The sequence below is a fragment of the Pistacia vera genome, unplaced genomic scaffold (assembly GCF_008641045.1).
Source record: "Pistacia vera cultivar Batoury unplaced genomic scaffold, PisVer_v2 Contig370, whole genome shotgun sequence".
NCBI classification, from domain to species: Eukaryota; Viridiplantae; Streptophyta; class Magnoliopsida; order Sapindales; family Anacardiaceae; genus Pistacia; species Pistacia vera.
The window spans coordinates 193,188-260,000 of NW_022196191.1; the positions used below are offsets into that span (position 1 = coordinate 193,188).

The 66,813-nt window shown below is 37.4% G+C and overlaps 4 protein-coding genes and 1 pseudogene across 5 annotated transcripts; 3 read left to right on the forward strand and 2 right to left on the reverse strand.

The window, feature by feature from the left end:
• Positions 1 to 15,635: 15,635 nt before the first annotated feature.
• Positions 15,636 to 21,197, forward strand: LOC116140340. The gene is made up of 7 exons (XM_031425983.1): positions 15,636 to 15,901; positions 16,399 to 16,510; positions 16,676 to 16,837; positions 17,439 to 17,485; positions 19,806 to 19,932; positions 20,572 to 20,638; positions 20,719 to 21,197. Exons 1-7 carry the CDS (start codon positions 15,710 to 15,712, stop codon positions 20,771 to 20,773), a joined length of 762 nt encoding a protein of 253 aa, XP_031281843.1. The 5' UTR covers positions 15,636 to 15,709; the 3' UTR covers positions 20,774 to 21,197.
• Positions 21,198 to 21,923: 726 nt separating this feature from the next.
• Positions 21,924 to 23,288, reverse strand: LOC116140359. The gene is made up of 2 exons (XM_031426001.1): positions 22,479 to 23,288; positions 21,924 to 22,281 (listed from the first exon to the last, which is right to left on the reverse strand). Exons 1-2 carry the CDS (start codon positions 23,204 to 23,206, stop codon positions 22,191 to 22,193), a joined length of 819 nt encoding a protein of 272 aa, XP_031281861.1. The 5' UTR covers positions 23,207 to 23,288; the 3' UTR covers positions 21,924 to 22,190.
• Positions 23,289 to 46,705: 23,417 nt separating this feature from the next.
• On the forward strand, positions 46,706 to 51,251 carry LOC116140364 (pentatricopeptide repeat-containing protein At2g13600). 2 transcript variants are annotated; one of them, XM_031426009.1, is made up of 3 exons: positions 46,706 to 48,874; positions 49,083 to 49,360; positions 51,073 to 51,251. In XM_031426009.1, exons 1-2 carry the CDS (start codon positions 46,766 to 46,768, stop codon positions 49,131 to 49,133), a joined length of 2,160 nt encoding a protein of 719 aa, XP_031281869.1. In that variant the 5' UTR covers positions 46,706 to 46,765; the 3' UTR covers positions 49,134 to 49,360; positions 51,073 to 51,251. The 2 variants fall into 2 exon arrangements, with proteins under 2 accessions (XP_031281869.1, XP_031281870.1); XM_031426010.1 differs by having other exon boundaries at positions 51,139 to 51,251.
• LOC116140365 (ABC transporter G family member 5) lies at positions 49,897 to 52,101 on the reverse strand. The gene has a single exon (XM_031426011.1). It carries the CDS (start codon positions 51,988 to 51,990, stop codon positions 50,053 to 50,055), a length of 1,938 nt encoding a protein of 645 aa, XP_031281871.1. The 5' UTR covers positions 51,991 to 52,101; the 3' UTR covers positions 49,897 to 50,052.
• A 13,793-nt stretch (positions 52,102 to 65,894) lies between these two features.
• The window catches only part of LOC116140349, a 4,691-nt pseudogene continuing 3,772 nt past the window's right edge, over positions 65,895 to 66,813 (forward strand).

Consider the following 66,813-nt stretch of genomic DNA (forward strand, 5'->3'; position numbering starts at 1 on the left):
GCAATATGAAATAAACAACCCAACTCCAGCTCGCAATTTCAACAAAAACAATCAAAAACCGTATGACCACCATCCAGCCCGACCTACATACATACCTTCCAATTCTTCTTCACTCGTGGTCCCTAAATATAACCTCAATGTCGAGTTGACCTAAGTGGTTTCCATAATGAAGGGGATGGATCAGACAGTCAAATGGCCACCCAAGTTGAGACTTGACATTAAAAGGGACATGGCCAAATGGCACGAGTTCCATCATGACCATAGGCATACCATGATCGATTGCATCGCTCTGAAGTTGGAGGTTGCGGCTTACTTAAGATAGGACATCTTCAAGACCTACTGATAGATAAGGGCAATAGCACCATGAAAAACAGGGATGAGAAAAACCGGTCCTCCCCTCCCCCAGATCCAAAGCCGAAAGGTTTCTACAATATGATATCTAGCGGCTCAGAAATCAGTGGAGTCAGTTTTTCCTCGGCAAAAAGGCATGCCTGAGTGAGCCATCACCTTAAAGCCCGCTTTTCCAATCCACCCACATAGAAGCCCACTCAGTAAGTCATCTAGTTTGAAGATGATGAGTCGGCCATCTTGACTGCTCCATACCATGATGCCTTAATGATCACCCTACAAATAACAAATATTCTAGTAAAAGAGTATTCGTGGATGGAGGCTCTTTAGCCAACATTTTCTTCTTAGAAGCTGTTAAGTCAATAGGCTTGAATGAGTCAGACATTAACAGACGCCCCACCATCTTGGTTGGGTTCAGCTTTGAGCAAAAATACACAATCGGGGAGATAGCCCTTCCTGTCTATACAAGTGGGGTAAATCGACAAACTACTTTCCTTGTGATGGATTGCCCCTCTCCCTACAACGTTATCCTAGGCAGACCTTGGATCCATGACATGAGAGTCATCCCTTCAACCTTCCACCAGATAATCAGATTCCCTACTAGGTGGGGAGTGAGAGAAATCAAGGGCGACGCTGAGGCATCAAGGGATTGTTACAAGAATGCCTTTAAAGGAAAGTCCCATACCTTATAACAACTATAGACAAATTTGACTAGTTCAGCCAAGCCAGATCAACCATCAATGGAAGAACTAGATTAAGTACAGATTGATCCGAATCATCCCGACTGAGTCTTGAAATCAAAGAGCAACTGATCAACTTCTTGCAATAGAATCGTGACTGCTTCGCCTGGTCCCACACGGATATGATAGGGATTAGCCTTGACACAATAATGCACCATCTCTGGGTTGATCTTAATTGTCACTCGGTCAGACAGAAGAGAAGAAAGTTTTGCCTCAAAGAGAAACTGAGTCATCAACAAAAAGGTAGAAAAACTCTTAAGTTATGGGCTAATTCGGGAAGTCCACTACCTTGACTGGCTCGCTAATGTGGTGGTCGTTCAAAAGAAGAATGAAAAGTGGTGAGTCTGCATAGATTTTATAGACCTGAACAAAGCATGCCCTAACGACTCTTTTCCTCTCTTACACATTAACATGTTGGTTGATGCTATAGACGGTCATGAGTTACTCAACTTCATGGATGTCTTCTTCGGCTACAATCAGATACTTATGCATCTGGATGACCAAGAGAAGACTGCTTTTATCACAGAAATGGGCACTTACTGTTACAAAGTGATGTCATTCAAACTCAAGAATGTTGGGGCCACCTATCAACGACTCGTCAACAAGATGTTTGCAAAACACTTGGGTGATACTATAGAATTGTACATTGACGACATGCTTGTTAAGTTCCTGATAGCTGAGCAACATCTAGACCACCTCATTCAGGCCTTCACAGTTTTAAGGGAGTACAATATGAAGCTCTAAGGGTGTTCAAAAAATTGCAAAAACTGAACCGAACCGAAAAACCCGTTAACCAAAAAATGTTCGATTATGATTTAAAAAATTCAAAAAACCAGATTTTCAGTTCGGTTACCGGTTCGGGAAAAAATAAAAATGGTTAACCGAAAACCGGTTTTACAAAATATATATATATATTAAATAAAAATAAAAATATATATTATAAATTAAATAAAAAAATAATAATCTAAACTAAATCCCTAAATTAACTTAACCTAAAATCCCAACCCAAATTCCCGATATCCCTTCTCACTCTCAGTTCCCAAATTCCTAATATCGTCGTCTTCTTCCAGCTCTAGCAACTTCGTCCTTTTCTTTCGATAGGCGACAGCTTCGTCATCTTCTTCTAACTCCAGTAGCTTTGTCATTTTCTTCCAATAAGTGGTAGCTTCGTTGTCTTCTTCCAGCTCTAGCATCTTCGCCATTTTCTGCCAACAAGCGGTAGCTTCGTCGTCTTCTTCCAACTCCAACAACTTCATCCTTTTCTTCCAACAAGCGATAGCTTCGTCGTCTTCTTCCAGCTCCAGCAAATTCATCCTTTTCTTCTAACAGGCGGCAGCTTCGTCGTCTTCTTCCAGCTCCAGCAGCTTTGTCATTTTCTTCAATAGTTGGAAGCTTTGTCGTCTTCTTCCAACTCCAGCAGCTTTGCCATTTCCTTTCGGCAGGCGGCAGCTTCGTCGTCTTCTTCCAATAGAAGGACAAACTCAATTCTCTTCTTTGTAGTTTTCCGGCAGCAGGACAAGCTCCTTGATCTTCTTCAGCTTCGTCTTCTTTGAGTTCTCTACAAATTCGTCACACTTAGTCACTCACAAAGACACACACAAACGACCAGGTATCAGATTTGGTGTAGGCTTTTTCTTACATGTTGATGTTGCCTTTACTCTCTTTTATACTTTGTTTCTTGAAGTCTTAGATTTGGTGTAGGCTTGTTTAATATCCTATAATGCTTGTTGCATTTTCTGGTTCTCATACAACATACAATTTTGTGTGTAATAAAATTACATAAAACAATATTTCAAAGGTCATAAATATCATATAAAGTGTGTATTGACATTTATGATTTGAATCTAGACTCCAACACATGAATCTAGTGAAGGACATAAAATTGTGTAATTAAAGTTATTTAAGTGTTGGTTTACATAATTTCACTTGTCAAATCTCCATCACTTTTTAGCCTTATCGTAAAAAAAGGTAAACATTAATTAACTACCAATAAAACTTTATACATGCTTTTCAAACGGTAATTTAAAATTGGAAAACTATTTAGGTGATTCACATATTATGCCTTTTATACTCCTCTGTATATCAAAATTGGAAAATTCCGTACTGTACATAATATAAAGCTACAATCATAAGTAGAACATTCAACAATACAACTCAATTTTCAGATGCTTACTTTTTATTATTCTTCAATTTTCTGCCCAAAGATTATGATGATTTATTCAGGAACTTGGTTTTTGGTTTTAGGGGAAATCTCAAATTCATTTTTTCAATTGCAGGGCATGTGTCTTTGATATACATAATTGAATAAATAAGTTACATTTTTTTTTTTAAATAGAGATAAAAGGTTGTAAGATACTTTGATTGGATTGTTCATTTGTTTATATATTTGTTATCTTAGTCTTTAATTTTAATCATTTTTACATATTTCTTCGTGTTGATGTTGCAGATGTCCAAATCCAATCCCATGGCCGTTGACCATTCTAATACTGAGAGTCCTGAGACGCCAACTAGTAGGAATCCAACTCCAAACTCATTGATAGCCCCACAACCTTCTACGGATCCTGATCCATGACCATGATCACCACGAGTCCCCAAACGTATAAGTTCTAATACTCAAAAGAATACTTCTGACATGTGAGATCACTTTACTATAAATCCTTATGAGAATATGGATGATAGGACAACAACGTGTGATTATTGTGGAAATGTGCTTGCATGTCTAAGTAAAAGTGGTACTAGTTGTCTACGGAATCACTTAAGTCGATGTAAAAAGTACCATTTGAATGTGATGGATAAGAAACAAAGGATCTTAGTTTTTTAACAAACATAATCACATGACCAATCAAGCGGTACTGTTGACACCTCTAGACAATCTTCACTTACAACTTGGAAATTCAATCCAGATAGGCTTAGACGATCTCTAGCTAAAATGATCATTGTTGATGAGTTGCCCTTTAGGCATGTAGAGCGTGAGGGGTTCGCAATATGATGAGGGATGCATAACCTCTATTTTAAAGTTACCTCTTGTATTACTATGGCTAGAGATTGTTTTAATATTTATGTTGAAGAGAGAAATAAGTTGAAGGCCTTTTTTAGTAAGTTTAGTCAGAGAGTAAGTCTTACCATGGATACATGGACATCTTGCCAAAACCTTAACTATGTGTGTTTGATTGCTCACTTCATTGATGATGATTGGAAATTACACAAAAAGAATTGCTAGTCACAAAGGTTTATTGATTGACAAGGCAATTGAGAGGTGTTCGCTTGATTATGGTATTTTTAAGGTTTTCACTATTACCGTTGACAATTCAAGTTCTAATGATATTGGAATGAAATATCTCTAGAATCAGTTAGAAAGTTGGAAGGGTAGTGTTTTGAATGGTGACTTTCTGTACATGAGTTATTGTGCACATATATTGAGTCTCACTATAAAAGTGGGGTTAAAAGACATGGAGGACTTCATTTTAGAATTCGCTCTGCAGTGAGATATGTGAGGTCTTCTTTAGCGAGATTACAAAGGTTTAAGGAGTGTGTAGAGCAAGAAAAGATTGAACAAAAAAATATTTTGGTTCTTGATGTAAAAACAAGGTGGAACTCTACGTACTTAATGTTGGATGTGGCTTTAAAATTTTAGAAAGCATTTGAGTTGTTGGAAATCCAAGACATTAAGTATAGAGATGAACTTACTAGAGGGAAAAAGTCAAGGGGTTTGCCTATGCCTGGTGATTGGGAGTATGCCCGTTACTTGTTACCTTTTTTGAAAGTTTTTTATGATGCTACTCTACGCGTGTCGGGCTCACTTTTTGTTACCGGCAATGCATATATGCACGAGATCTTTGCCATTGGAATGTAGATTTCAATATAGTGTAGAAGTAATGATATTGGCTTAAGTACTATGGCTAAGAGAATGAAGGGAAAACATGATAAATATTGTTCAAATATTGATAACATCAACTTAATATTGTTCATTGCAGTGGTGTTGGATCCTAGATTCAAGTTAGGATATGTGAATTGGGTTATTAGTAATTCTTATGATGATGTTAATGCTAAACTTTTGAAGACAAAAGTGCATTAAACTTTTGAAGACAAAAGTGCATACAACTTTGTACTCGTTATTTGACCAATACAAGCTCCATTATACTTCTCCAAGTGGGCAATCTAGTCAACAATCTCAACAAGCAAGTCAGGTTAATGTTGAAGATATAAATGTTGATCCTAAAGAATTAATGTATTGTATGTACGATAAGACAATGGCTGGACAGGAAGTTATGGTGACCAAAATTGAGATGGATAAATATTTAGAGGATGAATGTGAGCAACGTCACAAGGACAAGATGTTTGATATCTTGAGTTGGTGGAAAGTCAATTCAAATAGATATCCAATTCTCTCTTCAATAGCACGAGAGGTGTTGGCTATGCCGGTTTCTACTGTTGCATCTGAGTCAGCGTTTAGCACTGGGGTTATGTAGTAGATCCATTTTGTAGCTCCCTCACTCCTAAGATGGTGGAGGCTCTTATTTGTACACAAGATTGGATTTAGCCTACATGTGAACCATTCATGATTGAGAAGAGCTTGGAAGAGATAGCAGAGCCTGAGTCAGGTAAAGTTTTTGCCTTAGTTTCAATTATTAGTTATTACGTTGTCTTTATTGGATTTATTGACTGTATTTTGAATTTAATCATTATTTATATGACCTATTTTTTGTAGAATTTATGTCTTCGGCAATGGGAAATACTACTCATATTCATCTTGATGATTGAAGGTTTTGCAGTATTTAATTGAGGTTTGATTTCTTTAATAGTTTTGTTATTGTGACAATGAAAAAAAATATGATTTAATTTTTATAAACTTCTAACATTTAATTTTTATTTAGGCAAAAATTGGGAGATCTACTCGTATGGACTTAATGTTGGTTTCCGCTTTCCGCTTGTGGAGTTGTATTTGCCCAATTTCTTTTGTTGTTTTCCATTGAGACTTATTTAGTTATTTAGTTGTTTTATTATAGACTTTTATTTTTATTTCATTTCGGACTTTTATTTGTATCAATTTTTAATGTATTGTTAGTAGTGGTTAATGGATATGTATGAATGTTTAATTTTTATTTGAATATGTATTGTTTATATTTACAATTTAATTTAGGAAAAAGTTAAAAAAAAAAAGTTTTATAAAAAAAAAAGAGGGAAAATCGGTTCAAAACCAGTTAACCACTTTAAAAAAAAAGTGGTTAACCGGTTTTTTGGTTAACTGGAAAACCGGTGCAGTTTTAGTTCAAAAAAGTGGTTAACCGATTTGGTTAACCGCTTTGGAACACCCATATGAAGCTCAACCCAGTCAAATACTCATTCGAGGTCTCTTCCAGTAAGTTTCTGGGGTACATTGTGACTCGATGCGAGATAGAGGCTAACCATGATCGAATCCGAGCTGTCCTGAACATTCCCTCACCAACGCACATCAAAGACATCCAGCGTCTCTCTAGAAGAGTGGCTGCCCTAAGCCGATTCATCTCTCGGTCGACAGACAAATGCCACCACTTCTTCGTACCCTTCAAAAGTCAAAACAGTTTGAATGGACCCCAACCTGTGAAGAAACTGTACAACACCTTAAAAGGTATTTGACTTCTCCCCCTCTATTTTCTAAACCACTAACTAGGGAAAATTGTACACATATTTGGCAGTCTCGAAGTCAGTTATTTCGGCCGTCCTAATTAGAAAGGATAATAGGAAACAGCTGTCGGTCTACTATGTAAGCAAGTCCCTCCTCAACGTTGAGACCCGATACAGTCAGTTAGAAAAGCTAGCACTCGTACTCATCCACGCATCCAAGAAGCTTCGGCCTTATCTCCAATGTCACTCCATAGTTGTCCTCACCACCTACCCCGTTCACGAAGATGTTGCATAAGCTTGAGCTCTCGGGATGACTCACCTAGTGGATAGTCGAGCTAAGTGAATTCGACGTATCATTCCAGCAGCGCACAACCATCAAGTCTCAAGTGTTAATAGATTTTATTGCAGATTTCACTCCTAACACTTCCACTTAGGTGGAGAGAGAGTTACTATGCCTAACAAGTGAAACTCATTTGAAGTGGATTCTCTCGGTCGATGGGTTGAGCAATGTAAATGATAGCAGTTTGGGAATGGTGTTAGTTATCTAAATGGAGAAGTCATCCAACAGGTCATCTGATGCAACTTCAAGTGTACAAACAACAAGGCTGAATATGAGGCTTTAATAACCGATATTTCACTCACAAAGGAGATACGAGTAACAAGGTTGGAAGTTAACTCTGATTCCTAACTTGTAGTCAATCAACTTCAAGACACCTACCAGCCTAGAAATTTGAAGATGACAACATACCTGAATCTGGTCAAAGAGCTCTAGTTGGCATTCAAAGAATTCAATATCAGTCAACTCCCAAGAATTGAAAATACACATGCTGATGCACTCGCCAACCTCGGCTCAGCCCTTTAAGATACTTCTGACTCTTCCATCCCACTTCTTTTTCTTCAATGGCTGACCGATTGAAAAGAACCCTAGTTTGAGACAGTGTTGATCCCCAAAGAACTCTTTAAGGTCATAGACATTGAGTCGGCTGACTCATGGATGACTCCCATCCTCAAATACTTAGAGAAGAATAAGCTCCCAGCCGACAAGAATGAAGCACGCCGGCTAACGGTTGAGGCAGCCAGAGTTACCATCTATGAAGGACAACTCTTTAAGAAATCATTCAACGGTCCCTACCTCAAGTGCATCACTCCAAAAGAAGCCCAATATGTGTTAGCATAACTCTGTAAAGGCGAGAGCAGAAACCATGCAGGGGGACGCAACTTGGCATACCAAGTGATAACCTTTGGATTCTATTGGCCTATTGTGCACTCAAACTTAGCCTCGTACGTCAAGAAATGCGACAGTTGTCAACAATTTGCTTATACCTCCCACCTACCCCCCGAATGACTCAACTCCATTTTCACCCCCTAGTCATTCATGAAGTGAGGGATGGACATTGTTGGCAAGCTCCCAACAACACCGGGGCAGCAAGTGTACATCATGGCTGTCACATACTACTTCTTGAAATGGATTGAGGCAGAGACATTTTCCTAAGTATGAGATCGGGAGGTAAAAGGCTTCTCTAGAAGAACGTAATCTGTCAAAAAAGATAGTCATCGACAACAGATCCCAATTCATCAGCTCGGGCTTCAGGGATTTCCGTCAAATGTGGGGGATCAAGGCCAACTTCTCGACACCCTGAAACCCCTAATCAAACGGCTAGACCAAATCATCTAATAAGACTGTCATTCAAACAATGAAGAAGTGCCTTCAGAAAGCAAAAGGGGCATGGGTGGACGAACTACCAAGAGTCTTATGGTCATACAAAACAATCGCCCGCTTATCCACAGGTGAGACACCTTTCTCCCTTGCATATGGCTCAAAGGCTATCATCCCAACCGTTGTGTCAATCTCACATCCAGACTTCAATGGATAAGTGAAGAATTAAATAGTCAGAACCTATGCCACAACTTAGACATCGTCGATGAACTTTGGGAACAATGCCAGATAAGAAATGCAATCTACCAACAACGAGGCACTCGGCACTACAATTGTAACATTTGAGTGAGAACATTCAAGGCAAGCAACTAAGTCCTCCGAAAAGTATTCCAAAACACCAACGAGATCAACGCTGGCAAACTTGGTCCTACCTGAGAGGTACCATACAAGATCACCAAGTCAGTCGACAAGGGCGCCCACAAACTCCAATCTCCCAAAGGCAAAGACATCAGTCATAGCTGGAATGTCATCCATCTCAAGCGCTATCACTTCTAATAGACCGTGTCCCAGCTTCTTTATGTTTTTTCAAAAAGGATGAGTGGGCCTGTCCACCTCTTTCAATGCTAGTCGGCCTCAAGGCCTTGCATCAATAAAAGTATTATACAGTGAAAAACTATGTTAAAATGTTCAACTTCAATCAATGCACATTGACTCAACACTTAAAGGCGAAAAATTGTCATTCTACAAAGTCGGTCACATCGATTGGCTCCACAATGCCTAGGGCTTAAATCTTTAACTGCAATCGGTCACTCTGATTCGGCCACAATGCCTTGGAAAATTTAACTATGAAGTTGGTCACACTGACTCGGGCATAACGCTTTAAAAATTCAACTATGAAGTCAGTCACGCCGACTCTGGCATAACGCCTTAAAAATCCAGCTACAGAGTCGATCACGCCGACTCGTCCCCAAGGCCTTAAAAATTCAACTACAGATCGATCATACCGACTCGGCCCAAAGGCCAAGTGCCTTTATCTACATATTTTGTCGGTCATATCAAATTAGCCTACTCAAAACTTACTCCATTACTTTTGATACTAGATGTTGTTTGGATTAACAACTCAAACTCAGTCTGTCATACCGACGTGCCTCATGACATCAATATAAACACTTCTTACGATCTAGAACCAATCGGCCACACCGACTGAACATCAACATACTTAGTTTTGATTAGTCTACACACTCAGTCGATCACGCCAACTCTACCTCAGCGCGTCATCTTCCAAAAAACTAAATGTTCTAAGTATACACAATACATACATCAACATAAAGAAATGTAGCACTCGATAATGAGCCAAATCGAAAACATTATATTAAAGGCCTCAAGCGGCGCAGAGTTGAAAATACTAAGCAAAAGGGCACTACGTGCCTTAAAGTTTACAAAATCAAAAACATAAGAAACTAAGGGTCCACATGACTCGACCAATCATCCTGAGCTGACTGAACTTTTGTTGGCCCGACTTCCTTTTCTTGACTGGTAGACTTTCCAGTAGCTGCCGCATCCTTAGCAGACTCGGTCGACCTCACCAAAGCTTCCTCTTGGTCCTCAGCGAATTCTCCATTTGATTTTTGGGGTCAGACTCAGCTCGCTCCTCCTCTACTCGGTCATCTTCACCAACTACCTCTGCCTCTATCTTCTCCCAAAGCTCAATTTCGCCATCGGAGTCTAATTGTGCGGTATTCTCGGCCTTATATTCCTTTATCAACTTAACATGTGCCTTGATCATGACATCCTCAGTAATAGATTTGCATCGCTCCCTAAGCGCTACCGATTTTCCCTCATTCTTAGTTAGTTCTCTCTTTACCTCAGAGAGCGCCCTCTCTACATCAGCCAATGCTTTCTTCAATTTGGCAGACTCCAACTCAACTTGCTGCTGCTTAGCAAAGCTCTCCTTCACATTCTTCAATGTCTGGGCCTCTCAGTTTTTCATATCGGTGTTGGATTTAGTCAACTCCTAGATTCGTGCATCCTAGGCGACGGCGACTGCGACTGCGACTGATAAGTTGCATAATTTGAGTGTTTTTAGGGTTGTTTTGATTCTTAGTTTAGTTAACTTCTCATTTGTTTCCTTTGTTTTGATGTTTGTTTTTGTTAAGTTTGAGATATGAATGGTTACCTATTGATTTGGATAACTTTTGTGTTTTTAAGGCTTTGATTGAGTAGATTGGAGTATTGGAATGAAACTGGAACTTAAAGCTTAAAGAAGTTGAGATTACCTAACATTCTTTGAAGGCCACAGCCATGCCTTGGTAGTTCACCATGGCCATGGTGGTGGAACAAAGAGAAAACAAAGAGACCAAGAAGCACCACGACTTAGGCTGTGGTGACTTAAATTTGGCCACGACCAGGGTTGTGGTGGAAACTATTTTATTAGTTTTTCTTTCCTTTTTCACTTAGGACTCTTTTGGGTATTTAAGTATAATTGAGATTAGTTGTCAGGGGACGCATTTTACATATTTTTGAGAGGAGAGGACGCACTCTTGGGGCTTGAAGACTGAAGATCAGATTTAAGAGTTTGATTTTTGTTTCTTTTCAAGTCTGAATATGTTTTCCTTCTTCTCTATTTATTTCTTTGTTCTTAGGATGGAGTAAATATCTTTTGTTAGGGGAGGATAAAACCCTAATTATGTTTTGAACAATTTTTATTCTTAATACTAGATTCATATTTATGAATTTGTGCAAGAGTTTAGGTTTAATGCTTTATGAATGTTGGATTGATTTAATTACCTTGATGATGTTTCGAATAGAGAAGTTAGGGTTTGTTGCTTAATTCATATTCATAATTGTTTTATTGGAATAACATTGCACAACGTATTAAAACTAGAAGTAATCGAATAGAGATTCTAGGATTAATTTGTGGTCCATCTAATTCACAACTGAATAGGGCGAATTAGTCGTGAGGGATTGATGAATTTTTGCTTCTTAATTTCAGAGTAACTGAATAAGCATCTGTATTAAGTTGAATATTATGCCTGAATAAGGATAATTAGCCTTAGAAGAATCCTACCAATTCATAGCACAAACGGGTATTAAGAGTAGTTGACAAGCATAATTAGGGGAAAATATGTACCCTAACTAAATTAATACTAAAAAGTTATTCACATTGTTTATTTGTTTAATTTAGTTATTTTTAATCCATTAGCTTTACACTCTAAAATTTCGTTTTCTCAAATAACGTGTAGGTAGTTTTAGGTAATTACGAATATTTGCTTTGATCTTTGTGGGACGATACTCAAACTCATCACTTTATTGCTTGAACACAACTAGTGCACTTGCTAAAGTTGATTTAGTCGTATCAACGACTTCTTCAAATACAGGCTCCCACTCAAAGCCTACATGAAAGCATGCAAATTAGCTCCATAACTTAACAAAAAAAAAGAGTTAGAAGTTAAGAATTAACTGAAGTTGTTGAGTCACTGTCCATTCGACCGTGGCAGTCATCCCCATCTGATTTAGTTGGGTTCCATTAGCGGGCAGCAAAAATGACTCGGCCAGGTGACCCATCCGAGCTACGTCGGAATAGATTGAGGCCGTGTTGGGAAGAGTGATCATCACCTTCTCGTCCTCATCAAACTATACCTCCTTTGATGAGCCGGCTTCGATCGACGACTATCTAATTGGAGGAGTTGACTCAGTTTGCTGGACTTGAATTCTCTTCGGAGCTGACTCCCTTTTCCTCTTGGCTCTACACTATGCAGCCATACCCACTCGCACTCGATATGTTTACTTTAAGATTCCTCATCAGCCTTTCTGTAATAGCAAACTCCTTAAGTGTTAGTGGATGAAGAAACAAATGCCTGAATAGTATATGGTTGTTGTAGCGAATCAATAGCACGTGCCACACTTGCTTCGATAGGGGGAATGGAATTCCTCTCTAGACAGCCTCGACTCTCGCCCACAGATGACTTGCTCTCAGGTTAGACTATTTCAAGATCACTCTCTTATCTCTCTGCTTTTTCAGAATGGAGAAAACTTCCCTCGTTGTCACGTCCAAACCGTCTTTGCTCTGTCCGACTTAGTTGAAGTCAGGATTTGTAAAAGAAAGGGAAGACTTAGTGATCACAAGTATAGACGATAATTGGTCTCTTACCCGTGGCTCTCCATGTGTATGGTATCTTGCCCCGACCTCTCTCACTGAATATGACCTCGTCCTTCATAAAGAAGAATCGCTTCTTTCAGTTCTTGTCACTTAACCTCAAGGTGGCCACCAAGTGGATGCGGTCGTGCCTTAGGGTGACGACATATCTGCCCTTCTCTCGGTCATGCTCTTTCAGGTAGTAAAAATGTAATAGCTCATGTAGACCAAACATCACTCAGTTTTGAGCGCACAGCAGCAGTCTCCATCTGTTTGGCATTATTTGTGTTGGTGCGATCATAAAATGGTTTAACAACTCCCAAACAAGTCAAGGCATGGGAAGACATAAGCTATCGTGGAACCATAGCTCGTACATACTTACCCATCCTTTTGCCTCCCAGTCTACCCTTTCGTAGCTCTTCGGTATTCTGATCTCCACAGAGCTAGGAATGTGGTATTGCATCCAAATTCTCCACTGGTATTTCTCCTTGAGCAAAGGCAGGTAGTCAGTGCCTAAAATTTCACTACTCGATCAACTTGGCTCCTATACCGACCCACTACTGGTTGAAGCATCGCCCTTAGAACTATCAAACTCATCCTTGGTTTCTTCCCCACTCGTCCCTTGCCTCTCGGAGCTGTCGCTACTCAATTCAATAGTATCACTCAGCTCAGAGACAACCACATTCAGCCCCTTAGGAATTCCCATTGGCAGTACTACCATGGTGGGAGCACGCTCGTACTCGCCCCTTGCGTCTATCTCCATATGACTCTCCTCACTCCATTAAAAGTGAGACATAGAATGATCCTCTGCAACACTACTCGTTGCACTCAATTTGTCTAGTAGACCGACCAGATGACCGAATAAACCAGACCCCTTACTGGCCCTATTACGCACAACCTAAGACTACACTCGACTAGGACAAGGATACTGAGACGAGCTGAATGGAGATATTGGGTAACTTGGCTTCTTCTTCTCTCCAGCAAACCTAAAAAACCCAGAAATCCAATAAAATCACCCAAAATCTCCAAAAAAAAAAACTGACTAAAACCTCACCAAAACTCCACAAATAAAAAAAAAAAATAAAAAAAAGAAAAAAAGAATGAAAACCTAGGAACTCGACTTCCTCAACAAAGATGCCAAACTCAAAAATATCAAACTCTTGGCTTTAGCAAAACCAAACTAGAAACTTGTTTAAATTTGTGTAAACTCTCCCCAAGGAAACCCCGCAAAACCTTACACTAGTTCCTACTCAAACAGGCCTAAAAACTGCTCACAATTTGTCTAGAAATGCAAAGAGAAACGAAAAAGAAGAAAAGCTCGCAAGGAAACAAAGTTTTTATCGTGATTGACTGAGAAATCCGGCGAAAGTAGCACACCACTGCAACAGAAAAGTATTTTAAGAGAGAGAAAAAGCAGGCTTCAACAAAGAGTAAAGGTGAATAGTTACCCCAAACACGCTTCTCCTTCCTTTTAAAATGCCTTGCCTAACAGAGATCACATGTGACAATAATCGATTGGCTGTGACTTTCTGAATTCCTATTTAAAAGGAATATGAGATCTCAATCGTACACATGTCATACGATAGGCCTGCCTCTAGAACTGCAGCCTCTCGTTCCCCACTCAAAGTATATGAAACCCTACAGTACATGTGTCCCGTTCTCCCGATGCCACCAAATTGCACTCGGACAAAGCTCACCTCACCCGAGCAAGCCGACTCGATCTCCAAACTTTGAAAGGAAGCAAACTTTGAAAGGGCGAGTATCTATCTTCCTTTCAAAGTTCTTAAGCAAACCACATAAGCACTCGGTTTGGCCAGCTGAGTGAGTACTACAAAGGATTGCGCCTCGTATCCTATCATTCGGCTTAATCAGCCGAGTGTACGCAGCTATAAAAGGATTGCGCCTCACATCCGATCACTCGGCTCAGTCTGCCGAGTGGGCACTGCTACAAAAATTATACCACGCCTTCTTTCACTCAGCTTATTCAGCCGAATGTGCTCAACTACACAAGGGTGCGCTTCGCATTCCATCACTCAGATCGTTTGGCCGAGTAAGCACGTCTACAGAGGCACCTTGAATCTTTCATCAAGATGAGATATCTTCATTCAGTTGAGGGAACACTCGCTCATCTTGGTGAGCCATCACTTGGCCTGGTTAACCTCCCTTCAGACCAGTTACTCTGCAAGCTAAATACTTCTTAGCATAGAGAGCGGGGGGCTAACTGTATGAGCCAAAAATCACCTATATCAGGCCCAAACATGTATTTGCTATTACATAGGCCAAAGGCCGCGGTTCAATTCTGGTTGGGCCAGTATTAGAATTCATGGCATGGACCAAAACGTGCGGCCCAAATCCAACCTTTCTTCAGAATGGGCGTCACCGATAGCCCACCTAAGGCCAGGCCTTTCAGATCAAGGTAAGTAGGATTCTTCCTATTTGGTTCTATCCTAATTCGCCCAAGATTTCGTATCTTAGGTGAATTAGGACTCTTGCTACAAATGAGGCAACTAAACCAGGATCTTTCCTATTCACTAAACCTTTTCCCTTATGGATTCGAAGTCCTATTAGGATACGAAGATCTTATAACTACTATATAAACATGGGTTACTCCTTTGTTTAGGGATTCAATCTCAATACCACCTCCTTGCATCCAAACTCTTGCTCCTAAGAGTTATCCACCCATGTCGTGGTTCTAGTCTTCGACTAAACTTATGGTAACCCTTCCTTCTCTTAGCCCTCACTAAATTGCCTTATTCAGCCTTACTGACTTGAGCGTCAGAGTGCCTAAGATAGACACCACACCAGTGTTTACGTAACTTCACGCTTGTTTTATTTGTGTGCAGGTATAACGGATTGTTAGTGGTCTCAACCTTACGAGATCAGACCCTATTTTCGTAACCGTAGAATTTTTGCATCTACAAATGTGCTATTGTTTTTCATCTTTGTGAATAATAGTTGAGGATATATTGTTCTTTTCCTATCCTTTTGCCATCGATAAATCAAGACAAATTTAACTTAAGGGGTACTTCAGGAACTTCATTACTTCGCCACGGTCAAAAAGTCATAACGGCTATCCAATGTCAGGGGAATTTTTGTTATATTTTAACATTTAGGGGTATTTTGTAATTTTTCTAAACCTCAGGGAAGCTTTAAACCCCTCTCCTTTATTTTCCTTCTTCTGCAAGGTTCATTCTATTTTCTCGGCAACCAAACAGGGGAAGACCGATGGAGTTGGAGAATTTCGAACCGATATTTGGAGAACCGAAAGTCGAGTGGACCGGCTCGGCTTCGGGTTCCGTGATTCGGTTCTTACTCTATGTCTTCGCGCCTAATTCCTCTAACCTAATTATCCATGCCACCGATTTTCACTCCAATACTTGGGAGGCTAAACGCTCCGTTTTGCAGCTTGAGGACATGGTATGTAATCTTCCTCTCTTTGTTTGTTAAGAACCAAGAATCACTATATTTGATTTTACTGGTCTTGCATTTTGTTGGTTGCTGAGAAAATGTCAAAAAATATGTAAGAAAGAAAAAAAAAAAAAATGAAGAATAAAGATCGTGAATAAGGAAACTAAGGAAATAAATGATTAATTAAAAAAAAAATGAATTTAGCGCGAAAATAGATAGTTGAAGTGCTTTTGGAACAAGTGTCCCTTGTTTCTTTTTTTTTTTTTAAATGCTTTCTATAAGAGCAGTTTTTAAGTAAGACGGTACTTTAAATTACTACATTCCTTAGCATCGAATTTATTTTAGGGGTTGGCATTTTGTGTTGTTGGTGGGTATATGGCAGGTTTAATTTGGTTTAAGTGAAGAGCTAGTAGATCATTGAAGCATTTTCAAGTGTTGGGTTTTTAGTATTTTGGGTTTAGATCATGAATTGATGCTTTATTTTACTTTTCCGATCATATGTGTAGAGGGACGAAATTGGAGTAGGGGGCTCGTGGTCAGAGTTCATTGACTATGTTGTCTCTTCCATTAAATCGGAAGATGTAAAGCTTGTTCTAGGGGGATCTTCAGACTCAGATGGTAACCAAAATTCCAAAGTTGTCATTATTTTTAGGCTATTAACTATAATGTTATGTTAGCGTGTTTTATTTGAGGTAATTACTAGCTCATTCCGCACAAAAGAAATCTTAAAAATCTAGCAGAGAAAACTTTCTAATGCTACACTTACCGTTCAATGTGTTCCAGGTGTTGCATATGCAAAATTAGTAGCTCAAAAATCGAAAGGAATGCCATTAGTATCCATTTCTCTCACAAGACTTGAGGGATCTGTTGCTTCTAAGGCTATGGAAAATCTGTCTTTACAGCTGTTCAAAGCTTTCAAAAGCACGCAACATTTACTTACAAATGGTAATATATATTATATTTTAATTATTCTTCTTCTTATTTTTTTCTTGGTAAGGGGATGTTGTATATATACTTGAAAACTTTTACTGTTTTAAACTTCACATGGTTTATTTTATAAATCTTATAAGTTTTTAGAACTGTGGTTGTTGTTCTAATGTCTCCACAACTATTAGCAACTTGTAAAAAGGGGTCACTGAAATGTATCTTGGATTGTTAGCTTAAGACTTTTACACTTGCACAAGGAGATAGCCACTAAAACGGGTCTTGGATTGACATGTATTATTTACTTGGATGACGGTGGGCTGATAATAAAAACGTAATAGATATTACTCTATCATGAATCTACTGGATCTCATTAGGTGATGAATTGGTCTCCTTAAGAGAGAACTTATTACAATCTTGTATTGTCATCAATTTTTTGTATATAGCATCTATGCCAGTGATTCTATGTGTTTTTCTGATGCATTCTTCCAGTTGCACCACTTTTAACTTACCTTCTTTTATGCATTATATTTTTGGTGGCGTATAATTTGTATAGTTCTTATCTTGTGATGAAACCATCTTGTGAGAAAATTAATTATTGCTTATTTTATTTATACTTCAGAGCAAGAACGCTCTCTTCAGCTAACAAAAGTGATATCGGTTGAGAAGGTATGCCTTTGTGTCACTTTTATACATTTAAGCTTGCAATTCAATTGTTATGGTTTCTAATTACTTGCATGTTTGTCAAGGCATGTCTTTATTATTTTTCTTTATTTGATTCTCCATTTCTTTTACAGATAATCACATTAGCTTGCGCATTTTTCATATCTTTCTGTTTGTGGTGCATATGGCACTCTCACTTGTAAGCTACAATAACATTTAGGTCCTTAAGGTTTAGGGTAATTAACGTTTGGTTCACTAAAATCAAAACGAAAGATCCCACAATAGCAACAAAAGTCAAACACACCCATTTCAAAAGGGACCAGGAAGGACATATGAAAGGTCTTTTAATAGCCAAGAAGGTTGACAACATAGCAATCTTATCTAAGAAAGGCCTCCAAGAAGAAAAGGTGGGTAGTTAACTAGTAAAAATACGTCGAGTATAATATCAATACTATAAAATGTAGTTTCTGTGATGAATTCTTTTATTTTTTTTGGCTGGATACTGTAAGTAGCTTGTGGATTGTTGTCAAAATCATCCCAAAATATAAAAATCAGTAAAAAAAACTCTTTGCGACACGTCTCTTAACTTCTTTTCATGACCAACTTAATCTTGTCATCAATAGGTTATGAAAAACATTGTTGCAAAAAGTTGAATTTTAATGGTTGGTGATTATTTTTATGATTTTCTACAATATATTTGCAGCATCCAGCACAAAAAATAGGTTTTTGGCTCCTAAATATGCTTTGTTGCAAAAAACGTTCAACACAAAACCTTTCATTTTGTAGTGTAATTTTGGAGACTTGGTGTTCGTTAAGATCCTACATTAGCAACATAAGTCAAACACACCCATTTCAAATGGGACTAGTAAGCAGATACGATTTGTAGCCATTCGTATCATACGAAGGCCCATTTAGTAGCCAAGAAGGTTGACAACATAGTGTACAAGGTATAACTTCCTTAATATAGACTCCATCTGATTTTCCATATGAGCTACTTGAAGCTGATGGATACCACTCCCAAGCCAGCCAACCACAATAGAAATAGCAAGCAAACAATCGAATTAAACCCAGAAAGTAACAAGAATCAGTAGCCAAAATCCAGAAACACTAGCACTTATATTGATATTCCAGCAACACAAAATACACAGCAACAAGAAACTTAACAAAACTAGCCAAAACAGGAAATCAAATAAACCATAAACTAAAACAAGAAATCAAAATTAATGTTGGTCTTCGAGGGCCAACTCCTCCCACATAGTGTTGGACTTCGAGGGCTAGCAACCTCCCACTTTCCACTTTTCTCTTTTCTGAATCCTCCATATCCCACTGTCTCCCTTTTTATTCTATTCCTAATAACAAAATTCTTCAATCATCCACTCCCTTAATGCCATCTGTCCTTCTCCAAACCATCCTTAACATCTCACACACAAGAACCTTCCTGGCTATTGCACCAAAATCACCAACTTCACACCCTTAAGTCTCTTACAATAGACCAGCGTATTAGGAGTGGGTCTCATCAGAAGCCATACCACATGGTTGGGGGGTGGGATCTATGTTTTAGTTATTAGTGCGTGTAAGGCTGCTTCATAGTCCTATGCATCTGAAAATTGGACCAAACATTAAACTAAATGAAATTATGCAATTCCCATTGTTTTGTCCTGGCCAGTGCAGGGAAGACACCCAATTGTAAATACAATACAAACTCAATTCAAAACCATTATAGAAAATACATATCAATTGAAACCATAACAAAAACTAAATTCTACCCAGTCAAATAATAAACCAAATGAAAACTTTTAAACAAATATGCATCTAATAACAAAATAATCACCCAAATACAATAGTGATGGATAGCACAAACCAAAACTGTTTCACAACCCAAGTCAAAATACGATACAAGAGTGAACAACACCAATTGAAAAAACTAAAACCTCTCCAACTGTCATAAACAAACACAACAAATTTTGATTTCATTCATAAAATCATGTACTAAAAAGACCCATTCCTCCAAATTCATGCTAAATCATCCGTCTCTTAAGACTCCATTTCTCTTCAATTGTCCTGCGTTTCACAACCCAAATGTTCACAGCTACAAAGACAACCTAGATAGCTTTGTTGGTCATCAATTTTTGGCTTCAGAAACTAACAAAATCCTTGATTCTACTTTATGGTTCCCGTCTGTAAATGCCTTAGTTGTCCCTTAAGACAATGAAAAGATCTATGCAGTCTTGGTTTGTAACAGTTTTTTGAACTGCTGTATTAGCCTTTCTCTTTTCCAAGGACCATCATTTCATTTCTTTTGAGTTAAGTATTTTATTATTGTCAGGAAAGGAATGAAAGTATTCAGAACCAACTTTTGAATTCAAAAAGACAGAAGTTGCAAAAGATGAATTCCTCAGAAAAAGCCGAATTTTTAGCTCCTTTAATGAGTAATGGTTTGCAAGATTCTCCAGGTGTGTATTGTATTTATTTCAGCATGAAGTGCATCCAAGTTTGGTTGAATAGTATTTGCATTGGAATTTTTAGATTAGAAGTAAGCTGTTCATATCTATGGATTGAAATACCTTTTCCTATTTAATGAAGAAGAAAAATGAGAACATCTTGCTCCCACTCTCATTCAGTCAGCAGGCGGGTTAATTTCATAATAGGAGTCATCATGATGTTTTTTATAGTTTATAGGAGAGACCAAGGAGCTAGGCCTAGAGCCCTCTGCACGGATTTGTTTATGGAAACAATATAGGCTTCGGCATCAGCTAGCATGCTAAAGCCTAAAGTCAAGTCATTTAAGGTTGTTAAAAGTTAGAGAGATAGAAAAGACTGCAATTCAAGATTTGGCCTTTGTGGGTCAATTTGACCTGTGTCTGAAGTCATCATTTCTATATGTTCATAATTTTCCTGCTTTCATAAAACCTGTATATATTAACCAACATATGTAGCTCTTTAAATTTTCCCGTCACTCTATATTGCCAGATTTTATTTGTCTCTGTGTGAACTTTGAGCTATTTGGTACTAGCAATCTTATTATTATTACTTTTCAGAAATGAGTATATCATTAGCAGCCAGCTCTTTTATTTTCTACCCCTGAACTGCAGATAAACAAGCAGCTCAAAGTCCCATCTCAACCAAAGTTGCTAATCGAGTAGTACCAGCATACCGCAGGTACTTGAGCATTTACACATGATATCATCCATATGTTGTAATTTAATTAGTATCAGCTAACAGCCGTATTGTTTGGGCAGGGCAAAAGTACGGGGTGCTTTACTGCAAGATTCTGAAGATGATAAAGATAACTAGAGTTGGAGAAATGACAGTTTTATTACTATGAGCTGCATCAAAGTCTCAGTTTATGACCATGAAATTCAGCAATCAGAACAACACTAAAGAATTCGGTTATAAAACATCAGACTAACACTAGAAGAGAGTTCATGTAAATGCTGGTTATCTTCCAATATCTTGTATTCCATTTACCAAGATGTATTAGGTATTTTCCTATAGAAAAGTTTGATTTCTGGATTAGATAGTTTTATTGTTGTACTGTTAACAATCTTGTAAATACTACCTTTTTAAGTCTCTGATCTGTTTCTCTTATAGCCGCTGGAATGGTTATAGAGTGTATTTTTTTTTTTTTTTTTTTTGGGGGATGGGTCTGAAAATTTCTGATGGTTTATTTTCTTGGCCATCAAAGCATAGTAAAGTGTATAATACAACTATTTGTATAGGTGATGAGGCTCATTGATATTATTATAATGCATTGGATCTCATAGATCAATACGTCTGACTGTTAGGCCATTCTACCATGCTGGAAAGTCGAAACTATCTAGACATGCATCGGGTATGGAATATGGATCCCTGAATGATGATTTTGCTTTTTTTTTTTTTTTTTTTTTCCAAAAGCCTTCCTTACTAATTTTAAAGTTTACAAAAATCCTTGTCATTTTTCTAACAGACGATAGAAACTTTGTATAGGATACAAGACGATCAAATGGTCAGTTGACTGTGTTTATCGGTATGGGTTGGGGCTATTCTTTTTTAATGTCCTTCTTGCTTGGTAAAAAAAAAAAAAAAAAAAATTTAGAGATAGATTAACGAACTTTATTACTTTCTTTGGCTGCAGATAGGAAATCAATGCCATTGAATGACCAAAGTTGCTGTAGCTGATTCTTCTTAATCAGGAGGTCTCCCTTAATCATACAGTTTCATGTAAGTGCTTACAGTAATATTAGAGTTTGAGATAGAGAATTAACGGTTAAACCATGGAATGCCTGAAGATTGAGCTGGAGATTGTCTGAATAGACTTCATGGGTTGCTCCAGAACAACTACATATGGCATGATGATAGAGCGTAATACGGTTTATAGGATCTGAAATTCATTTTTCTACTGATAAATGAAGTTATTTGGTACAAGATTATCTGTGAATGTCTGGTGTAGTAGTCAAAATTAATGAAATGCGATCTTCGAAATTGTTACTGGAGTGGTGCTGCAATAAATTTTACACTGAAATTCCATCGACTAGCCAATACAATATGGTATTCGCATGTTATACACAGCAATTTTAGGTCCTTAAAAAGTATTGTAATAGTTGTCATTTGCCGAGTGAACTTACCGTTGATCTTTGGAGAGCACTGGTGAAGGAGAATGCAAGGAATAAAGACACTTGGCTATTATTTCTAGTTGATGTGTACTGTGATGATAATAATGTTGCATTCTCATTCAGAAGATGCATCCTCTCGGCCTCCGGGTTTTGCTTGTCTTGGTGTGAAAAAAGGGCCAGCAACCAGATGAAAATTTGCTCTCAGCTTGCCTGTATAAAGTAGTAGATACACGAAATGAATTAGTAGATGAAAATTTGTACATTTCATTGAACTGCAGTAGAGGTTTATGAATGTTTCGAGACTCCGAGGGAGATTTCAGGTGAATGTTCTAACCAATAAAGTTGTATTTGAGTCAAATCATAGATTTGATAAATGGAAATTTTCTTTCTAATAATTTAACAGATACCTGTTTGTGCTACTGTTGTGTTCACTGCTTGTGCTACTGTTGCTGCAGCTGAAATGTTTGACAACAGTCGGTTTATTCTCTCCTGCCACAAATCTCTTTCTGATCCACTGCTCTTTATCAGGTTGATTCTCAGATATGTCAAGTGATGACCTTGGAGAAACCTTGGCCCGATTTCTGACGTTTGCTTTCTTTTTCGAACAAAAAGATATTGGAAAGAACATCTTGATTAAGAATGTTTCCTTCTCCATGCTTTCACTCCTCAAAATCTCAGCCGACTTGATGCTCCTTTTCTTGTTCTTCTTCTGCAGTTTCTTGGTTTCGCCTTCATTCTCAAAACAGCAACTTCTCTCATCAATCACTGTCTCATGCTTGACCTCTTGCTGTGTTTGTTGCTCGTCGACAATATCTTTCAATGAGAGTTCATAACTCCACTCGGGCATGTTATGAATCATCTCCATCAGCTCCTTTCTGCCTTCCGCAATTGCCTGCGACCGTATCCGCGGTGACAGATTACTGTATTGATGGTTGCAGGGAAGCAAAGGAGAAGATTCATATGCACTGATTTTCGAACCATTTGCCTTCCACAAAGGCGGGGAGTAAGCGCCAATTCCATCACCAACCTGTTCTTCGAAGTGAAACTCATTTCTATTATGCTCAGAACATGAACTTTTACCTGCACCCCAGAAGTCAAAATCAATACTTCCTTTACTTTGACGCTTGCTATGCATCTTGCAGGTTGAGATTGAAAGAACAAACTCGTTTCGCCGTCGCCGGCGGTCAAGCTTGGTTTAGAGAAGAAGTGAATGAATAGAGAAGAAGTGAATGAAGGGAGAAGTAACAAGAGCAAAGTTGTGACAAATGTGTTTAAGAGGGCAGCATTTTCATGGAAGAGTGAAGTCTAGCCATTGTTTATTGGTTGGAACTCAAAAGTCATTGCCGTCTTGGATAGGAGGACAAGGGCTGAGTCCAATTTTCTTCACCTGTCTCCATCACAGGTTTTCATTTAGACAAATTGCAACCACCGATTCCTGCATTTGATTTTGAATCTAATACTTTGTTTTGTCCATGCATTTCGTCATTTTACTTTAAAATTTTTCCTCTTAAAAATCTTTTAAATTGGGTGTTCGTATTTAAACATATTAACTTAGAAAATTTATGAGATTTGAAATTTTTTATTGTCATGCTGATGTAATAAGACTGCCCAAATGAAAATTAACTATATATTGCATATATGTAATAGTATTCATCGACCACGTACATATAACGATGTAGTGAAACTGTTATATGTAAGTTTTTTTCTCGTTGAATAAAGATATATAAATAGAATAGGTTGAAAATGAGTTACAGTTGTTGAAAAGTTGGAAATTTTGGTGAAATTCTCTTAACTGGACTTTGGCGTATGTAAAGAGGAGGTGATTAAATTTGACTGAGGGAATTTGCTTAACCATTACACAATATCCAGATGCTAGGGGCCAAAATTTCAAGGTCCCAATCGTTACCAAAGCACACATATATTTGTCTTATGAGAGTAAACTTGGGTAAAGGGTAATTTGACTAATATTAGTTGTTTGTCCATTTGGGGAATAGTGAAGTTTCAAATGGGTCATAATTTTGGACCAATGATATGTATTGATTGTTGGTATTTTGTCACTCTCTATGAACTTGGGGTGATAATTACTTTAAATATAGGTTTATTTCATTTACTCCAATATCAAACACGCTATTATATATTACTTTTAACAACATAAAACCTTGAAAAATATTAAAACCCACTAAAAAAAAAAAAAAAAAAGATATTTAATACTTTTCAATAAGGTACGCCTTATAGTAAGTGATCTTATCCTTGTAGGAGAAAGATGAAAATATTACGGACCCAAGATGGTTTTAAAATAAACATATCAGCTACAAATAAATGTTCATCCACATGCTATTCAAGGATTGGTATCGATGATCAATCAATCAATCCTATAATTTAGCAGCAGATTCCAACTTTAAAAAGGTTTGATTTTTTGTTCCCGTGTCTTCTAGATTGTCTCTTCAGTAAAGTATGTGTTGACCAATCTATTTGTTCATTAACCATTTCTTACTTACTAATCCATCACGTTTATAGAGTCATTACAAGAAAAATGGCTTTAAGTGTTTAGCAAAATTAGACGTATAGTAAAATTTAGACCTTAAAAGTCTTGTATGTCAAAATTTCGTAGTCGCTACATAGATGCAAAATCGTTTGTCGCAGGAAGTATGGGCATCTAAAAAGTAGGTTAGGCGCAGATTTTTTTTTTTTTTTTTGGCAACTAGCAAATTAGTCTCTAATTGCTAGTTGAAATAGTCATCCAGCTTAGATGCTAAATGTGCAAGGGTAATTTGGTAAAATTGTATCACGACTAATCAATTAGTTGTAAAATGTACCTTTTAGTGACTAATAATTTGTCGCGAATGCCACAAAAATTAGACGCTAAAGGTGTAAGGGTAATTTCGTAAAAGTTTTTCGCGACTATTTTATTAGTAGACGAATGTATCTTTTGGTAACAAAAATTTGGTGGTTAATTCCAATAATTTTAGACGTTAAATGTGGAATCCAAATGTGATAAATTACTTTTCGCTACTATGAAATTAGTTACAGAATGTATTTTTTTGTGAGAAAATAATTAGTTGCAAAAGCATTTCGTTTTTAGTTGGAAAATGTATATACCCAATTTGGTTTCTTACATTTTGTAACTAATGTTTAGTCATTAAAATTAATTTTTTGCATTTAAATAATATAGTAACCGATTGTAGATGAGTTTTGGAAACTAATTATTTTAGTTAGATATTATTGATTAGTCTTGGCTGCTGTATTATTTTTGCAACTAATACTTTAATAGCTAATTGGTTTACACTTAAGAGCATTATTTTTGCTTTTTGTAAATGACCTAGTTTATACATTCAACATCAACAAAATAATTGACATAATATAAAAATCTGATCACTAACATCAAATATCATATTTTCATATATATATATATATATATATTCTATACATGGATTTTTATGCATGATGAGCAATAAAAATCCAAAATGCACTATCATGTGTGCTTAACCAAAAAAGTAAGCATGCACCCCACATTTTCATCAGTAGCTATCTATCTGTGCATAACTAACAAACAAAATGCCCACCCCATGTACACCATCTAAGGATATATGCAAGTAATCCTAAAAAGTCCAAAAAGATGGTCCTACACCCATGTCAAAATATCTACTGTCCATACAACAAAAAACTAACCATCAATATTGTTAGCATCTCAAGAGTCACTAGTTGAGGTTCTTGAAACAGCTATAGCAGATGAGGAAGACTTTTCATCAGTTGGAGATGGACTCTAGCAAATTGGGTGTGTGTAGCTGCTATAGTGATCTGCTTCAGCATCTCCAACATTTGAATATGCTGTTATTCAAGCATTTTGATTTTCTCTTTTTGTTGATCAAATAAGATGAGCTGCTCCTCCAACTGTTTAATCTTATTTTCTTGTTGTTACACTATGCGCCTTAACTCTGCTTCTGTTGGAGTATCATGATACTAAGTCTATGAAAATGCAAAATTTTGGTTTAATCTTATTTTCTTGTTGTTGCACTAGTGTTCAGCATGGTGACGTTTTATTTTGTTATAAGAATTATATTTAACGTTAAAAGTTAAAACCCTAAACTCAATGGCGGAGCTATGAGAGGGCTAGCTTTCGGAAAAAAAAAAAATATGAAGTTAATTAAAAAATTATTATAATATTATTGCAAAAAAATTGCCTTTAAAGCTTTTTTAATTTTTCTTCCTTTTTATTTTCTTTTCATTTGAGCTTTACTTCTTCTGTTCCCTTAAATTAACGTTAGAGCTTCAGTAACCGGATTAAAAAAAAAAAAAAATTGTCATTTTTTTCATCATTATATTTTCGAAAATATTAGAAAAGCTTAAATTTTTAGAAAAATTTAACCTCAAATTGTTATTCTTTTTTGTTATGCCAGAAAAAATAGAGCTGATGTAGAGTCTTGTTAGCATGGGGTGGCCAGAACTTAAGAAGGTTTCACGACCACTCAGATGCGGCCACGTTGCATGATGACGTGAGTGGCATGCTCCTACCAGTGTAGTGGGTGAACGCCAGGTTAGCGAATGGCTGGAAACCATCCTCATGTCAAAATCCCTGCATAAGTTGAGAAAATCACTCGGGTAGATGAGCAATGGGACGTAGGGAAGGATTTGCACGATACTTACCCCACTTGCAGATTTAGTAATCATTACCTTGATTAATCCCACTATAAATAGAGGCCTTCTCTCTCATTTGTAGGATTGGCTAATTTCACTCTGGAATAGCATACTCCCTCTCTCTCTCTCTCTCTCTCTCTCTCTCTTGTATTCTCTAAGCTGTAACTCAGCTCGTTGAACGCGACCTGACCTTACTCTCATTAATACAATATCAGTGGATGTAGGATTTGCTTTTGAGCATCCGAACCACTTTAAACATCGTTCTTCACCCTTTACCAAATTAAATACTTCCATAATCACGTGTGACTTCTAAGCCCACTTAGTATTTCTCATGTGTGAATAGTTGGTGTCAAAATCAAGCATCAACAATTTGGCACTAGAAGGAGGGCCTGATTTAGTACCTGTTCTTCATTAGGAGAACCTCTGACTAAGCGATCCTACTATAGCAAATGGCTCGCGGTTTCGAATCTAAGCAAACCAATTATGGCAATGAAGAGATCCCCTAGGTACAGGAGGACACTTCTCTCGAAATGCCCCCAGCTCAACAAAATATCGTGGGGGATATCCTTTCAAACTCACGGCTTGATCTAGCTTTCATGAGTTACCTGGAGAGGTTCAACAATACTCTCCAAATGGTCAGCCAAAGGCTAGACCGATTGGATCAGGTCGTGCCACCTGAATCAAATGAGGCAGTGCCACCGCCGAAAACACCTACAGGTCAGGTGAAAACGTGGAAAAGGGCAAAAACCCATACCGCACGCACTGCAGTGCGTCAAAGAAAGGGAAAACAAGTGGCGCATAGCAGACCTAAAGACTTCGAGGGACTAGCGAACACCGATCATGCCCCGAGTAGAATATCCGTGGCGTTGCGACTCGGTGACATCTCGCGGCCTAAGCCATCCCGCGTCACATCGCACGAGCACTCCCACAAAAGTGTAATGCAGGGAGATTCTCATTATCGCCAAAATGACAGCTCTGATCGTCGTCGTGTAGGGGATTCCCACCGTCTGCTAGTCGATTCGCACCACTGCGGAGGTTGGGAAGATTCCTTGAATCACTTAACCCCATCACACGACTCCAGCTAGCGTGTGTCAGGATTGGTCGGAATTGCCAGCCGCGGCAAGAAGGAATCAGACTTGCGGTTGTTCCTCATCTGACACCGTTAGGGTCGAACCCACGTTGCGGAAAGTGATCCCTAGTTAGCTCTGCTGCCTTAGATTGAGGAGCTATAACGAGCTCTGGATCAGCTTAAGGCTCAGCAAAATGAGCAAGGGAAGGTCACAGAGGCGTCTCCCTTTTCTCTGGCAGTGTTAGCTGCTCCCCTCCTGTCAAGATTCAGAATGCCCGACATGCGAGCATTTGATAGGAATTCCGATCCGCAGAATCATTTGTACGAGTTCAACAACCTCGTAGAAATCCACCAAGTCTCTAAGCAACATAAGCCAAGAGAGGGATAAGCCCTTACCTCCTATGCCAAGCGATGGTTTAAGTCACTCCCAACAGGATCAGTCAACTCGTGGTCTCAAATGAGCTCGACATTTCTGAGACACTTCTAGGCAAATAGAAAGTTCTCAATACCGCTAAGCTACCTGAGCAACATAAGCCAAGAGAGGGATGAGCCCCTCCAATCTTATATTGACAGGTTCCACAAGGAGCTCCACAAAGTAGCTCACACTCCCGAAGAGTTCGCCGGGACTCTCATTATTGCGAGAGTTCACTCACAGACAGACTTGTAGAAAGAGCTACAGTCTGAGGACGATGTTTCCCTCACCTGCTTCTACAACCTTATGGAAAAGTACCTCCGTATTGAAAACTCCGTGGCTGCGCTTAACCGCCATGACCCTAGTCCTTCGGGCGATGCTCTTGACGGGGGGGAGAACAGAGAGCTGATCGCAGATGGGCTAATGATGATCAACAAAAAGGAAAGAAGCAACGATACGAGCCAAGAAATCTTATGCCCCAGTTCCTCGTCGCGATTGCGACAAGAGTCAATACACCCCTTTGAATGCCTCATAGAACTCCACCAAGTCTTTGAGCAACATAAGCCAAGAGAGGGATGAGCCCTTACATCCCATGCCAAGCGATGGTTCAAGTCACTCCCAACAGGATCAGTCAACTCGTGGTCTCAAATGAGCTTAACATTTCTGAGGCACTTCTAGGCGAACACGAAGTTCTCAATGCCGCTAAGCTACCTGAGCAACATAAGTCAAGAGAGGGATAAGCCCCTCTAATCTTATATTGACAGGTTCCACAGGGAGCTCCACAAAGTAGCTCACACTATTGAAAAGTCCGTTCAGACTCTCATTATCACGGGAGTTCACCCACAGACAGACTTGTAGAAGGAGCTACAATCTGAGGACGATGTTTCCCTCACCCGCTTCTATAACCTTACGGAAAAGTACCTCCGTATTGAAAACTCCGTGGCTACGCTTAACTGCCAAGACCCTAGTCCTTCGGGCGATGCTCTTGACCGGGGGTAGAACATGAGAGCTGATCACAGATGGGCTAATGACGATCAGCGAAAAGGAAAGAAACAGCTATACAAGCCAAGAAATCTTATACCCCAGTTCCTCGTCGTGATTACAACAAGAGTCAATACATCCCTTTGAATGCCTCAGTATCGGCTATTCTTGATAAGTCAGAGGAGGCCGGTTTACTTGGAGAGCTTGAGCCCATGAAAAATCCCTCTTCAGCCAGAAATAATAAAAAGTACTATCGCTATCATCAGGACAATGGGCACCACACCGATGAGTGTCGGGCCCTCAAGCAAGCAATTGAGAACCTCATTAAGTAGGGGCATTTCAAAGAGTATGTCGATGATTCTGCTCCCGTTCGGGAGTAAAATCAAGAGGAACGGAGAAAGAAGTGTCGTGGTCACAAAGGTCTCTACAGTGTAAGGATCATCTTTGGGGGACCACATCTTGTAGGGAATTCGCGAGGTGCTCATGCAATGTATGCCCGCGCAACCTGTCATGATCCCATAAGTGTGATAAGTACGACGCCGCGACCAGCGAAGGTTCGCAGAAAGGAGGAAATCGCATTCTCTGAGAAAGACGCGGTACGATTACATCATCCCCACGATGATGCTCTCGTCATCACTCCCGAAATAGGGCGGGGTGAGGTCCACAAAATGTTGGTAGATAATGGAAGTGTCGTGAACATCTTGTTCCAGTGAGCTTTCGAAAGAATGAAACTAGATGAGGCCGATCTGAAGCTTGCCTCCATCCTTCTGTATGGTTTCACCGGGGATCATATGATTCCCAAAGAGATGATATCGCTCTTGATCATGTTGGGTGATATCGACGAAATGACCAAAATGACTGAGTTCCTAGTAGTGGACTGTCTATCTGCTTTCAATGGCATCTTAGGACGACCTCTACTATGAAGCTTCAAAGCAGTCACCTCGATCTACCATCTAAAGATGAAGTTCCTCACCCCGACGGGATAGGGGAAGCAAGCGGATCTCAACACGCGTCTCGCGACTACTATGTAAGGGCAGTGCAGATGGAATGCAAGGCAAAAGGAACTCTAATCGGTGTCCCTGAATAGGCAATGGCGATCAGCAGGATCAAGCCACAACCTGTCCCAACTGAGGACAACATAAACTCTCATATCCAGGAATGCCTTTGCAGTGGGCCGGTTGAGGACCTATTTGAAGTATCGGTCGATCAGAGCGAGCCAAACCGAGTGTTGAGAATTGGAAGTAATCTCAACCCTCAGCTCGCCAGCGACTTGACCATCTTCCTCAGGAAAAATATCGATGTGTTCGCATGGACTCATGCCGACATGGTCGAGATCAGCTTGAACATCATATGCCATGCCCTGAATATTGATAGTGAGGTCAGACCGGTCCGCTAGAAAAGAAGAACAATGGATCTGGAGTGATATACTACCTTGAAAGTTGAGGTAGATAATCTCCTCCTAAACGGACCTATCTAGAAATCAATCTACCCGAGCTGAGTTGCCAACTCGGTCCTGGTAAAGAAGCCTAACGGCAAATGGTGGACCTGCGTTGACTTCACCGACCTCAACAAAGCATGTCCGAAGGATAACTTTCCATTGTTGAGAATCGACCAATTCGTTGACGCCACCTCCAAGCACAAACTACTGAGTTTTATGGATGCCTACTCGGGATACAATCAGATTCTGATGTACGCGCCGAACGAAGAGCATACCTCCTTTGTTACAGATCAAGGGCTGTATTGCTACAAGGTTATGCCCTTCGGCCTAAAGAACACTAGGGCGACTTACCAGCGACTAGTTAACTGAATATTTTCCGAGCAGATCAGAAAATCAATGGAAGTCTATGTTGATGACATGTTGGTTAAATCACATGTCGCTTCAGATCACATAGCATATCTTGCTGAGATGTTCAGTATACTCCGGAGGTACAGAATGAAGCTCAATCCTCTCAAGTGTTTGTTCGGAGTATCCTCGGAAAAATTCCTAGGGTATATGGTTAACCAAAGGGGAATAGAAATCAACCTCGAAAAGATCTAAGCTCTCTTTGATGTGAAAAGCCCGACCAACCGAAAACAGGTTCAAAGTCTCAATGGGCAAATAGCGGCACTCAGTCGCTTCATATCAAAGGCAACAGACTGCTACTTGCCATTCTTTAACATACTCAAGGCCAACAAGAAGTTTGAGTGGACTCCCGAGTGTGAACAAGAGTTCCAGAGCATTAAAGAGCGCCTTGGAAAGCCACCTCTTCTGTCCAAGCCTCTCCCTCAGGAAATTCTTCTCCTATATCTGTCTGTCTCTCAGTATGCGGTCAGTGTAGCTCTGATTCGGGAAGAAGACAGGGTCTAATGGCCAGTATATTATGCGAACAGACGTCTGTTGGATGCCAAAATGCGGTATCTAGAAATAGAGCGATTAGCCTATGCCCTGCTGATTGCCTCCAAGAAGTTGCTACCTTATTTCCACACCCACACAATCTATGTATTGACCAACTATCCGCTCAAGCAAGTCCTCCAAAAACTAGAGGCTTCGGGTAAGTTGCTCAAGTGGGTTATGGAACTAAGTCAATTCGATCTAGAGTACAGACAAAAGACAACCATTAAAGGGCAGGTTATTGCCCATTTCATTTCAGAATTCTCATATCAACCGATTAAGGAATCCAAGCAACAAGCCAGCGAAGTCACCCAAGAAACCATCCAGAATCTATCGACCTGAAGCCTTTATGTCGATGGATCCTCGAACAGGAAAAGGGTCAGGGCAGACCTTCTCCTCCTTAGTTCTGAAGGGACTGGCATCCACGGTATTCTTCGATTTGGGTTCAAAGCGACCAACAACGAGGCTGAATATGAAGCTTTACTCGCTGGTCTGCGGTTGGCAAAGGAAATGGGATCAACTGCGGTCAGCATTCATAGCGACTCCATGCTGGTTGTTAACCAGATCTTGGGGGAATATCAGGCCAAGGAAGAAAACATGATTAGTTATCTGAAGAAAGCTAAGGTCACGCTCGAGCCATTCAAATACTTCACGATCACGCAGATCCCTAGAGACAGTAATTTTGTCGCGGATGCCTTGGCAAAGATAGCTTCGGGACTAGACTCAGAGCACCAGAAAGTATTCTTATTCGGTTCATAGAGATCACTAGTATCAACTCGCCTGAACAGGTAGTGAATGTGACAAAGTCAGTTTCCTGGATGACCCCAATTATTCAGTATCTCTGAGATGGGACCTTGCCCGATGACAAGATCAAGGCAAGAACCATGCAAACTAGAGCTGCTTGTTACACACTTATAGGAGATCAATTGTACAAGCAAGGGTTTAGCACCCCTCTCCTCCGATGTGTAACTAATGAGGAAGCAGACTATATCATGAGGGAGATACATGAAGGGATCTGCGATAATCACACTATCGCACAATCCCTCTCCAACCAAGTTGTTCGTCAAGGGTAATATTGGCCCCTACTCCAAGAGGATACCTTCAACTTTGTGAAAATGTTTGACAAGTGCCAACGGTTCGTGAACATACCACAGCTCCTTCCCACCAGCTAATAATCATGACCAGCCCCTGGCCATTCTCCATTTAGGGAATTGATCTTATTGGACCCATGCCAATTGAAAAGGGAGGGTTTAAGTATGCGATGGTCACGGTGGATTACTTTACCAAATGGGCCGAGGCTGAACCCTTGGCTACTATCACTACCAAGAAGCTCAAGGACTTCGTCTTCAAAAACATAGTGTGTCGCTATGGAATTCCTCATACCCTCATCTCTGATAATAGGAAACAGTTCGATAACGAGGAATTCAAGCAGTTTTGCAATGAGCTGGGGATCCATAAAAAGTTTGCCTCAGTCTCAAAATCGCAAGCAAATGGCCAGGTTGAAGCTATCAACAAGACCATCAAGCATACTTTGAAAGCCAAACTTGGCGTTGCCAAAGGTAATTGGGCTGACGACCTCCCAGAAGTCATATGGGCATACAAGATAATTCTAAGAACCTCTACTTCATAAACACCTTTTTCGCTAACATATGATTTCGAGGCAATGATCCTGGTGGAAGTAGGGACTGGATCACTTCGGAGGGACCTATTCAATGAAATAGACAATGAAACGCTTATGCGAGCAAGTCTGGATTTAGTTGAAGAACATCGCAGCAAGGCTTAGCTGAGGATAGCAGTCTACCAATAGCGTGCGAAAAGGTTCTTCGACTCTAAGGTTAGGAGAAGAGACTTCCAGGTTGGCGACCTTATTCTGAAAGAAGTCCCTCTCGGTACAAGAGAACCAAGTGCGGGAGTGTTGGGGCCAAATTGGGAAGGCCCATACCGTGTCGCTAAAGTGATACGACTGGAGACTTATCACCTTAAATATCACCTTAAAAGGCTCAACGGTTCCGAAGTACCACGAGCTTGGAATGCTGAACATCTTCGCCCCTATTATCAGTAAATTCCGAACTCATTTTCTAATTTTCTTGTATAGACTTACTCTTTTAAGCCTTGTAAATAAGAGAAGCTCTTATGTATTATTGCTTCTCGCATGTGTGCCTTTCTGTTCGTATATATCATTTGTACAAATACTATTGCAAATAGTTAGAAAGCGACCTTGTGCCCACATGTGTAATATTTGTGATGTACGAAAAATTATAAGTATTCACGAATGATTAAGGAAATAATTTCTTTATTTATTATAAATTAAAAAAGCGAGTACAGATTTACGAGCATTGAAATAGTAATGAAAAGCAAAAGCAGAAACCATCACTGGTCTTCATTCCCAAGACCCGAAGGTACGACCTCAGTATCTCTAGGCTGGTCATCAACCATATGGTCAGCTGCCGATTCTTCCGGAACATACTCCTCCGGATGCTCATCCTCTAGATCAAGTCCTTGACCTTCCTGCTCGTCATCCTCCTATGCCATGGAAACGAGGATCCTCTGATAGTCATCCGGGAGGTCGGAGAGGTCTATGTTTGGATTCTTTGGTCGCAGGGCATAAATGGACTGGATAGACCAGTCGGTAGCTCTCCTCTCAATTCCCAGCTCTTGTCGCTTCATCTCTTCGATTAACGAAGTGACACGTCCCTGGGACAACTGGAGTTCTGCCTCAAGTGCCCACCTTTACTTCTCGGAGGTTTCCCACAGCTGCACCCTGTCCTGTTCTGCTCGCAAGGCCCGCTTGGAGTTTGCTCATAGCTCCAGCTCTTTCTCGCCAACCTCTTTGGTGAGTCTGGCCACTGTCCTTTGGAGCTCTTTAACTTCCTCTCCCCTCTTCTCCAACTCAACCTTCTAGAAATCCACCATGCGAAGTGCAGCATTCCTCTCTAGCAAGTATTGGTTCGTCTGAATGGTGGATAGGTTCATCTCTATCTTTGCGGCTTCTAAGTCCCGTTTCAGCAGCACATTCTCTTCCCTCAGCTCAACGAGCCCTTTAGCGGCTCCCAATTGAGTCTTCTGCTGGGTTAGGTGCATGGCGAGCAGGGACTGCACAATGAAGGGAACAGGGGGTTAAATTCCTTTTCATTAAAAAAGTAAGGGAAATATAAGAAAGTCCTCGATGAGGACAAACCCTCTTACTTGGCTTTGCAATTGAAACACCATAGTCATCAAGTCCACGGGGTTGGAGGCCACGAACTGCTCAAAAGCTTCAGTGAGCTGGCACTCTAGCAGGGTGAACATCACTAGCTACAAATGCTTAGGGAGTTGCCCCATAGAGTCTAGCACAGGTGTGCCCGTGCCCACAGCAAGTGGTGTCTCACCCACTAGCTCCTTGCTCGCTCTCCTCCCAAGAGTCGCGACCTTCCCTTGCCTCCTGTGTGGACCCTCAAGGGCAAGTGTAATGCCAGTTAGGGGCCCTCCCGAGCAGAAGGCCTGGTAAGGTTACAAACCCCCAGGCTGAATGCCCAAGCCCTCCAGCTCGGACTCTGACTCCTCGACCTGAAGTTGCTTCCTCTTCTTGCATTTTTGGGCCATAGTTTTCTGCTTATGTCGGGCAGCCGCAGGCTGGGGAGCATCCGCTGGTTGAGCCGATGCCCCTACCGACATTCCTTCGATAGAGGGATCGCTGGGGGCCGCCTCGGCTAGTCCCATGGCATCGACCCGAGGAAAGGTGAACTCCCTAGCTCTTAGCGACTTGGGCACCTTGGGTGGCATGGTCGTTGCATACGAATATCATTAGCAAAATAGTTCGTTGCATGTAAACAATAAGGTTGGTTAAGGTTACGGACACTTACTCGATGAAGATTTCAAGGCTGCTTCGGGGTTGAAAAAGCCATATTTCCGTAGATTGGCAGTTGTCACTAGCAGCCTAGCGTCGCGACTCTGTTCGGGTAGAAGACCGAAGGCGGTTATTCTGTTGAAGTCAACGAGAGCCGACAACCTGGTCGTCTTGTTTACTGCGAAGAAACGGAAGAGTTTGTTAGCAAAGATTAAAAGAAAGAAAATTCGCCAAGTAAAAGAAAGGAAGACCTACTCGACTCCCTAAAATGGCAAATGCCATCATATTGGAAAAAGAAAAATTTCGTCTCATATGCCCTGACATTACAAGGGTAATTGTGTATTCCTTCCTCGATCGTAGATCGCTTTGAGAGGTAAAAAGAGTCCTTGTCTTTGCTCTTCTTTAGGTAATACGAGTAGCCAAGCTCTAGCTCGGTTAGCTCGCCAAGACCATTCTCGTCGCATGCGATATACATAGCCATGGCTATCATATACGCGTTTGGCGTCAACTGTAAAGGTGCGACCTCGAAGTGATCGAGGATCGACCTTATGAAAGGATGAAAGGGAATCAATGCTCCACATTTGAATATGTTCTCAAAGATCGCAGCCATTCCCTCTAGCAGATTCCGAGTTGTATATGTCTGGTGCTAGTAGACATCTCCGCTAATTGCGTATTGGTCGACCGCTTTTTGAATTTCCTCTCTTATGGCTACTGACAGGATTTCCTATGAAGGACCCGCTAGGGCATCCTACACCGACGAGCTCATTCCCTTGTCTGTTCTGGTCGCTAAAGGGTCCATTTCTTTTGCGGTCTAAAAAAGAGTGACATGCAAGAATTACTCAGTTGTCGTACAAAGTTTTGTACTATGACATGGAAGAAAATATAAACACTGTCTTCCTTAAACCCTAGAAAAAACCCTAAGAATCCTTGGGGACCACCCCCAAAGACTCAAACCCTAGAAGAAAGCCAATCCTTCGTTCAACCGCCCGCAAACGCCCACCGTTATCGCATGGTTATCTAAAAAACAGAAAAAGGGAAGTAATAGAAGGATCTTCCTCACCTCTTGAGTGTGGGGATTGAACTTCCTGTAGTGAACGTCAAGTGCGCACCAACTTAAAAGATGGGAAATCTAATCTCACGAAAACTTCTTGCTCTTTCTGAATAAGTGAAAGTTGTGACATTGCTTAAGGTGAGCCTAGGATTTTATAGTGGAGGAAGTGGCGATTGGTTTTCCTGAAGCCAAGTGACGTTTGGGCAAAAATCATATTTTGTAATTGATCGTGACCACATGTCGTCAATCAACGGAAAGGAGTAACTGTCACGCTTCGAGAAACCCAATCGTCACTTCTCTCCATTGAAATAATCGAGCGACGACTCGCTTCCTTCCTCCACATTGAATGCGCTCTTATCCGCATTTAATGCTCTGATAAGGAATGTCGTTTCAGCATGGCTTACATTTAATGTACATGGTTGGCACTTATTGTGCATAGGACACGTTTGTTAGAGTAAAAGGTATTTCATTAATGGATTAGCTGCCAAAGGGCAATGAATAACATCTGAAAAGGTCGTTAGGACAAAACACTCTTCGTCGCATGTTAGTTGTGAAATGATGTGACTCCTTGTCTTCAGTAAAAATACGCTAAGTATAACCAGGTCACGAACCTCAGTCAAAATAAGAGGCACATCAATATGGCACTGAATAAGATCTGGTCCAAGTTGTAGACCTTGCAAAAGGAAACCACTTCAGGTCGCCCATATGAAAATGTCTTGCGATAGTCAGGTTGGATCGATCGGGCGTCATTCAGAACATATCAAATCAAGACATAATTTTGAAGTTCTCAAGGTCTAGTCCAGGTTGCAGACCTTGCAGAAGGAAACCACTTCAGGTCGTCCATATGAAAATGTCTTGCGACCTACATGTAGTCAGGTCAGATCGATTGGGTGTCATTCGGAACATATCAAATCAAGGCATAATTGTAAAGTTCTCAAGGTTCGATTCTCAAACCTTAAAAACTAGGGGACTTCTGTTATGCTTGAAAAAGTAGGGCTGACGTAGAGTTTTATCAGCATGGGGTGGCCAGAACTTAAAAAGGGTCCACGACCGCTCAGATGCGACCATGTCATATGATAACGTGAGTGGCATGCTCTTGCCAGTGCAATGGGTGAACGCCAGCTTGGCGAATGGCTGGAAACAGTCCTCATGTCCAAATCCCTGCATAAGTCGAGAAATTCACTCTGACAGGTGAGCAATGGGATGCAGGGAAAGATTTGCACGATACCTACCCCATTTGTAGATTTAATAATCATTATCTTGATTAATCCCACTATAAATAGAGGTATTCTCTCTCATTTGCGGGATTGGCTAATTTCACTCTGGAATAGCATACTCTCTCTCTCTCTCTCTTGTATTTTCTAAGCTGTAAATCAGCTCGCTAAACGCGACCTGATCTTACTCTCATTAATACAATATCAGTGGATGTAAGATTTGCTTTTGAGCATCTGAACCACTTTAAACATTGTTCTTCACCCTTTACCAAATTAAATACTTCCATAATCACGTGTGACTTCTAAGCCCGCTTAAAATTTCTTACGTGCGAATAGTTGGTGTCAAAATCAAGCATCAATATTTTTAATATTATGGTCTGGTTCTATTATACAATTTGAACATGTATATATATAATTTTTTTTTGGATACTCTTTTGAAGTAAAAAGAAAGTAATCATTCAAATGATAAATATATAAAGGATATTTTCTTATTTATCATTCATTTGATATATTTAATAAATAAAAACTTATTTTACTTTAATTAATGATTTTGCATTTCTGAATGTAACTTAAATCCAATTTATATGTTAAATATAATTTTTTTCAGAGAAATTTAAAGGATATTTAACTCTAATTATTTATCATATGTGTGTGTCCAATATTAAAAAGGAAATTACTTTTATTTAAAAATACATTTTAAGAAGTGAAACATATCAAAATTAATTAAATTTTCTTGTATAAGTGAAGTTTGCTTAAAAATGCCTCCATTGAAGTAAACGTTCTATTCCAAAAAAATAAATAAATAAAAAAGTCTAGCCCGGCTAAAAAAAATTCCTGGCTGCGCCGTTGCCTAAATTTTATATAAAAAACAGCCTATCCCCATAAATGTTTGTATAATATTCACCAAACCCTAGAGTCTGTATCAGAACTTGAACCTGAAGACACAAGTATAGGTGCAAACTGGATGAGCAGAAACAAACTTGATTCAAAAACACAAATAATTTATTATAAATTATTTTAAAGTATGGATTCAAATAAATAAGAAATAACTGCTCTTCCTTATCCAATAATTCAGTCACACTTGATTAAACATTACCACCCTGTATCCTACTTCCTACAATTCTATGCACTGAAAATGGTCAAATATGTAACAATATTTTATACAAGTAAAAAAATGGTCAAATATGTAACAATATTTTATACAAGTAAAAGAGATGATGATAACGTCTTGTAGAAAATTTCACAAAGAGAGAAGAGAAGGTTGAATTCTTTTTCACAGTAGATTGAAGATAACGTCATGGAAATGTAATTTTATAATATCATAATTTGTAATCTCTCATTTCAATGGTGTTTGATTAAAATCTGTGCCAATATATATGATTTTAGAAACTAAAGCTTTCTGTAGTTCAAAAGATTGGATGATGAATATGTATTCAAGCATAAGGGTTTTGATCTCGACCCTCCTATGGTTTAGTCAATTAACAAAATTTCCTTTGAGATTTCATAAATAAATACACGTCGTTAGTAAGCTCTTAGTTTTTCGTTAGAGTTTACCATATGATGGGTTAATGAATATTTTTATCTAATTGTCTCTTTGTCATTTATTTTAACATAAACAAATTCAACAATAGAAGAATTTTTGTTACTATTATAACCACAACTGTATTTTTGTTATTCAATTATACATAATATGGATTAGTTTTATTAACCCTTTTAACATTTCTCAGCAAGTTCTTAAACTAGCTAGCCTATATTATTTCTAGTACTATCACAATCTTGTATATTATAGAGCTTTCAAATTGATTTTTTTTTTTCTTTTTTCAAAAGAAAGTTTTAGATAAGGGAGCCTTATCTAGAGGTAAATCTCGTCAAGAAACAAACTCAGTACGATCAAAAGAATGAAAATATCCAAAAAGAGGTGAAACATTAAAAAAGAATTTCACATCTATCTCTAAAGATGATCTGAGCGATGTCCTTAGGGGGAAAACTCCACCAAGTAACTTTCAAATTGTATCATCTACACAAGTGAAAGAATTGTTTCTTGTGCTTCAAATATTGTAATTGAGAGTGGAAATACTTATAAGGTTACATGTTTGGTTAGCACTCGTCAGTGAGTTGTTTATAAGTGTCTAGTTAATACTTACAAGTCAATTGAGTTAAAAGCCTCTTTGGTTGGACTTATCTACTTACTTAAAGAGTATATTTAAAGTCATAAGCTCTTTAAAAATTTTGTTAAATTGTTTGGTTGTATTTCAAAAGTGTTTATGGATCTTAAATAAGTTATTTTACGGCTTTTAGGTGGATCTCAAAATTTAAGCTCTTGCTATAAGTTATTATTATTTTTTTTTTTATCTTTTTAAAAGTGTTAAAATTTAAAAATTATCCCTATTTATATTTTGTAAATTTGACTTCATATATTCTTGTATATTAAAGCTCTTTTAAAAAAAAAAAAAAATTAATACTAAAAAACACTTTTACATTTTCCTAACAAAGCAACTTATGAAAAAAAAAAACAATATTTTCATAAGTTATTTTTTTTTTATAAGTTTTGCTTGAATAAGCCGTACCAAATAAGTCCTATTATTAGGGGTGTGTTGAAAATCCCTGAAACCCGAAAGCCCAAACAATGTGGTTTGGTTTGGGTGTGTAATGTGTATCAAGTTAATCGAATTTAAGAATTCAAACCTGAACCAAAATATATATATATATATTTTATACACAAAGGGAGAAAACCGAAATGGGGACACATGTTTAATAAAACAAATTAAAAAGAAATGTACAAGTTTTTAGAAAGACAAAAAATTTGAGATTTATATTTAACTAGATGGAAAGCCGGCGCGTTGGGCAAGGTATGTATATTATATTTTTTTACATTATTATTAGTTTTTTTATGTTTTAAATATATATTTTATCTATTGAAATTCATTTTATATTGAATTGATAATCAATAAATCAATAAATAAAATTTCTACAAATTTAACTCAAAGTCTATATCATCATGATTCTTCTCAAATATATCATCATTTGACATCTGCAACCAAAGTTTAAAACTTTTTCAAGAAAAGCAAAAATATTTGCAAGATAACACACTGGGTATTATTGATAAGTCTATAAATCAATTAGAGAAAGAGAAACATTGCTGAAAAATGTGAACTTTTAAGCAAGAGACTTGCGAAACCGAAGGAAAAAACTGATTTTGATTGTTAAGATGAGAAAATGAATTATTTTTATCATTATTATTTTAGAAATAAAAAAAATTAAGAATGTTGAGAAGAGAACTCACATAGAAAGCAACAACAACTCCAATAGTATAATCTGAAGGCAACTTAATTGAAAGCATTGAAGAAGCCATGAAGATAAAGGTCTTATGACACAAATCCATTTGCTGCAATTAGAATTGACCACCACATATAGCAAAAAAAAAAAAAAAAAGCATTTGATGATAGCATCCAAAAAAAAAAAACGATAATTGTAAAACCCACAAATCAAACAACAAAATCAATTCAAAAATCAACAAAAAGAGATAGAACAAATACAATTAAAACTACATATCAATATTTATTTTCCTTTGTCATCACTAAAATTAAATTTGTTTTATGTGTGTGATGATAAAATTAACGGTTCAACAACAGGTCTATGGTTATCCAAATTTATTGTATAATATATCAAATTAAAGCCCTATCTTTATAATTTTTAAAGATTCAAACCGCTCATTAATTGGATTTTTATTGAGTAAGTTATAACTAATTTTCTACTAACTGTTCAGTGGAAATCAAGAAATAGGGGAAACCGAAATGTGTGTGATGATAAAACAAATGGTATGACAATGGAGATACAACTATTCAAATTAAGCGTATAATATATCAAATTAAAGCTCTATTTGTCTAGTTTCTAAATATTCAAACCTCTCATTAATTGGATTTTAATTGAGCAAGTTATGGTTAATTTACTACTGACTGTTCAGTGGAAATCGAAATATATGTGATGATAAAAGGAATAGTTTGGTAGTAGGGCTACAGTTATCCAAATTAAGAATATAATATATCAAATTAAATTCCTATCTATCTAGTTTCTAAAGATTCAAACCTCTCATTAATTGGATTTTTATTGAAAAAATTATGGTCAATTTACTACTAACTATTCAGTGGAAACCAAAATGTATGTGATGATAAAAGGAATGATTCGATAGTGGGGCTACAGTTATCCAAATTAAGAGTATAATAATCAAATTAAAGCCTTGTCTTTTTAGTTTCTAAAGATTCAAACATCTCATCAATTAGATTTTTATTGAGCAAATTATAGTCAATTTACTACTGATTATTCAGTGGAAACCTAAATGTGTGTGATGATAAAATGAATGGTTTACTAAAGCTACATGGTTTAGCATCAAACATATTTGTTAAATAAATGAAATTAGTTATATTCAGTAGCAACCTCTTTTCATGATACATGTATGTAACATAAAAAAATATCAACAAAAAGAGATAGAACAATTACAATTAAAACTACATATTAATATTTATTTTCCTTTAAGGATAATAATAATAGTTCAGCATATTACAAATGGTTTACTAAAGCTACATGATTCGGTAACAAACATCAAATGATATTTGTGATACAAATCAAAATGATTATATTCAACAACCTGTTTTCATGATATATGTATGTAACATAAAAAAAATATCAACAAAAAGAGATAGAACAAATATAATCAAAATTATATATCAATATTTGTTTTCCTTTATCATCGCTAAAATTGAATTAGTTTTATATGTGTGATGATAAAATAAATGGTTCGACAGTTGGTCTATAGTTATCCAAATTTATCGTATAATATATCAAATTAAAGTTCTATCTTTCTAGTTTTCAAAGATTCAAACCACTCATCAATTGAATTTTTATAGAATAAGTTATGACCAATTTACTATTGACTATTCAGTGGAAATTGAGAAACAAGTGAAACCAAAATGTGTGTGATGATAAAAGAAATGGTTCAGAAGTGAGGCTATTCTATCTGTCTAGTTTCTAAAGATTCAAACCTCTCATCAATTGGATTTTTATTGAACAAGTTATGGTCAATTTGCTATTGACTGTTTAGTGGAAATTGAAATGTATGTGATGATAAAAGGAATGTTTATCCAAATTAAGTGTATAATATATTAAATTAAAGCCCTATCTGTCTAGTTTCTAATGATTTAAACTTCTCATCAATTGGAGTTTTATTGAACAAGTTATGGTCAATTTACTACTGACTATTCAGTGGAAACTGAAAAGTATGTGATGATAAAAGGAATAGTTTGTTAGTAGGGCTATAGTTATCCAAATTAAGTGTATAATATATCGATTTAAAGCCCTGTCTATCTAGTTTCTAAAGATTCAAACCTCTCATCAATTGGATTTTTATTGAGTAAGTTATGATCAATTTACTATTAACTATTTAGTGGAAGCCGAAATGTGTGTGATGGTAAAAGGAATGGTTCGACAGTGGGGCTACAGTTATCCAAATTAAGTGTATAGCCAAGTCTGTCTAGTTTCTAAAGATTCAATCATCTCATCAATTGGATTTTCATTAAGCAAGTTATAGTCAATTTACTTCTGATTGTTTAGTGGAAACTTAAATGTGTGTGATGATAAAATGAATGGTTTATGTAACCCAAATTTAAGGGATTATCATATTAGGACCGATAAGAAATATTTCAAATAACATCTATTAATTGGAAAAAAGAATCAGCCAAAATTAATTCATTTGACATATATACTCGCACATCAGCAGAACATAAACAATTAATCATTCATATAACAAATTAAAATATACGAATTTTTTTACAGAATACATATTCAACACAAAGGAACTTTTTCTACTAATATAGATATGACACATACTTACACTTCGGCTGACAATAGAATCATTCTTGATTTGATCTTAGTAAACTACATGAACATTTCCTTGAAAACAAACATAACAAAATTTAATCAATCTTCATGTTAAGATTGTTAAGAAACAATTATTTATTCATATAACAACTGTTACTTGAAAACGAAATCAATAAAAGTTAATTAATCTTCATATTAAAATTGTTAAGGAACAAACTTACCGTTCGACAGGACTAACATAATTAATCGTTCAAATAGATTGACCGAACAAAAACAATCATTCAATAAAATAATAACCATTAAGATAGTTAAGAGATATAATTACAATTTTGTATTAAAATAGTTAGAAGATATACTTACAGTTCAGAAGAACGAATCAAAATAACAACTCATTTGACAGTGTCAATCGGACACCTTGTCTTTATTCCATGTCAATTCATGACATGTAAACAACAACAAAAACATAAATATATAAAAAATTATCGAGTAACAAAATCATGTAGAACCGACGTATTATTGACACAAACTAACATAACCTATAAACAATTAACAAAAGACTAGACATATTGTTGACACCAATTAACATATTGTGATGATATACAACTGAACATACGCCTTTTTATAACCCCTTATTTAGACATTTCAAATATCAACGCAATTAAATACAAATTGAATATGAAGAAACGTTTGCAATGTCAATACAATGCACCTATATAATTATTAATAGCAATCCTAGACATATGTAATTAAACCATAATTATTAAAGTGCACCTGTATACTTATTATTAATGCACATCAACGCATCAAAATGTTTACACTTTGGAATGCCAATGTAGTGCACCTATATTATTATTATTACTATACCTATATAATTATTAATAGCAATGCTAAATAAATGTCATTAAACCACAATTATTAATAGCAATCCAATACACTTGTATACTTGTTATTAATATACATCAAACGCATCAAAATGGTTATAGCTTTGGAATATCAATAAAATGCACTTATATTATTATTATTATTAATATTATTAACATAGATCTAATAATTTTTATTAATTATTAATTATATATGAAACAATAAATACAAACCTAACGTATCATGATGGAGCAATTTAATTGGGCTCATTAAACCACAAATCCTACTTGTCAATCCAATGTGTCAAGATAAAACAATTTTACAATCTCAAAATGAGTTCCAAAATACGCTATGTGTCAAACAACCAGAGGGGTATTTACCTTTATTTATATCACATATCAAGCATTATTTTGGAGAAAATTACCAAAGTTTTCTTAACATGGGATTTGACACGTTTATTGCATATAGGAGGAGTGAGCATAAATAAACAGATATTTTTAAATCAATTATCAAAGTCTACAAAAATAAAATAATAAAAACTCATCTTTTAACTGTAAAACATGAAAAAAAAAAAAAAATTAGACAAATATACCAGGTTAAACTTAATTTTGTCTTTTTTATCTTTGTTTAGATTTTTTTTTTTTTTTTTTTAATATTTTATAGCTTTTGATACATGTTATCTCTCAATGACTATTAATATTTTTTATTATTTCTTTTGATTTTACGTATATACAAATAGATTTACTTTTATACCTTTTTCAAAATTAAATTAAAAAGCTTATATTGTTAAGTGCTTTTTTGGTCTTTTTAAAAACTAGTGTTATTTTAATTGTTTTCAAAATATGTGTTCTCATTTTGATTTTCTCTCATACACAAATTCCTTTTTTTTCTTTTTAAAATTCAAAGATTCGATGATTTATTTTTTTTTTATAGTTACAAACTCAGTGCATATTAACTTCATAATGCTACGACACCGAAAAAACTGCACCGAAATCGTGTACCGGCCTATGTGTAACATGCCTCTCTTTTTTTTATAATTTTTTTCTAGTGAACGGCCGTCCATCAAATTTAGACGGCCATTCACTCACATGGACGCCCGTCCATAACAGGGACTGGCGTCCCCATTAAAGGACGCCCGTCCATAAATAATATAAAATAAAAAAAAAAAAAAACTTTGGGGACGGCCGTCCATAAATTATGGACGGCCGTCCCTTACGTTTGGACTGGCGTCCATTCCTATGGACGCCCGTTCATACTTTAAAAAAAAAAAAAATGTTTGACGGGCGTCCATTTCTAATGGACGCCCGTCCATTATTTTAGTTTCTACAAATTAAAGAAAAACTTTGGATGGGACGGCGTCCGTAAGGAAGGACGCCCGTCCATTACTTACGTTTTTTGGAAATCTTTCCAGTGATAGCATCTCATGCAGTATCTCTTGCACATCATCAACCAACTTTTTGACGTCCCTGGCCAGTATAGTACGTTGGCATCCTGGTTGAAGTTCTGTAGCTTATCTTATTCCTTCATTGCGGCTGACTTCTCGAAAATCTTAAACTCTTGCCCTCCCTGAAAAAACACAGTGAATGAAGACGAAGAAGTAGACGGGCGAAGTTCTGCACCTTCTTCACTTGCCTCCATGGAAACTTTATTGCATCCATTTTGATTTAACAGGTTAGAATTTCAAACACATTGACTTAGACTTTTAAAACACTACACAAACATCATCATCTTTATCTTATCCTTAATATATTTGTTGAACTGTATCATGGAAAAAGAAGAAAACGAAGACTGGAACCATTACCCAAAAGATGATGATGATGATGAAGATAATTTGTAGAAACTAATAATGGATGAGCGTTCATTAGAAATGGACGCCCGTCCAAACATTTTTTTTTTTTTTTTTTAAGTATGACGGGCGCCATTAGATGGACCCCGTCCAAATGTACGACCCGTCCATAATTTATGGACGGTCGTCCCCAAGTTTTTTTTTTTTTTATTTTCATAATTTATTTATGACGGGCGTCCTTTAAATGGGGACGTCCGTCCCTTGTATATGGACACACCGTCCATACTATGGACGGGCGTCCATGTGAGTAAATGGCCGTCCAAATTTGAGACCGCCGTTCACTAAAAAAAATTATAAAAAAAATGAGAGGCATATTACACATAGGCCGTACACGATTCAGTGCAGTTTTTTCGGTGTCCGTAGCATTATTGTTATAACTTTTATCCCAGAAGTCTGGGGTTTATTGCACTTTGCCTTCCGTTATTTAAAATGACGCGGGAGAGGCATAATTTGAAAACCTTCAGAAACACAAACTCACCCGCTCCACTTGAGCTACTCTTCTTCTTCTTGAGCAATGAACAAAATTCTCATACAAAACAAGTTACAATAATGGAATGGCAAGACATAAATTGGTTGAACAAATTGTGGGTGATCTCTCTTTCACCAATTCATCAACTTTCTCCAAGCTCTTGGACTCATGCCTCCGATCAAAGAGCCTGCGCGACACCCGTCGCATCCACGCTCGTATCATCAAGTCCCATTTCTCCTCCGAAATCTACATCCAAAACAGGCTCATCGATGTGTATGCGAAGTGTGGGCATTTGGACGATGCCCGCAAGGTGTTCGATAAAATGCCCCACAGAAATGTATTCACTTGGAATTCGATTGTGACTGCTTTGCTGAAATGGGGTTTCGTTGATGATGCTTCTAGGATTTTTGGTTCGATGCCTCAGCGTGACCAGTGCTCGTGGAATTCAATGATTTCGGGGTTTGCGCAACATGATAGGTTTGATGAAGCTTTGGAGTATTTTGTTAAGATGCATAGAGAAAATTTTGTGCTTAATGAGTATTCATTTGGTAGTGCTCTTAGCGCGTGTGCGGGGTTGATGGACTTGAAAATGGGTACCCAAATACATGGTTTGTTAGAAAAATCGAGGTATTCGTCAGATATTTATATGGGGTCAGCGCTTGTTGACATGTATGGTAAATGTGGGCGTGTGGGCTGTGCCCAGCTGGTTTTTGATGGGATGAGAGAGAGGAATATGGTTTCTTGGAATAGTCTGATTACTTGTTATGAACAAAATGGGCCGGCAAGTGAAGCTCTTGAAATTTTTGTGAGGATGATGGATTGTGGGATTGAATGGGATGAGGTCACACTTGCTAGTGTTGTTAGTGCTTGTGCAAGCTTAGCGGCTATCAAAGAGGGTCGGCAAATTCATGCAAGCGTTGTGAAGTGTGACAAGTTTAGAGATGATCTTGTTTTGGGAAATGCGTTGGTTGATATGTATGCTAAATGCTGTAAGATTAATGAAGCTAGATATGTTTTTGATATGATGCCAATTAGGAATGTAGTGTCTGAAACTTCCATGGTAAGTGGATATGCGAAGGCATCCACTGTTAAAGCTGCAAGATCAATGTTTACAAAGATGATGGAAAGGAATGTGGTATCTTGGAATGCACTTATAGCAGGATATACACAGAATGGGGAAAACGAAGAGGCACTTGGACTCTTCTGCCTTCTTAAGAGGGAGGCTGTTTGTCCAACCCACTACACATTTGGGAATCTACTAAATGCTTGTGCAAATCTTGCTGATCTGCAACTTGGCAGGCAAGCACACACTCATGTCTTGAAGCATGGATTTCGGTTTCAGTCAGGGGATGAGCCTGATATATTTGTAGGGAATTCTCTCATAGATATGTACTTGAAATGTGGATCAGTTGAAGATGGGTTCCGTATTTTTGAAACTATGGTGGAAAGGGATTGGGTCTCATGGAATGCCATGATAGTAGGGTGTGCACAAAATGGTTATGGTACAGAGGCTCTTCAATTATTCAGCGAAATGTTGGTATCAGGGGAGAGACCTGACCATGTCACCATGATTGGTGTTCTGTGTGCTTGTAGCCATGCGGGGTTGGTTGAAGAAGGACGTAACTACTTTGTCTCAATGACCAAGGAACATGGGTTGGTGCCATTGAAGGATCATTATTCATGCATGGTTGATTTACTTGGTCGAGCTGGTTGCCTTGATGAAGCAAAAGAATTGATAGAGGCAATGCCAATGCAGCCTGATGCTGTTATCTGGGGGTCTTTGCTTGCTGCTTGTAAAGTTCATCGCAACATTAAGTTAGGGGAATATGTGGCAGAGAAACTTTTAGAAATCGATCCCAACAATTCTGGTCCTTATGTGCTTCTCTCGAACATGTATGCTGAGCTTGGAAGATGGGGGGATGTTGTAAGAGTAAGGAAATTGATGAAGAAGCGAGGAGTAATCAAGCAGCCAGGTTGTAGTTGGATCGAAGTCCAGGGTCAAGTTAATATTTTTATGGTGAAAGACAAAAGACATCCTCTGAAAAAAGAAATCTATTTGGTTTTGAAAGTTCTTACAAAACAGATGAAGAGAGTTGGGTATGTCCCAAACACTGGTGATTACGATGCTTCTGGGGAGGAGGACATATCCAAATCAGCATCATATTGCCAAACAAATCTTCCAATTGATGCTGGTGTAGGTTAATTTCACTTTTTTTTTAAAGCTCTTGTTCAAGTACTTAACTCACTTTTACAAAAATATGATCAATTCTTTACTATAAATATAGGAAGAAACAAGAAGAAATAACAACTTTGAGTGACTTCTCTCATAAATGTTATCCTTGAACCATTTTTACTTTATTGTATATCCTAACATTTCTTTTTACGGTCTACCGCAATACCAGTACACAACCATATCCAGAGCTGATACCTTTCCTCGCGGCAATTGTTATTGAATGCAAAAGTTCCAAACAGCTAGCTGCTAAAGTTAAACTTGCCATCACATTCTGATTTCATGAGCAATTCATGTTGGCTAAATTCCAGATAGACTCGGGACCTCAATGTGGAGGTAAAAACCTTGCCCTTAGGCATTGCGTTTTAAAAAAGAAGCCAACATATAATCTGCAGATCGTAGGTCCTACGGACCTGTCCTTGAAAAGGACAAAACACAGCAATGCCACAGGTAAAATGACCTCACTGGATTTTAAACTGGAATAATCTTCCTTGTTATTTGCAAATGCTCCATAATATACTTTTGATTTTGCATAAAGCCAGATTTAGTTTGGCCTACCTGATTTGCTTTTGTACTTGTCTTTTAAATTAGTAGTGAACAGAAACAACATACATGTGCTTGAAGTTCTGCATAATTGCAGTTTGCTAGTTGTACTATATCTTCCATAAACATAAATCATTTTGTAGTGTTCTAAAACCATATTTACCCAACGGATTGTTGGAATCCGCTTTCCGACCTTCGTTTTAATCTGGAATGTGGATTCTCTTTGATCTAAGTTTACTTATGGTTTGAAAACTTAAATCAGGAGAACATCTTGATCTGTTAGCCTCTTTTTTAGCAAGCTGAAATGAAACATGGTAAAATATATGTGGCCTAGAGTAATTTGACAAAGAAGAGGGAGATTGGAGAAGAATTAGAGCATATATCTTTATAGAATTTGTTTCTTTTCTTTATTTGGCATTGATAATACAATGTTTGGTAGATAATTTCTTTATGTGCTTCTTTCGATGCTATCTTAAGTAAATTCCAAAAACATGTGAACAATCCTGTTAACACTCGTGAGAGATAGAAAGAGAGAATAATAATAATAAAAAAAAAAAAAAAAAAAAAAAAAAAAGGAGAGAGGAGTTTCATCATATTCTTTAAACTATAGCTTCCTTTAGACTTCTCTGAGAGCATCTGAACCTGAGAATTACATAAGAGATGAACCTGTAAACCAAGATGAAACACACCATTATCACCAAATTCCTCCAGCTACTCTCTTTTTCATATCCTGCTTCTTTCAGAACATCTTCCCCAGTCAACATACATCTCCCGAAAATATACTGCAAGCACTTCCTTGAAGTAGAGAACTCGTTTATTAAAAACTCTTCAAATGGATACTTAAACAGTGATATATAATGCATGAAAATCCAATAACTTGGGATGCCATGGTTTGATATGAAGTAACCGGAGAACAGAAAGAAAGATCCCATGACGCCGGAAATCACTGAGTTTCCGACGATGAAATTAGGGACTAAAGCACTGCAGCACACCACAACTGAATTTGCTGTGTAGAGAACCAACCAGATTAGTAATAAGAAGTGCATAAAAGCCATGAAATTAGGGTTTAGCCCCACAAGCCAGTATAGAGGAATTGAGAATAATATGGCTAGGATGAGTAGAAATGGCAAGTAAACTAGTCCGTTGGCTATGGCATATGATGAAATTCTGTAGCTTCCACAGGATGTCTCCTTCATCAAAATATCCCTCTCTTGCAGAAACACTGGTAGAGCTTCGGTTGTGCAGGATAACAAAAATGTCAATATGAATGCAAAGAGACCTACCTTTTCTTGAGCTCCGAGTAAATCATCTTTAACATTATGAAATATTGATCCCAAAACAAACCCAGAAATCAGCATTTGAATTGTTCGGCAGGCGAATAACTCCCTGGTTCGAAAAATGTTTTTCGAGAACCTGTGAGTGAGAATTATAGTCTCTTGAAATCTTGAATTTGCGAAATCTCTAGGAATATCAATTCCAACATTAATGATAGTTTCCTCATCGGCAACTTTTGATTGTTGAAAAAGTTGTTGCAGAGTGAACTTTCCACTTCTACTCTCCCCCTCTTCCCCTTTCTTTAGCTGTGGTGTTGACACTATTTGTGGCTGCATTTCTTGCAGCATTTTTCTCTGTTCCTGAATCAATTCAATTGACTCTATTGCATATTCAACAACATTGACATGAAGAGGAAGCTGCAATCCCATTGTTCTCAAACATACACCGAGCTGAGCCACCGTGCCATGATGCAAAACCGAGCCATTCGCCAGCATAAGTATTGAATTAAACATCTTTACAATGCGAAAACCAGGCTGATGAATACTCAAAATTATGGTCCTCCCTCTAGTTTCTGCCATCACTTTCAGCATGTCTATAATCTGCAGGGCACTGGTGCTGTCAAGACCTGAAGTTGGCTCATCAAGAATCAACACTCTGGGGTCATGAATCACATCAACTCCAATCGAAACCCGTCGTCTTTCACCACCAGAAATCCCCCGAACCCTGTCATCACCAACTCTAGCCGTGGCCACAGGCCCCAGGCCAAGCTCCTGAATGAGAGACTTAACTCTAGACCTCAGCTCAGGTTCCGGGAGCCTCAACCGCAGCTTGGCGCTAAACATGAGCGTTTCTTCCACTGTAAGGAGAGGAAATAGAGTGTCCTTTTGAGTAACATACCCAGAAATCTTCTTGAACAGAGGCTTGTCAATGGGATTATCATTCACCAAAATGGAACCACTATGAGGAGTGAGTTTTCCCGCAAGAATCTCAAGTAAAGAAGACTTTCCAGCGCCACTTGGACCGACAATCGCGAGGAGTTCCCACGGTTTGGCCTTGCAGTTTATGTTCCTCAGAACATGCCTGATTCGAGGATTTGTTGCAGCTGCAGCTGCTTCTTCAAGCTTGGAAGGAGAAGTTTCAGGTCCATGATCACAGTCATTTAGCTTGTTTTTTGTGAAGATTTTAAAAGGGTTTTCTCTCTTTTGTGTGTAGATGTTGAAGTTAATCCCTATAGCTTCAATTTCACAGCCTTGTTTCTTCATTGAGGAAATCTTGCTCTCTCTTTTTGTGTGTTCAAGTTTGTAAAGCTAGACTTATTATTTCTTGTGTTTGTGTGCATGTAATGGTCAAATAAGAATAAGAAAATGAATGAAATCGAGTGTGTGGCCAGTTGTTTTGTTTAATAATAATGGAAGTTGAAATGTTGAATCTGTGTGGTGTGCACTTGAATTAACAGTAATGGATCGGTATTATATTGACATGTAAGTCCTCGTATATGTTACTTGGTTGTTCACGTGATATTGTTCTTGCTATTCAATTCATATACATATATTATTATTATTTTTTTTTTTCTCCCTATTTCTGCCATGGAAATTTGCATACTTTCACGTGGAGTTTGTTGTTGTAAAGTTTATGTGGCTCGCTGGATTTCATAAGTTTTTTTTGAAAAAGCCAACACAAATTGATGATCATATCTTTATTATTATTTTAGTCTGCATGAATGAATTTACTTCTATCTTTCACGCAAATGTTCTATACTTAAAATACGGATTTCATAAAAATATCTTGTATCCAAAACATGTCTTCTTAGATAAAAACACTCAGACATATAAACTTAACGCCTTTTATTTTTTTTTAATGATAATCAGGGTGTTTGGATTTGTTTGTGCTCACTTTAATTAGTTTTTTAAGACCCTGAGACTATTGGTCAAGTAAAAACTCTAATAAAAAACACTATTAGTAGTGTTAGAACTAGAACCTATCTTTGTTTGTTAAAGATGTAAAATGTGACAATAACACATCAACTTATTATATATTTACTTTCTCAATTGTATCGCATTAAATATGGACGTTTGCTTTTATTCTTATTACCAACTAATTTCATCAATATAAGTTGTTAGATGAGCGTTGGTTTTTTAATTAACAAAACAACTGATTATTTACGTATCAATAGCAGGTAAGAATAATACAATAGAGANCAATAACACATCAACTTATTATATATTTACTTTCTCAATTGTATCTCATTAAATATGGACGTTTGCTTTTATTCTTATTACCAACTAATTTCATCAATATAAGTTGTTAGATGAGCGTTGGTTTTTTAATTAACAAAACAACTGATTATTTACGTATCAATAGCAGGTAAGAATAATAAAATAGAGATATTTTGCAAAATTCAAATGGGTTTTATAAGAGTGAAAATGCGTTTTGACATAATATCAAAAAATTGTTTTAAGATAAAAAAACTATAAAAACGACTTTCAATTGTTTTTTAATTTTTACTAGTTTTAAGGATTGTATCCAAAAAATGTTTTTGAAAACATTTCAACTTATTTCAACCAAACTTATTTTTATAAGATTTTTTGTATTCCTTTTTTCGGAAACAAAAAATTACATTTAAATTATATATCGAACAAGTCGATGAAATTGTTAATTAATAATTCAAGGAAACAAGTTAGTAGAGCCTCATGATTTGGATTTATGGATACAGGGCCATGGAGAATTGTCCCAAAGAGAAGCAAGTGGTCCCTAATATCCTCTTATTTGAGGTTTCAAACTCAGCAAATCTTTGTAATTTTATGTACTACTCTTCCATCATTTTCGTCACTTTCACTTTTTTTAAAACCCTACCTATCTCATCTCCATGCCAAAAAATAATGCAACAAATTATAATCTAATTTCCATACACAGACACCTTGAAGCGATTGTGACATTCTAATCCCAGAAAAATATAACAATCAATATCGATCTAACAACATTATTAGATTGGTATGAACATTTTTGAAATATGTAACATCAATCAAAACAAAGTTAGTAGTCAATATTGATTTAGAAATATTAAGTAAGGTAACAATGATCCTAAGTTGGTCATTCGTCAAGTCAGCCTAAGGTTAAAATACATCGTTGACAAATAAGAGTTTGAATCAGTTTATAAATTTGAAGTCTCATCAACTAAATAAACATGTTTAAGGTGAAGGACGATTATGTGAAACTCAATTACAAATCCGTACGGTGGAGTTAGATCCAAAGCAGACTAATTAATTACTTGGTTTGTATAAATATCAATCATTGTCTTTATAAATGTAGAAAATTCATGGACTAACTTAGAATTTAATATTAGAAGAGACAAGTCCAATATAAAAAAATTAAAATTTTTAATAAAACAAATAAAAGCTAAAAATCAAGAAGTTTTTATACATATGAGTGGGGTTATGTTAAGGTGAGAGAGTTAAACCAAAAATACTAAAGGTAATTCAAGAGGGGTCACCATTAAGTTCGTCCCTAGTAGAAATCAAAGCCAACAACCAGTCACTAACTTTTGGTTCTACTCATTCAAAATTTTGGGAAATCGAATAGTCACTAACCTTTGGTACTCGACCCACACGTTAAAAACTTTAAGACATGGGTCAATCACTAACATTCTTTATTCAACACATTAAACTTTACTCCGCATGTTGAAAACTATGGGACATAGAAACTTAATAATCTATGTATATTGTTACACTATCAATCCATAATTGATGAATAGAAGGGTACAAGGGAAGATGAAAATAATGACAAAGGGGTTGAATCTTTTGTGTGGTTGAGAGCAAAAGAGAGGGATCTTTTATCGATTGATGGCTGAATTTTACTCTCTTTTAAAGAGATTATTGAACTTGTCGTCTACATGAATCTTGTTTCTGAAATTGGGAGAGTTAATTTTGTTTGGATATGTTAGTTATTTAGTGAGACAATTAATGTAGCACCCGTGAAGTTTTATTGTCCTTTGTGAGGCTCAATCACTTGTTCCCAACTCATTTTTTTTCATCCATTTTGCTTTACTTCACACCCTTAACTAAAACTAAGCCCGTGAACCCAATCTTTCAATTATTGAATTATTTGACATCACATCGCCATCAATTCCAAAACAATGAAAAAAAAAATAAATAATTAAATTGGTTTGTTATTTTGTGTTTAATTATTTTAGGAATTAATCATGTTACAAGATGAATCGATAGAGATCATATATGATGAATATCTCACAATATAAGAATGCAAATTTATATTTAAACCTCCTATGAAAAAAAATATAAAATATAAGAAATATTTTATATTATAATTTGTAAAGTCGGATTTTATAATTTCAATTTTATCCATTTGGGTAATACTACAATACTAATTTAGTGTTTATGTAAACGATAACTTGTAGTTGGTGATAAAAATATTCGTTAGGTAGTATCAATCGATTAAGATTGAAAGATAAAAATTTTATAGTCAACAATGTGAGAAAATTTTACTTCTTAACATTAGTCGGGGTCAAGTAACAATTTCCCTTGGAGAAATAGGTTATATGTTTGTATATATAGTAATTATTTAACCAATTTAGGAGGCATTTCCCAATAGGAAAAGAGTGGGATGATGAAGACTCTTGTTTGCCAATTTGTCAACCATGTCACTATGCAGGAAAAATAAAAACTAAAACTTTGAGTCATGACAAAAATTGGCATATGTAATATGCACACTCTCATATGAAAAGTTTAAATCAAAATTTTTAAAACAATTTCTATGGTCCCAAAGTGAGGTGATAGAGGTGCATATTATAAGAGAAAATCACTAACAACTAATAATCCAAGTTCTTCAATATGAATCCAGGAACAAATAGTACAGAAAATATTATGATTCTTCTCCCTTCCAATAATATTATATATATGAAACACATATATTATACTATATGCCGAGACAAATAAAACTTGACCCTTAGTTATATATTAAGTGATATTATTTATGGCCTATAGAAAGAAACTAATGGCTAAGCCTAAGTGCTACTATAAAAAGGAAAATTCAACTGGATCATCTTCTTAATTTCTTAGCTGTTATCAACTAAATTCAGTATGGTTTTGTCTTGTAATTAAGGTGTCGTTATTAGCTGAATATGACCTAAACAGTTGTGGATTATCAGTGGTGTGAGAGCTAATTAAGTATGCATTTAATACTAAGTTTTTGTCTTTAATTAGGTTTAACGTTTTGTTAATTACAGATCAAACGCAATTGAAAGGTCTTTTAACACTTATTAATTACTGTTATATTATAATCTAGCCAGCAAAGAGAAGCCAGACAATGAATATAAAATCCCTTTGGCTTATAGATTTATTATCGGAAATCTTTTTTTTTTTTATTTATTTTTTTTTATTTAGAACAAAATTTAATTATTTAAGTACCTAAGAACCCTAAATAACACTTGATGCTTCCAAAATATACTTTCCCAAAATGAATACTAATACATTGAAAATTTTCAGATATCAGAAACCCAAATTATAAATTTTATTTTGTTTTCCATTTTTTTTTTTCATATATATAAACAGACAAAACTGTCTTCCAAAACCCTAGATGACAGATCGAAACACCCAATAAGATAAGGAAGAAGAAGATAATTACGAAACCACACACAACTAGCTCTTCTCAAACATGAACAGATATTTACCCAAAAATAAAAGTAAATAAAGTAATCAAGAAACCATGTTCTCTGTCATCTATAAAACCAAGAAAAATACTGTGTAATCTCTTCTAGCACTAAATTAAATTATAAAGAAAATAAAAACCACCTTGTCAAATCTTCAACTTCTAGCTAAAACACAATCGTACACAGCTCTGTACTCCCTTTATTTCTCTCAGGCATTAAATTATTACGGCTGCTACTGCTACGGATACAGTTGTTCACGAGATCACTTCACTTGACTCCAATAGAAATAAATCAAAGTTGACAATCATGGAGAAACTACTGTTGGACCTTGTGATCCTTTTTCCCATTTGATATTTAAGTTCTTATTTTATCGCTAGTTATATTATTATTTCTCATGCATCCGTGATATTTGGTTGTAGAATTAAAAGATCAAAAAAAGAGAAGAAGATGAAGTTCATAATGCTTATTTGGGTAAACCACATTCAATCTTGGAAATCAAATGAATGAAGCTTTTCCCAAGATGTTGGTTGGACTTTGGCCATTTCTTCCCTCTCTCTCCTCATGATTTCAGGTTCCACATATAATTGAAGTTGAAGAGGATAACAAGGTCCTTAAAGTTCATACATGTTATGTGCATCTAATAAATCATTATGTACATGTAAATATATAATATAAATATGGAATAATAGATCTGGAGATTTATATGAGAAATATTTATATTCAAAGAAAATTTTATATTATATAATATAATATTATTTTTATTATATTATGAAAATGTTATGTTCGAAATTTTATACTAAAAAACATGAATTCTTTATATTTGTTTTGTTTTGATAATAACTTTTGAAATATCAATCATTAATTGAGAATAGAGTAAGGCATAAAAAGCTGAAGAAGAAAAGAAAATGAAAACCAAATTATATATAATTATAGACAAATTCATTAATTTTAGCTCCTTCACGAGATTTTATATCAAATTAAAATATTAGATTTTTTTTTTTTCTTTTTACATAAAGAAACATAAAGAAATATATAGAGATATATTGTTAATACTTTAATGAAATAAAATTGAAAAAGAAATAATTTTCAAAGGGACAAAATGCAATTATATAAGAATATTAAGTGTCTTTTTGAATTTACCAACTTAAAAGGGGGTGTAGGGGCATGTGCCCTCTCTCGCTGTAAATGTGTCGGCCAGGGTAAATATGATAGGTTCTAATTGATTATACATATATGTCTTCATGTGTCTGCAAGTTATCTAAATTAAAATTCATAAGGTGATAAGTTGTAATCGGTCACGCCCACATATCTATAATGTAGTAAAGTTTTTCCATAGAATAAGAAAAGTTAATCCACGACGAACATGCATTCAACCAATCATAAAACTTTCCAAATTATTTTATAAAAAAACTATAAAGTATCATAAAAACAACCACCGTTACAATGATCATTTTAATATAAATTACACAAAAATTAATTAAGAATGCTTATTTGACTTAAATTTATTATTAGTTTAATGCATGATTTATTTTATGTACTATAAACTTTTCACTCAAATCAAAGGCTAAGATAGACTAGGAGGGCTCATGCACCCCAACCTAGCTATATTACCAATTATAATAATATTTTAGGGTTTTTAATCATCTTGTTATTTTAATTCAACATTTAGAATGCATGATTTAGCTGATTAATAAAAAGGAACTACATTAGATGAATGATTAAGAATTGGGATCCCATCTTAAATTAAAAATTCACGTTATTGAAATAATTTAAGTTATGCTTAAATAATAATAATAATAATAATAATAATAATAATAAAGCTTGCACACTTTGACTTTTGTTGGCGATTTGTAAGCAAGATGTCATCGAATTGGGCCTGGAAGAGTTTGGTGACAGAAATTGGGCCAATTTGTAGCCCAATACTACTGGGCTTGGCTTATGATTATTTCTTGATTTTAAGAGGAAAATGCTTGAAAATTTTATTACAAAAAAGTCCATGTTATCAAGAAACCCTAGTGATATTATTTATGTATTAATAATAGTAGGTTTTTTTTTTTTTTTTTTTTAATTGTGTCTCAATTTTATATATTAATCTTTGAGTCATGTCTATTTTCATGTGTTATTATAAACCGATATACTTTAACAAATCTTCACGTTTAAAGCTTTTTCTGACAACATAACATCTACACACATCATATTTAGTTAGGATGATTTCAAATCACATGTATTGGTTATGTTATTCTTGGTAAATCTCCAATAAATGTCGATTATGTAATTCTATATTTTGATAGGAGTATGCTACATCATGAGGATGATTAGACGTAGACAGTCTTGAAATGTTATATATTTTGTAAAGTATAAATGTTTATTTTGTTAAAATGCTGATATTCAAAATAAATACATACTAACAATTTTAGTTATCGATTATATTATTAGAATTAGTTCTGTTGATGCTGGATTTTGACACCAACTATTCGCACTTGCAAAGCGTTAAGGTGACTTAGGAATTATATGTGAACTGGAAATGAAATAAATAAAATGGGAGATGAATTTTAAAGTGGTTCGGATGCTCTCAGCAAATCCTACATCCACTGTTTTTTATAAATGAGAGATTACAATCAGGTCGCATATAGCGATCAAAGAATAGAAATACAAAGAGGGAGAGTGCGTGTTTATGTTATCAGGATATTATCAGAATCCCGAAAAAGAGAGGGGAGCCATCTATTTATAGTAAGAGGTTTCTGGGTAATGATTATAAGTTTACCAGCGGATAGGTGTCGTGCAGTTCCTACCCTGCTTCCCATTGGCTGGTTGCATGGGAGATAACCTTGAATCACGTAGGGTTTGGGCAGGTGGGTGACTCCCAGCAAGACCTTTACCTGCCAAGTTGATGACAGTCTTACTCATTTTGTCCTTGGACAATGTGGCAGTGCCTGGGCAGCACAAAACCTTCCTGAACTCTGATTGGCCCTTGTTGATGTGAGCCTACATCAGCCCTGATTTTTTAGGCATAATAGAGCCCCCCCAGTTCTTAAGGTTCAAGGCTTGAACTTTGAGAACTCCATGATTATGCCATTATTTGAATCGTCCTAAGGATCGCTTGCCCAAACTGCAAGTAGAGAACAGCTGAAATAACACAAAGTTCACGATCTAACTCGACCAGCGAACTGAGTGGAGGTTGCGATATGGGTCTTTGCGAACTGCACAAACAACTTGAGGTGATCGTCCCCTAAAGATTCAGCGACCTGGGGTCGGATCCTGCTCAATGCTATACCAACGTGCTTTGAACTTTACCTATTGTTCACGACCTAAAAATACTTAGAGTATTTTCGCTACGAATCGGAAGTCACTTCGCTCTGAGCTTAGTACATGGAAAAGAGTGTTTCATTCGAACGACCTCTTCAGATGTTATCCGTTGTGCTTAACAGTTGGCTTGGTCAATAAAGTAAGATTTATCTGACAGACGTGTCTTTGCGCAATAAACGTCAGCCATGAGCATTAAATGCAAATCATGCAGAAACGACATTCTCTTTTAAAGCATTAAATGCGGATGAAGGTGCATTTAATGTGGTGGAGATAACCACGCTGATGTTTGGTGTCTTCAATGGAGGGAAACATCGATTGATCTCCACGAAGCATGAAGGTTACTCTTTATGAGGATTGGCGACATGTGGTCACATCCAACAGCTAGGAATGCGTCCAGCCCAAACGTCGCTTGCAAAGGAAAGCCAAACGTCACCTGTTTCCCTATAAAACCCTAAGCCCACCTTAAGCTTTTCACAGAACTCGAATCTTCAGAGAGAAAAATAGAGTTTTTGCACTCAAGAAACTAGTTCGTCCTTCTTCCAGTTGATGCGCACTCACCGTTACAACAGAACGTTCGTCCCTAGCAACCAAGAGGTAAGGAAAACCCTTCCCTTTCTTTTTTTCATTCCTGTTAAAAACTCGGTTTTTTCACAGCAATGGTGGGTTTGAACGCCTGGTAAACTTACATGATGTACACTCTTGGATAGTGTTAAAAAATGAACACTTTCAAGAATTAAAACCTAGGGCATGGATCCTTGGGAACTCATTCTCAAGGATGTTTAGGGTTTTTAGGGGCTAAGGATGGAAAATTAGGGTTTCTCATACTTTTTCAAGTCGTTGTATGAAACATTGTGTACAGAGACTGAGTCACCTTTACATGTCGCACCTTTTCAGACTTTAGGAGCAATGGACGCTTCAAAGATAAGAGCGATCGAAGGAACAAGCTCGCAGCCCCCAAGCTCCCCAACAGGTCTCACATAGGAGGTGCTATCAGTAGCCACTGCGAACAAAATTCAAAAGGCGGTAAACCAGTTTGCGATCAACGTAAACGTCTACCAACACAGGTCACACACCACTTAGGACCCTCTAAAGGGAATGGTTGTGATTTAGAAGCAATCTTCAAATGCGGGGTGATGATACCTTTCACCTCTTTATCAGATCGATCCTCGACCACTTCGAGGTTGCGCCATTTCAACTGATGCCCAATGCGTATATGATAACAATTGCTATGTCTATCGCATGCCACAAACACGGGTTCAACGGGTTAATAGCGCTAGAACTCGCATGCGCTTAGTACTTAAAGAAAAGCAAGGGCAATGATTCTTTCTACCTCTCAAAGTGATCTACAATCGAAGGAGGGATATTTGGTTACCCTAGCAACGTTGGGGCTTATGACACCAAATATTTCTTCTTCGAGTACGATGGTGTTTATAAATTTTAGGAGTCGAGTAGGTTTTTCCCTTTTATTTTCCAAACTGACTATCATTTCCTTTAACTCTCTTTTGGTAGTTAAGACTAATGAAAATTTTATTTTTTTTCGCAGAGAACAAGACGACTAGGTTATCGGCTCTAGCAGATTTCAGCCATATCGAGGCGTTTGGTCATTTACCCGATCAGAGTCGTGACGCAAAACTGCTTATGACCATTGCCAACCTACGAAAGTACATATTTTTCAGCTCCAAGGCATCTTTGGAAGCTCCAGCCCGTAAGTGTCTTCATATCCATAGCCTTATACCAAAGATGACTTTTTTTTGCTAACACATTTTCATGGCGTGCAGCGACCATGCCACCAAGAGTTCCGAAGCCATCGAAAAATGCTAGGGGGTTTGTATTCCCCCGAGTCAATCCAACCAAGCCAGCCGAAGTGACCTTCGATGCCATCCCTATAGGAGTGATACGGATCGATGTCGAAAGGCGACCACCCATGTAGCGACACAAAAAAGCTTCTCGGCCCGTGGCTGCTTGTGCCACGAAATAGAAAACCATGGGCCACAAGAAAAGGAAACAACTAACCATCGAGGAGGAAATAGAGTTAAAGCCAGAGGGCCTCCGGGTATTGCTAGAAAGAACTAAGTCCTACCTCGTCGCTCACTCGGGAATACCCCCGAGGGGTGCCCTTGACACTTCGACGACCCTGGGAGCTTGCGTAAGGGGGAGGGAGCGACCACGACTGCCCAAAAGAGAGCGGGGAAAGCAGGCAAGCAACAAGTCAAAGATGTACCCGCCCTCTTGAGACCAGACTCGTCCGTGCTGGATTTCCTAGGGCAACTACTGGAGCACTTGCAACCGGTAATGTACACCCTATTGGAATGCTAGCTTGTCATGACCTTCGAGGAGTTCGTAGCTTCCTGACCTACTGATCTCGTGGCTACTACGCTCCAGTTGCATAGTCAGGAAAAATAGCACGTTCTCTTCGAGAACTTTCTAAGCTTTTTATGATTTTGAGAAAAGGAAACTAACTTTTGTCTTTTTTCTTATGCAGTCCCTGCTCGCCTTGACCGTGGTCCAGCAGAAGATCGATATGGACTGTGTCAGTAGACTCCATGAGCTGAAGGAGGAGATTGTCAAGCTGAAGCAAGACCTCGTGGCCACAGATGCATAGGCTAAAGCGGCTCGCATCCAGGCGGATTAGTACCTGCAGAAAGAGATTTTACACTTCGAGCTACAGACTTTCAAAAGGTTGAGCTCGAAAAAAGAAATGGGGACACATGGAGCTCCAACGGACAGTGGCAAGACTTACCAATGAGTTGAACGAGAGAGAGAATGAGCTGAAGGTGAGCATCGATCGCGCGAAGGTAGCAGAGGAGAATCGGGCTCAGTTATAGGAGAACTCTGAGAAACAGAAAAGGATGATAGAGGCGGGCCTTGAGCCGTCTTAGAGGCGAGTCGCTTCATTGACTGAGCAGATGAAGCAACAAAACCTCGAGCTCGAGAGGAAGGCTGCTCATTAGGCAATTCAGGCTATTTACAACTTGCTGCCGAAGAACCCAGAGATGGACATCTCCGACCTTCTGGATGAGTACCAGTCCATTCTTGTTTTCATGCTTCATGCTGAAGAGGCTGAGCAATAGGAGAGACAAGAACCTCCTTTAGAAGATGATCAGCCGAACATTCCTGAAGATCAGATGGACGATCCAGAGGTTGACGATCATCTAGAGGATCGGGAGGTCGCGCTTGGGAGGCCTGGAAATGAAGACTAGTGATCGCTCTCATTTCTATTCTTGCAGTTTTCTCAGCTTAACTTTTGTAGCTCCTTGTCGCCACTTGTACATATTTTCTCAATATATAAAAGAAACTTTTGGCCACTTGTGATAGTACTTTTATAACTTAAGCACTTAACAAACAAATATAACTTATCTGACCATCGAACTTGCAAAATGTTAAAAAGAACAAGATTATTAAAAAGACTTGAGATCACAACATAAATTTCTCTTCGAGAAGAAGCGAAACAATCTTATTCGTAATTCTTATAAGAAATAAACAGAAAAGATCAAAGCTGTAAGCAAGTTCGAAATTACGATAATAAGGGCGAAGATGTTCAACATTCCAAGCTCGCAGAACTTTGAAACTGTTAAGCCTTTTGAGGTGATACATCTCAAGTCGTATTATCTTAGCGATGTGGTATAGACCTTTCTAGTTAGGTCCCGATACCCCCGCACTTGGTTCCCTTGTGCCAAGAAGGACTTCTTTCAGAATCGAGTCGTCGACCTAAAAGTCCTTTCTCTTGACTTTAGAGTCGAAGAATTTTTTCGTCCGCTGTTAGTAGGAAGCTATCCTTAATAGAGCCTTGTCGTGGTGTTCTTCAACCAAGTCCAGACTTGCATGCAATAACGCTTCATTATCTGCCTCGTTAAAAAATTTCCTTCGAAGTGAACCAATTCCTACTTATACTAGAATCATCGTCTCGTAACCATATGCTAGTGAGAAGGGTGTTTCTGAAGTAGAGGTCCTCGGAGTTGTCCTATATGCCCATAGGACTTCTAGTAGATCATCAGCCCAATTGCCCTTGGCTGCGCCAAGCTTGGTCTTCAATGTGTGCTTAAAGGTCTTGTTGACAGCTTCAACCAGACCATTGGCTTATGGTCTTGCTACTAAGATAAATTTCTTGTGGATCCCTAGCTCGTCACAAAACTGCTTGAATTCCTTATTGTCAAACTGCTTCCCATTATCAAAGATGAGTGTATGAGGAATCCTGTAGCGGCACACTATATTTTTGAAGATGAAGTCTTTGAGCTTCTTGGTAGTGATCGCGACCAAAAGCTCAGCTTTGACCCACTTAGTGAAATAATCCATTATGACTATTGCATACTTGACGCCCCTTTACAGGTTGACATGGACCCGATGAGATCAATTCCCTACATAGAGAATGGCTAAGGACTGGTCATTATTGTTAGCTGGTAGAAAGGAGCTCGCGGGACATTCGTGAATCTCTGGCACTTATCACACTTCTTCACAAAGTTAAAGGTGTCCTCATGAAGTAGGGGCCAATAATATCACTAACGGACAATTTTATTGGCAAGAGATCGTGCAACAATGTGATTACCATAAACCCTTTTATGTATCTCTCTCATGATGTAGTTTGCTTCATCATCGGTTTACACATTGGAGGAGGGGAGTACTAAACCCTCGCTTGTATAGCTGATTCCTGATAAGTGTGTAACAAGCAACTCTAGTTCGTAGGATTCTCGCCTTAGTTTTATCGCTGGACAGAGTCTCATCTTGGAGATACTGAATAATTGGAGTCATCCAGGAAGTAGATTCGGTTGTAGCTACAACTTGCTCAGGCAAGCTGATGTTAGGAACCTCGATGTACCAAACTGGAATATTGTTCGGGACATCGGAGTCCAGCAAAGAGGCTATATTTGCCAAAGCATCCACGACAGAGTTACTGTCTCTCGGGATTTGATTGATCATATAGTGCTTAAAAGACTCGCGCGCGACCTTAGCTTTCCTCAGATAGCTGATCATGTTCTCTTCTTTGGCTTGGTATTCTCCTAAGACCTGATTAACAACCAGCGGGGAGTCGCTATAAATGTCGATCACTTCCATCCCCATTTCTCTTGCTAATCGCAGACCAGCAAGTAACGCTTCATATTCGCCTAATTATTCGTAGCTTTGAATCCGAACCTTTCCATGAATTCGAGTCTCTTCGGGACTGAGGAGTAAAAGACCAGTTCCAACTCTTCTTCTGTTCGAAGACCCATCAACATAGATGATGAGGACATGGCTAGCACGATCTAATTCAAGTTCCCATTGGTCCAGTTACAAGAGCACATGCCAAGAAATTCAAAAATGCGTTAAGTGGGCTAATTCAAAGGATTTGGGCTCAAGCAAGCATGTGGAGGCCCATTGATGGCGATGAACGAAATCTCCAACCTTTAACAAGCGTGATTCAAATCCAAGAAAGTAAATAGGTAAATTGGGAATTGATTTAGGACTGAAATGAATTGTTTCTTTCCTGTTGCACAATTTTAGGCTGAAATATTAAGGAATTAAAGTCAGATTTGACTTCCTTAAATTGAGGCCGAAATTATCTTAGTTTAAGAATATTTTATTTTTCAACTTTTCCTTTTTCGTTGCCTTAAACACATTTTTAGGAATTATTGTTGCAATCTTTGGGATTTCTAAGGCTGATCTTTTGTGGCCTTAGTATTATAAATTGTTCTTTTTCTCCATTCAATAGAAGGCAGTTGTTTTATTCATAAAATTGAGAGTAATTTCTCTATTGTTCTTTGAGAACTAAATTGAACTTATCAGATTTCTCTGTGGCATTCATCCTTGACTTATCAATCGAGTATTCCATCCTTAATTGTGGCATCCTCCTTTATACCAAGGTTCACATCTCTTTATATGTGTTTGGTCGCGGTTTCCATCTAAACCTGAGTGTAGAACGGTCTTAGGCAACAATCTTGATACGGGAGTCGTTACAACTTGACGCGTATCATTTGGTATCAGAGCTTAGGCTCTAAATCAGGTTTAATCTATGTTCGTTATTCTTTGATAAGAACTTTTGAGAAATAACGAGTAGAAAGAGGCAAGAGTGGTGAGTACATATTGAGGGTAAAAGTCAAATTTATTGTGTGAAAACACGAGTGTTGAGTGAATTGATTATTCAAGTGAAACACATAAGGGAGTGTTGTGAGGTCCTTTTTTTTTTTTTTTCTTTTTCTTTTTTCTAATCTTTATTTTGTAAAAAACATGTCCGGAAACAACGATAAAGGCACTATTGATGATTCTTCTATTCCAGCGACTCTGGAGCTTTGGAAGGAGGCATTAGTGAGGGAGATGAGACAGATGATGAAAGGGGAATTGGAACATTTGCATGAGAGCTTAGATCAAGTAGAGAACGCACGTATAGAGCAGCCATAATCTGTTCCACAAGCACGTGGGAGAGAGGGAGCTCCAGTTAGAGAAGAAGTTAATAATTACTACGGGGATGAGTATGGCGAGGAGAAGGAGTCCGTGGGTAGTCATAAGAGGAATGGATAGGGTAAGAGAGATAGAAACCAGAGGATGATAGCTTTAGTGGTATAAAGATGAAGGTTCCGTCATTTCAAGGGAAATCTAATCCTAAAACCTACCTTGAATGGGAAAAGAAGATGGAACTTGTGTTTGATTGTCGCCACTACTTTGAAGCACAAAAGGTAAAATTAACTGTGATTGAATTTACTAACTATGCTGTGATTTGGTGGGATCAGTTAGTTATTGGTAGGAGACAGAATGGAGAACGTCCGATTGCAACGTGGGAGGACATGAAGCCCATGATGAGAAAGCGCTTTGTGCTAAGCCATTACTACCGAGGCTTGTATCAAAAATTGTAAAGTCTCACGCAAGGCAATCAAAGTGTGGAAGACTATTACAAAGAGATGGAGATTGCCATGATTAGGGCAGATATGGAAGAAGACCGAGAAGCAACCATGGCTCATTTTCTTAATGGCTTAAACTAAGAGATTGCTAATGTGGTTGAGTTACAACATTATGTGGAGATAAAAGAGATGGTACAAAAGGCTGTCAAAATTGAGCAACAGCTTAAGAGGAGGGGCAATACATGACCTTCATCAAGCTTGCAATCTAATTCTTGGAGACCAAGCTATCCAAAGAAAGAAGACAAGGCCCA

Bases quoted from the DNA above. Each gene is read 5' to 3' on its own strand.
- LOC116140365 (XM_031426011.1), bottom strand. From the start codon at position 51,990: ATGAAGAAACAAGGCTGTGAAATTGAAGCTATAGGGATTAACTTCAAC.
- LOC116140364 (XM_031426009.1), top strand. From the start codon at position 46,766: ATGGCAAGACATAAATTGGTTGAACAAATTGTGGGTGATCTCTCTTTC. The intron at 48,875-49,082 runs GTAGGTTAATTT...CCGCAATACCAG, and splicing joins ATCTTCCAATTGATGCTGGT to TACACAACCATATCCAGAGC.
- LOC116140340 (XM_031425983.1), top strand. From the start codon at position 15,710: ATGGAGTTGGAGAATTTCGAACCGATATTTGGAGAACCGAAAGTCGAG. The intron at 17,486-19,805 runs GTATGCCTTTGT...TATTATTGTCAG, and splicing joins AAGTGATATCGGTTGAGAAG to GAAAGGAATGAAAGTATTCA. The intron at 20,639-20,718 runs GTACTTGAGCAT...TTGTTTGGGCAG, and splicing joins GTAGTACCAGCATACCGCAG to GGCAAAAGTACGGGGTGCTT.
- LOC116140359 (XM_031426001.1), bottom strand. From the start codon at position 23,206: ATGCATAGCAAGCGTCAAAGTAAAGGAAGTATTGATTTTGACTTCTGG. The intron at 22,282-22,478 runs GTATCTGTTAAA...TACTTTATACAG, and splicing joins CACAACAGTAGCACAAACAG to GCAAGCTGAGAGCAAATTTT.